The sequence below is a fragment of the Erigeron canadensis genome, chromosome 9 (assembly GCF_010389155.1).
Source record: "Erigeron canadensis isolate Cc75 chromosome 9, C_canadensis_v1, whole genome shotgun sequence".
NCBI classification, from domain to species: Eukaryota; Viridiplantae; Streptophyta; class Magnoliopsida; order Asterales; family Asteraceae; genus Erigeron; species Erigeron canadensis.
This window is the reverse complement of record NC_057769.1, coordinates 10,526,258-10,598,346: the sequence shown is the minus strand read 5'-3', so window position 1 is coordinate 10,598,346 and position 72,089 is coordinate 10,526,258. Positions and strand designations below refer to the sequence as shown.

General features: G+C 31.6%; 2 protein-coding genes and 1 long non-coding RNA gene across 4 annotated transcripts; all 3 read left to right on the top strand.

Moving 5' to 3' along the window:
• Positions 1 to 17,195: 17,195 nt before the first annotated feature.
• LOC122583183 lies at positions 17,196 to 18,343 on the top strand. Its single transcript, XM_043755609.1, has 3 exons — positions 17,196 to 17,625; positions 17,895 to 18,014; positions 18,105 to 18,343. The coding sequence occupies exons 1-3, from the start codon at positions 17,196 to 17,198 to the stop codon at positions 18,341 to 18,343; spliced, it is 789 nt and encodes a 262-aa protein (XP_043611544.1).
• A 31,789-nt stretch (positions 18,344 to 50,132) lies between these two features.
• On the top strand, positions 50,133 to 57,497 carry LOC122581680 (phosphoinositide phospholipase C 2-like). The gene is made up of 9 exons (XM_043753931.1): positions 50,133 to 50,487; positions 54,666 to 54,862; positions 55,091 to 55,226; positions 55,565 to 55,816; positions 55,987 to 56,198; positions 56,280 to 56,397; positions 56,667 to 56,819; positions 56,897 to 56,983; positions 57,069 to 57,497. The coding sequence occupies exons 1-9, from the start codon at positions 50,167 to 50,169 to the stop codon at positions 57,360 to 57,362; spliced, it is 1,770 nt and encodes a 589-aa protein (XP_043609866.1). The 5' UTR covers positions 50,133 to 50,166; the 3' UTR covers positions 57,363 to 57,497.
• Positions 57,498 to 59,837: 2,340 nt separating this feature from the next.
• LOC122582711 lies at positions 59,838 to 61,627 on the top strand. Of its 2 annotated transcripts, none has more exons than XR_006321227.1 (3): positions 59,838 to 60,034; positions 60,664 to 61,231; positions 61,308 to 61,627. It is a non-coding gene; the product is annotated as an uncharacterized LOC122582711 (long non-coding RNA). The 2 variants fall into 2 exon arrangements; XR_006321226.1 differs by having other exon boundaries at positions 60,656 to 61,231.
• The last annotated feature ends 10,462 nt before the right edge of the window (positions 61,628 to 72,089 follow it).

Genomic DNA, 72,089 nt, shown 5'->3' with positions numbered 1-72,089 from the left:
TTGTGGCGGTAAAATGGTAGGGTAATAAGTCATAGGTTGTGATAGGTCATAGGTTGTGATAGTCAAATGCCTTAGCCGTACCAGCTCCACCATCGGATTTAAAAATTCGTCGAAAGTATATCGAATAACATCTCTAATGAAAGAGTATGAAATTTTAAGAACACTCATATAATTTTTATAATTTACGGTTTTTGGGATAAAAGATTTTGAATGAATTAGAGAAATTTGGGAGAGAAAAAAAAAATGAGTGGTTGAGATTTATTCTCAGGGTATTATGAATAAGTGATAGGGTATTTTGGGTTTACACTTATATAAAAGTTAAAAAATGGAAGGAACAAATGTTTTATCTTTATATATACTTTTGCTGATGTCATAATTGATTTAATTTTAACAAAACTTTAATTAATCAATATATAATAAATTATTTAGTTAATAAAGATCGAGTAGATATATTTGGATAAATACAATGTCAAACCATTATCTACTTCATCAATATAAATAGGATTGTTTGGTTGTTTTTATCCAATTTAATTATATATATTTTTTGTGAGCATTCGTAAGTCTAATAGCGAAGAAACAAAGAACATTCTCACTGAAGTCGAAGACTGAAGTCTGAAGAAAGAAGTCTGACAAACAACGGAGCTCACTGGCAGACTTACCAGATCTCTTGACTGGAGTCCTTGTCTAGACCTTACAAGTCTGAACACTGATTACAAAGAATTGACTTTATGCCTTTACACGCTTTTATCCGGACAACTCCTTTGTCCTTTGTTAAAAGCCTTACATACGTGTAAAGGAGGTTGGTTAATTAGATGACAAGTCACTATCAAATGACTTTATTGTTGTACTTTAACCAATGCATTTAAGGAATTAAAGTTGTTTCCTTAAATGCATGTAACCATATTTGTACGGCAAGTCATTTACTCGTCCAAATTACACTTTTGCAATTTGGTATGTTTCTCTAAATACTCTCGATCTAAACTGTTATACTTCACAACTTTAAGTATTTCGATCAAAAGAGTTTATTTGGCAAATATTAGATCACTTGTAATTTATAGATTGTTAGGATATTTACATTGTTTGTAATATCTTAGTTCCGCAACAATCTTGTATTTTATTTAACATCAATAAATAAAATATACTTAAAAAATTACATTGTGTCTCACCATCTACTTTACTTGTTCATCTATTTATATTGCTTAAGTTTCGTATTACATTATTTATATTCTTGCATTTATACTTATTGTAATACTAGTCCAATCTAGTGCTTATTTGACTTGTCTTATTCTACAATTGTAGGTTAAACCATCAAGTAGGGACTTCACAATGTTTGGCAAATGAACGGAGTTAGGGAGTGGATTGGGCCTAGTTAGAGACTGTGCTTGTTTTTTTCAAATTCTGCTTGCAAAAGTTCTAAATTTGACAATTTTAAGATTTTTTAAAAAATTTACAGTTTGGTGGTCTTCAAAACTCTAAAAACTGCAGTTAAGGTGCATTATAATTATACAATTTACCATGAAGTTCAAAGAGAGGACTTTTGATATAAAAAATATTAAATTCTTTTATACATGTTATATAGAATAGGTTTTTCGATTCATAAAGGGATAGCGGCGCGGCTTAGGTTTTTCGATTCAAAAAGGGATAGCGGCGTCACTTGTTGCTCGCTTACCCAGTATTCAGATGTAACTTGGTTTTTACCTTATATTAATGAAAATGGTTAAGAGTTAAATTTAGCTTTAAGTTTCTAAAAACTCATATAAAAACAATGACAAGCGTATCCTACATCTAAACATTTTAGTTGACCATGATCCTACGTGTATGAATGTCTAAGTAGTTGATGTTGTTTTTATCTTAACACTGTAGTCTAAGAAAGCCTACTTCATCAAGTATATATAAATTGATATAAAGGAAACTGTAAATATTTTAATTATCCATGATCGTATAGGCGTTGTCTAAAAAGTTAGTGTACGTTGTTTTTCTTATAACCCCATGTACTGTAATCTAAGAAAGACTAAAAGGAAAGGAAATTTAGGGGCAAAGGATATAGTCGGTTTATTTTATCGGTAAGTTAGGTCGGCTAGCATTGGTTCTTTGGCTACCTTGTATCATGTCTATTGGCAAGCATTGGCAAGTTGGATCAGCTATTATATCGGCTACATTTGGCCGATTCTTGTGAACGTCGGAAGCATGCTATGTGACCATTTTTTTTTCCCGTTTTTGTGCTAAAAGCTTTCTATCACCGGAAACCATATTTTATTTTTGGGGGTTTCTATTTTAAGGCTAATCGTATGGTTTTCTTGGCTTCTATTGCCGGAATCCATGCCGGAAAAACTTTCCATCTTCCTAACGTATAATACCCTTATTCAGGTGAGATCGGAAACTCCTTTTTGGGTTTCCGGTGGTCGCCGGCCAAAAACGTTCACTTTTTACGGCCGAATAGTTGTTTGGCTTTGGCAAGGGTGTAGTTGAAACATCCATTGGCTCTTTGGATACTTTTAATCGGTTCCCGGTGATCCCTTTTTTGGGGTTTCTGGTTTAATATGTTTTCTGGTGACTCCTTTTTGGGGTTTACGGTTTATACGGTTTTCCAGCGAGCCCTTTTTTGGGTTTTCCGGTTAACAATTGTTGCTTATTGTTGAGTATATGTATATTTATCTTATTTACATTGTTTGTTACATGCATGTTTGTGATTAACTTGGTAGTGTTAACTTAGCAGTAGCGTTGCCAGATTTTTCTTTGGTGGTAGGGATGAACAAAAGACTTGGAAACCTGCGCCCGACTTGGAACCGGCCCGAATCGACCCGCCCGAAGCCCTAACGGCCGGGTCACGGGTCACATTTTTAGTGCATTAGCGGGTCATGGGTTGGACAGGTCGGGCGGGCCAGGTCGGGTGAAGCCAAAAACCGAAAGTTTGTGAAGGAAACCCGTGACCCACCCGGACCCGACCTGACCTGACCCTTAAACACGGGGCGGGTCACGGTTCCATTTTTCATGCTCTCTCGGGTCATGCCGGTTTGGGCCGGGTTTCGACCCGTGCACATCCCTACTCGGTAGTGTTGTCGTCTTTTGTTCCATTAAAGCAATAGGTAGCCGGAAAAGTAGTTTTATGTTGATGATGATATCGTTGAAAAATTAGGTTGCTGGTGTTACATTAGATGGCAATGATGCTACAAAATTTCGTAAAAAAGAGACTCGGATGATCTGGGACGTATCTTGGGGGGTAAACTTTCGGGTTGGCAGCCATGGCGTTTTCGACTTCTGAAATTCCCGACCCCCAAATTCTGAGCCCAAGTATCATTTTTTTAATTTTTTTCGGCAACCTTTAATTTTTCCGGCATTAACATTTTTGCTAGTTTTTGTCTACTACACCATGTGATTTGACTAGTTTTGGTTCTTTTCGGCTAGTTTTGGTAAAGACATGTAGCGACATTTGATTGGTTGAAAACTAGCCAAAAACTAAATAATTTGTCACAATATGGTATTACAACCTTTTCTCTTATAGATTGATAGAAAGCTAAAATGTGGATCATTAAATAGAATTTAATAATCGTATCGCATGTCTTTTGTGTTCTCATCAGGAAAGAGGACCGTCGAAAGTTCAAATTGTCTAAAAGAACGGCGACATTTTGTCCAAACATATTTCATGAAACTAGTTTTATAGTATTAGATTAATGGTATTCGCATAATAAACGATAGTTTTTTTTTTCTTTTCTTTTTTTCTTTGAAAAGTATGAGTAGTATATATTCACTCTACTCTGCAATTACGGTCTAGTAAAGATTACAACTGTTTAAGTTACATTAAAAGAATTCCATGTCTCCCAACTAATACTCCCTTGTTTCATTCTATTTTTGTACCACATAAAACCTATTGCTTTGGCCTCCATAAACATTTTGTCGACGCTAATAGACGCTAATAAACGATAGTCTATAATTTCTTGGAAACATCTAACATTTAAGTGTTTTATTTGTTAACAATAAATATATTAAAGATTTTTATAATAACATAATTAATAGTTTAAGTTTGTACTGCAATTTCAATTCTATAAACTATAATACTCATATTATTTTTTCCACATAATTTCTTTTAAAGACTTTTTGCGAAAAACAATCTTTTTATAATTGCTTGTCACTTTTATTATTGACACTTATTTGGGATAGATGGGGTAATTTATCGACCTTGAACATTATAATGTAAATTTTATTGCGAATGTCATATTGTTTAATTAGATAGATACATGGGATGATACGTTTTTTGAGGATTTTTTTTTTGTAAAAGGATACAATTTGTACCCCGGTTAGTATTTTATTTTATTTTATTTTATTGAGAATTTCATTAATACATTAAATACACATTTTTATCTCTACTTAATTTTATAATGTTATAGGTAAAGTCTTAGATCTTGAGTAAATCCAACTCGTTTTGAATTATACTTTCTACATTTATATGAGTGGATTATTAAGGGTTTTTTCGAGAGTCTTGGGTTTCATCCCAGACATGCCTGGTTCGATCTCCGCATTATATCCAAACTGTGGTGTCTTAAATGCTAACTACTACTCGGTGTTGGAATATATATATATATATCGATGACAAGCGTGGTGTGGGGCCGGAAGCTTCCAACTGTCTTGTTAAACTCACATACAAATGCTTCTCTACGAATATTTACAAAATGACTTGAACCAATAAAATAAAAAGAGAGAATAATAAATTACAGAGAGAAAATTAATATTGATTTTTATTGATGCCATAAGGGTTTGTAATGTTGGAAATTTTGTGTAATAACATAGAATATTCAAGTTAATAGATATGTTATAAGGAGTTGAAAGAGTAATTAACTAATGTGAGTTTGTCCCACATTGGTAGAAGAATAAACATTAAGTGTGTTTATAAGGAGGAGTGTCGGAGGAATTATAATTCCTTATAAGGGGCTACACCCCAAGTGGGTTAGGAGGGTGCGAAGCACCCGACGCGCCCGCGCCCGTGGGCGATGAGGCGTAATGTGGCGTTTTAGTGGCGCACTTTGCACTTAGTGGTTTTTTGGTAGTTCAACAAGAACAAAACACTCTCTCAATCTGGATCATCAACCAGAATTTCTTTCACTTTCTTCACTTTGAATTGTTCTTGAAGGTATAATTCTGGGTTGTGGTTAACTCCGGCAGTACAATTTGCTTCGGCTGTTGTACCCTGAGAAACTGTCGGGTTCACTTGGGTGTCCCGAAATCAGTTTTAAGGGACCTTGGTTTAACCATATCCTCGACCTGTTTTTGCATTTCTTTCTGTTTCTGTTTTGTTATTTATTTTGCTTTCTTGTATTGTTTAGTAGTACTTAATTTACTTGTAATTTTATTGTTGTAATTCGAATGCATCTTCAATAAAATTGTTGTTTTCTTGAATGGTGCTCCAACAATCTTAAAACTAAATTTCTTTCTTCACCATTCTGTTAATTCGAATTACAGAAATATGTTTTTTCAAAACTTTGTTATATACTTTTCTGTAAAGTTATTCATTTAATTAGTCTTTAATTTCTGCAAGTTTTTTAGTAAAACTTTGATTGTTCTATTTCAGAAATGGCTACTGAAATGAACTTCTCTACTAATGGCACTACTTCTTCTACCACCACCACCACCGTTGGTGCAAATGTTTCTCAATCTGTAGGACATACTGTCTCTACAAGCATGGGACCTTTAGTAGGTACCCAAGCTGCCCAAACTATGGCTAACAACTGTGAAAAACGAAAAAAGTTTTCTGGTAACAACTTCAAGATGTGGCAACCAAAGATGTTGTTCTATTTGACCACTTTGAATCTTGCGAGATTCCTAACTGAAACAGCACCTCAAATTCCTGAAGGTTCTACTGATGCTCAATCAGTAAGTGCTATTGATGCTTGGAAGCATTCTGAATATCTATGCCGAAACTATGTGTTAAATGGCCTTGTTGATTAACTGTATAATGTATTTTGCAAAATAACGACTGCCAAAGAATTACTCGGAAAGTACTCAAACTTTGACACTTTTGTTTTTAGCCTTGGAAAGTACTCAAACTTTGACACTTTTGTTTTTGTGGGGCTCCAACAAAAAAAAGTTCTATTGTAAAGATAGAAACCGGGTAAAACATCTTTTATGGGATTCTGTACAAATATCCAGTCAAAAATATTTTTGAAACTCATTTTTTTTTTTTTGTTACCTCATTTATTGATTACGTGGATATTACACGTCATTTATTAATAATACCATTTCCACATGGATATTTCATAATCTCCATCTCTGTAATAGTGTATATCTTTTACACCATCATAATTCCCCTCACCAAATTTGTTTTCTTTTAAACTCCTCTCATAATTTTTTAGAACCAATTCCCCTGATAAACAAGTTTTTCTTAAATTTCCCCTTATAATTTTTTGGTCGAATTGTAAGGAAAACCCTATCATCAGATTTGAAAACCCACCACCGCCGCCGCTGATGATGGTTCTTTTGCTCCATTGTTATTCTGCTGGAAATGGCCACCACCAATATTTTTCCGTCAACCTGCTGAGACAACTACCGCATATATGAAACCGGAGATGAAGGCATGGTCGGAGGTGACGATGGCTATCAAATATCTATGTATTAGATCTATGGATCTATTATCCATATCTATATTTTTCTTCAGATGTATATATGAGTGGTAACTTTCAAAAGAAAAAGATTTGATGGATGGATCTGTAATTTATATCTATATGTTATGTTATTATTATATGGATCTGTAACACATACATATATATCAAAAGAAAAAGATTTGATGGAATGGCTACATAGATAATCATAGATATAGAAGATCGGTGGCTGATGAATTTTTTTATTGCCATATACAGTAATATGATATATATATATATGTATGTGTTAGTTTATGTGTATATGGTGAATTATGTGGCAAAGAATTTGTTAATAAAAAAAAACTAACTAAACCAAAAGCAGGTCATAACCTCACAAAAGATGTTTTAACCGGTTTGTATCCTCACAATAGAACTTTTTATTTATTAGAGCCCCACAAAATAAAAGTGTCAAAGTAAAAATACTTTCTAAACAATTAGTCCTTTAATATACTGTAAATGGTATACAAAATTAAATAAATATCAAAAGTAAAGTAGGAGTACTTTCTAAATGGTATACAAAACTAAATAAATATCAAAAGTCTAAAGTAAAGTAGGAGTAATTTCTAAAATTAAATAAATATCAAAAGTAAAGTAGGAGTACTTTCTAAATGGTATACAAAACTAAATAAATATCAAAAGTCTAAAGTAAAGTAGGAGTAATTTCTAAACAATTAGCCTGTAAATGGTATACAAAACTAAATAAATATCAAAAGTAATATTACTTTTGATATCGTGAATAACGTACAAATTAAACTAAATAAACGTCAGGCATTCTCGATGTGAAACCACATATATCTTTCTGAAACCACATCTATAAAATGTAAATTCAGTCATGCATTAAATTTTGGAACGTCGACGTGTTTTCAGCCTTTTTTTTTTTTATTTCAATTTTGTTACATCCAATAGAATACACATGTGCAAATCATTTTGTGGGGTAGAACCTTCACAATCGAACAATGGAACGAACAAAAATGTAATACTCTATCTGGTCACATTGTCACGTAAATGTGTGATACACATGCATTTTGTGGGGTAACATGTGAAAACGCCTGTACGAGGATGTGTATTTATTTTTGGTCACATATTCGCTTTACGAGGAATAAAACAGGTGTATGTCAATTATCACATAGCAAAAATGCATGTTTCTGTGTATTTCAATTCATGATATTGAAATATTTGATTGGATGAATTTTTCGTTGGCCAAATATTCCTCCGACTGTTGTACGTTCTTAATCAACGTTTTTGTTCCTTTCTAGGCTCTAGCTAATCCCAACTTGCAACACATTGAAAATACAGAGGCTATAGATATGATGGCCGTAAAGAATGTAATTAAAAGCCCATTATCTAGCCCTATAGTTTAGATGGGCCGAATCCATGTCCTTGGAAGTTGAATTGGAATAAAATCTTCAAAATTTTTGAGACTGTGACTTAAAACGTGATTGTAATAGTCTAAACATTTTTATAATAAAATAATATAATATAACTACATAATAATGACATATTTAAAACAATATATAATTTAATTTGATTATCTTAACAATTATCAAAATAAATGTTACTTATGCCCAGGTGATAGTATGCTTCGATAACTTATTCAAGCTTTGTGTACGTGCCATCATATATATACACCTAACACATATATAATATTCTCTTTTTTCTTTTTTTTTTTATATTTTTTTTACAAAAGATACATACATACAAAACCTAGAAAGCAACTTTTTCTTTAACTACAAACCAAAAACCGTAACTTTATAACTTGGATATGCAACTAACTACATATATATATGAACTTTTAAAAAAGGTGAAATTAACCTAAGGCTATGGACGTCGAGCAAGCGGCGGAGGGACGTTTTCGGGGTACCTACGATTTCCATCAATACTTTCGCCTCGTTTATTTGCATAGTAAAAGTATCCAACCGCACCGGCAGTGGCAATACCAACAACCACCATGGTAGCAGGGCTCATTGGCATGGTCCGCCGCCCCATCCATTTGGCTTTTAAATCTTCTTGTTGTCCTGTGGCCATCTTTTTTAACTTTCCTTGGTCAGTAGTTTGTATGTTTAAGCATATACGTAAATTTAATATTTCATTGTCATTGTTGTTTTTATATATAAAGTTAATACTTCGAACACGTGTAGGACCTTAGTGGTAGTTTGTACACGTGTTGGCTTTTCTTTAAAGGTTGTCATGACAAGTGTTATGTTTTAATGGAATACTTAAAGATTAGGTGTTTATGTGGTGACGCAAGCCGATTTTGTTACAAACTCTGTTGATAACATTTACCCGGATGTGTCGGTGCTTATTAAGTTGGTTTTTCTATATTATTCTCAGTGACGGATAAAAAATTAAGATGTTGTTTTTCCATAGTCGAATAGCTTTATTTAAGTAGTATCAATTCAGCTCCCAAATCAGCATTCAACCAGCAAAAGAATCAGCTACAAACAGCACCAAAACTTCACCTGAATAACTTTAAATCAGCACAAAAACAACACAAAATTCAGCATATGAACAACATAAAATTCAGCATACAAACAGCACTATAAACAACTCAAATTTAACGTACAAACAACAGCAAAAACAACACTAAAACTCGGGCATTTACCTCTTTAGCGTAAAACTCGGGCATTTACCTCTTTAGCGTCAAATGGGCTCCCTTTGGGGGTACCAGCGGTGTAAGGCGTCTCGAACGCTGAGCATACTGCCCGCTTGGATATCACTACTCAGCTCGATGGAACGACCTTCCCACCCGCCGTTAAAAAAAAAAACAGCACTAAAACTGCTTAAAACTGGATAAAACAGCATAAAATTAACATTAAAAACTGCTGTAAAATAGCAGTAAAGCATCACTACGAGCAGTACTAAAACACCTAAGATCAACATACAAACATCACAAAAAAAATAGCATTTAAAGTGCCAAAAACAGGCTAAACAAAGTATAAAATCATCATGAAGCTACTGACAAAAGTAAGTTTCATCAAACTAACATAACCAAACTACAATTGTCCTTTGTGAGTACCCGTTTTTAAAAAGCTTTCAATGATTTATTCATTCGTGACATTGGCAAGTGCCTCTGTTTTTACCGAACAAATCAAACATGAGCTAAAGAACATATCACCAATTCGATTTTGTAAATCCGTCTTTACAAGCTTCATTGACAAAAAACAACTCTCGACTGTGGCGGTTGCAAGGGGCAAAACCAATGCTAGCTTTAATAGACGATATACCAAAAGGTAGGAAAGGTGCATGCTTCCTTGTTTTCACCATTTACATTGCAAGAACGGTGATACTATTCAAGTTAACATATCTTACATCATGTTGCATGTTGTCATGGTACAACTCAAGTTCATGCAAAAGAGTCTTTTTTTCATTGTCATCAATATCACCGGGATACATCTCACTTAACTTCAATAACTTATCAAAGTTAGAGAATGTAACACACGGATTCAAAGCGGCCATATTTTCAAGTAATTTGGTGCTAGCCTCACTAAAACGATCGCCAAATTCAATGCTGATCAAATCCAATATGGTATTGAAAGATTCAAACTCATAATAATGTCGATTGGTAATGTTGTCCGTTTGACATCTTTTATTAGCACAAATTTTATCCAATTTCAACAACTTAATACCATGTTTCACACAAAACAAAGAGATTTTCTTTAAAGTGGATCAAACCCATTATGCCTATACTCTTGAAGTTTTCGTTTCGTAGAATTCACCATTGAAACCGCTTCCAAAATGTCTTGATCTTTTCTTTGAAATGCCCATGACAATACATCCGTGATCCCTAAATGTGTGACATCAAATGCAAAAGAAACACACAATCAAATGATTTTAAATATCGTTTGAGACCAATTGCCTTGTTTTTTTGTAGAACCATTTGTTTATTCCTTTTTAACATAATCAAGTACGCTATGAACGGGTGGACACAAAACTTCCAAACACAACGAATATCTTTTGCCACTCTTTCTTTATCTTTTTTCCCCAAAATGTCTTTTCGTTTACATGAAGCCAAAACCACATTCATCAAAGTATGTCAAAGAAATTCACTACGCCCAAATGATGTCTTGCAACCGCTAGCTACAACCACTAATTGAAGTTTGTAAGCAAAACAATGTACATAATATGAGGAATTGTTCTCTTCTAAGATTTTTGCTTTCAACCATTAAACTCACCACGCATATTACTTAATTGCGCCATCATAACCTTGTCCCCTTAATTGTTGAACTTGACTTAAAGCCTTTATAAATTAGAAGTTTCAATAATACATTTAAGGTGTATTATTATCATATTCACTTTCAAGGTTGTGAAACTCGGGAATTGAAATCGGATCAATGATGGAGGGAGTTAGGACTTTTTAAAAATCGGAACATGTCAAAGGAAATCGGATTGAGTTTTTGTGTATTAAAATAACAATTTTTAAAGTTATATGTAACAAAAAATTAAAAAATATATTAAAAAAACTTAAAACTGGAACTTAATTGACTGGGAAGATTAACAAAATTATTCAAATTGAACACATTTGTCAAGAAATAATAACATAGTTCATCAAATAACCCCTCTAGTAAATAGAATAAAAAATGTTGAAGTTGTCCAAAAATAAAAATAAAAAATATCTTTGGTTTTTTTGACCCACTACGATACGACCGATTGACCAAATCCAGCCGATTTTTGACCAATACAGTCGAGTTTGATTAGAGTATGTGATGTTGATCTATTTTTAGTCCGAGTTGACAATTTTTTCTTGGTAGCCCATCAATACACGGGTTGATTCGAAAATCAACTGCATCAGCTGATTTTTACAATACTGTTAATTATATTTTTATTCATGTACCCCTTACATTGTATGTTTGAGAGATAATTGGAGGTGGGGATGTGAATTGGGCCTAGTGTGGTTGTTTTTCAAATTATGCTTGCAAAAGTTTTAATATTAATGATTTTAAAATTTTTCTAATAGATTTTCAACATTGTGGTGTTTAAACCCTTAACAATTATATGCATTATAGTTATATAATCGTCGTAAAATTAAAAAAAAAAAGATTATTATATGAAAAACATAAATTTTTAATACATGTTAATTGCAACCCTAACATTTCTTTTTATATGTACTTAAAATGCTTTAAACTTCTAAATACATAGCTTACAACTAAACATTTTAATTGAGCATGATCCTATGTATATGAATATCAAAGTAGTTGATGTTGTTGTTATCTTAATACTGTAGTCTAACAAAGACTTCTTTCATTAAATATATTACTACTCCATAAGTTGATATAAAGCAAAATCTAAATATATTTTAAGTATCCATGATCCTATATGTGTGGCGATGTCTAAAAAGTTAATATACGTTGTTATTCTTATAAGAGGTACTACTGTTAAAAGGTAAAGAAATTTATAGATTGATATAAAGCTAAAATGTGGATGGTTAAATAGAATTTAATAATCGCATGTCTTTTATGTTCTCATCACTGTCGAAAGTTCAAATTGTCTAAAAGGACGGCTACATTTTGTCCAAACATATTTCACTAAACTAGTTACTAGCACGGTACCCACGCAATGTGACGATAGCGACGGGTGGTCATGGTGGCGACTATTGGTGGTGGTGACAATATCGAATGGTGTATGGTGGTGGTAGAAATATTTAGAAGATAAAGTACCCATGGTATAAATTATTTTATTTAGGATAAAATGGTCATTTTTACAACTCTTCATTTCAACAAGGAGTGTATAGTCTTTATATAGTACTAGCATTGTACCCGCGCGATGCAGCGGTGGTTGTGACAACGACAGTGTGGTGGTGGAGGCGAGTGTTGGTGGTGGATGCGACGTTGAGTGCCGTAGTAATTCATATAAAAGTAATTGATTTAAAAGGTTAATGAAGATATTTTAGAAAAATAAAGGATTAATAGTGTAATTTAATTATTAATGTTAAGAGAATAGTGTATGTGAAAATATTTTAAAGGGTTGTAGCCTTGTAGGTGAAAATATTACATATGAGGGCATTTTAGACATTTTTCCCCCATGTAACTTTCAACATGAGGGTATTTTCTTTAATATAGAGTATAGATTATAGATATTAGATTGGTATTCGCGCAATAAATGATAGTCAACAGTTTCTTAGAAACATCTAACATTTAATTTACATTGCGTTTATCACTTAAGAGTTTCTCTTTCTCCAAACATCTAACATTTAAGTGTTAATTAAATTTAATACAGTTTATATTAAAGTTCTTAGACGACTTCAATCAATACATGCATCTAGGGTGACGATGGTCAGTGGTCCGTCAACCACACAAAGTATATTTAAATTATGTTTTTTATTTGTTAATGTAAACATGAATATAATGGATCAAAAACTATTGATCAGTTTGTAGCAAATGTATTTAAAATATTCCCATTTGTTAGTGAAGGTATCATAGTAGTATTTATATTCTTAGAAAATTCAAATATAAAAGCTCTAACCTAATTTGATTATTGCTTAGCAATTAATATATATATTAAAAATAAAGGTACAAAAATACGTGTAAAAAATAGTAACTGACCATTTTATTTCTTTGGGCCCATTTTCATTTTTTTAATGAGCCGCTTCATTTTCTTTTGGACCCATCTTATATTCTTAATTTTAGGCTTGACAAATTATATTTTGATCTTTTAACTTGCTTCCAATTTGTTTACAAAAGATCACTTATTTTAATTATATATTATTATTTTTTAAGTTTGTAACATTTTTAAAAGGGGGAAGGGAATATGAGGCTGTTAGACACCTAAGTTGGGTGAAAACATCTCACATACTTTTTTTAAACCATAAAAATCATGGGGGGCCAAACATTTATTCAAAATATTAAAATATTGGTATGTGAGAGGTTTTTCACCATGTAAATCTTTGTAAACATATAAATCAGAATGAAACTCTAGTTATGGGGGGAAAAAAATACCCAAGAGATGAACTTTATCATTTTGATTGTATAGGGTTTTTAGCAATGCAATCATATAGATAAGCTATTTATTTATGATTAAAAGTTGATCAACAAGAAATGGATGAATTAATGGTAGCAACTTGAGCATAGTTAACAGCTTTCTTAATACGATTATCAGATTAGCTCTAAAACAACGATGTGAGTGAAAACCTTTGAACACCAATCACTCGGAACAATGCCAAAGACAACACTTAGATCGTTAGTTTGAGTGGGTGTTTTTGTTGACAATAAGTAAACAGAGAACCCGGAACATAAATTGAGTAAATTGAATAGAACCTATTTTAAAAATTGAGGTATGCTATTACAATTGATCGGATTATCATGGAAAAGCATGAATAATGATGATTTTTGTAAAATTTTATGAGAAGTTATAAATTGTTGATTGAAAATTGAATGCATCAATACCATAGTACCATAGACGAATAAAGGACGACGACTTTTTATTCCATTCATCTTCGCATAAAGTACAAAATTAAGGTTTATATACGTCATTACACTAATCTTAATCTTAATATATATTATAAGACAGTTGAACTAATTACTTATTAACCAATCACATCATTCGATTTCATCAAATTGACTTTTGATGCTGTCATCATTTAGATAACTACAAATGAAAAATTTAATAATCATTATCTATATATATTATTATATTAGTATTTATATTAATTTGTAGAAAAAATATCATTAATTTACACTTTTTTTGTTTTTCATCAATAATTACACTTTTTAACCCTGAATACTTAATTTATTTTTATTTTTAGCTATCAACTTAAAGAGATTTTTTTTATATAATTTTAAAAAAAAATTACAAAAAGTATTTATATTTAATTTTTTAAATTACAATTGTCATTCAAATCAAAAGTCCTAATTGTTATCAAAGAATATGAAAACAATCCGAATTGTTGTTTAATTATCATAGGATAAGTGATTGATAATAAACCTATTCGCGTTATGGGTCGCATCATGATCAAATGACGAACCTGTGATTATTGTACTACAATTTGCAAAGTATAACAATACTTAGAACAATATATATCTTCAAAATTATAAGTTTTTATATTGAATATATAAACATCTAATATTAATAATATCGTAAACCCCGTGTCCAGTGTTGGACACGGGTCTAATATCTAGTCTTTACTATACTACACATATGTTTATGAGAGTAAAATTATGGGAATTGATATCCGTACCAAACATTTTGATAAATTTATCAAACTGTACAAACTTTATAACATACAGTAAAAGTAATTAATGCATAACTTTGGTAGATTAGTAAAAACAAATAACAAATGGTACAAATGTCATCTCCCTGAAATTATGTAGCTCATTTAGGTTCTTTCCATCATTTAGATTGTATAATATTAGATTGTATAATAATTACACACTATATGATGGGCCGTAAATTTAAGGGCTGGAAAATCCTTCTGTTATAAGTTTCATCATAAAGGCATAAACTTTAAACTTGGCCTCTTTGGCACCTAACAGGCTAACCCATTAACTAGAGGGCGTAAATATGATGGGCCACAAGAAAATGTGACGGCACATATCTGGCCCTATATATGGGCCGAATCCGTGTCGTTGGAAGTTGGAAGGAACACATTTACAAACACAAAATTCTCTCTGAGTCTATGCAAAGTTGCGATCACCATCTCATTTGTATTTTTATTGAGACCAGATATTCGTTAGAATCTGAGATTTGTTAAGACACCTGTAACCCTAAGGACTTCAAATGATAAAAATTTAATGTTTCAATTACTATTAAATATATTGTTTTTATATTGATATTAATAATCAACAAGTATATAAATACTGAATAAATTTTGAAAAACTTAGATTTTATTTGATGTCGATGCCCAATCGTTAGCAAATCCCCTAATTTTTTTTTATTGATTTAACTACTCGCGCGTAGTACGCTCTTTATGATCTCGGGATTTCAATAATGTATATAAAGTTAACATACAACATTATTACAATATATTATTATTGAACAAGAAGACTATCTATCATAAGAACACACATACACAAATACATACCCGTGCATAGCATGGTAAACTTTAAACTCATTATCAAGTTGATTTGTAGAGTTGATTTATCATTTTTTTTTTCGTTAGTAACATAGGCACCGCTTTTGACAGAAGCTTTTAAAATAAAAATCCAATTTTTATTCATATATACTAGTTTTTTTTCTATTACAAAAGATGCATACATATACAAAACCTAGAAAGCAATTATAACCTTTTTTCTTCAACTACAAAACCAAAAAACGCAATTTTAAAACTTCGATATGCAACTAACTACATATTATTTTTCAAAAGGTGAAGCATATGGCTATGGACGTCCAGAAAGCGTAGGAGGGACCTTGTCGGGGTACCTACGATTTCCGTCGATGCTTTCGCCTCGTTTGTTTGCATAGTAAAAGTATCCAATCGCACCGGCGGTAGCAATACCAACAACCATCATGGTGGTAGGGCTCATTGGCATGAAACGCCGCCCCATCCATTTATTAGCTTTCAAATCTTCTTGTTGTCCTGTGGCCATTTATTTAGTTTCCTTGTTCGACTTGGTTGTATGTTATAATATTTCATTGTCTTTGTTGTTTTTATCCACAAAGTGTGTTAATGTGTAGGACAATTAGAGATAGTTTGTACACGTGTTCACTTTTCCTTAAAGGTTGTGATGACAAGTGTTATGTTTTAGCGGACTACTTGATGATGACGTGTTTAAGTGGTCGTGCAAGCCGATTTTGTTTAAAGTTTGTTGATTTGTGATAACATTTAATTGGATGCATGTGTCTGTGCCAGGAAGATTATTAGAACCTGGAAAAAGTCATCCTATGTGGAACTAGAGCCGAATGCCGAATGCTCACACTATACGGGAAAGTTGACTCTCGGGTCTGAAAAATAAATTCCTGAAATTAATAGAGAATTTTGTCATAGTTTTATGTTTCCTACTTTCATTTGCCTATTGGATCGTGTTACGTATATCGTGTACTCGCTAGATTTTTACTAGTACTTTTTAATAAAATTTTTATTTGCCGTTAAAAAAAAAAAGAAAATAAATAAATAAATGTAACATAAGTTCATGTATATTTTATTCATAGTCTTTTAAGTGGCCTAGGTTCGTTATCGCGATTCGGATGATTGCTTATAAGGGTGGACGGAGTGGGTGAGGCACCGAACCGGTACCGGGCCAGTACAGGATGGCACACCGCCACGACCCCCCGGTACCGGTTGGGTGGGGAGCGGACTGGGCACCGTGGTGCCGGTTTGGGTGCCGAGTATTTGACCGTTAGAAAAAAAAAAAAACCCGGAGGGGCCCCATTTCCAACGTCTCTCTCTCTCTTCTTCTTTCCTTTCTTCTTCCCTTCTTCTTTCTTTCCTTGTTTCTCCATTCTGCAATTCTGTTTAATTTTTTTTTTTTTCCTTTCAACACACAAATAACACACACGTATATCTATATTTTCGGAATCATGAACCCTTTCTTCAACAATCCTTTATTTCTTGACAATCACGGCCCAACACCCCCAAATTTCCAATCGGACTCGAGTTCATCCGACGAGACAGAACGGTATACTAATCTATTCACAATGGCGCATTATGCGATTCAACAAGATGTCCGTGATACTGCCTCCTCTTCAAGAACGTATACAAGACGCGACGATCGCAGTGAGTCTCACAACCATCTTTTTCGAGATTATTTTGCCGAGGAACCGAAATTTAATGAGACTTTTTTTAGACAAAGGTTTCGTATGAGTAGACGGTTGTTTGTGAAGATAGCTTCAGATTTGGAAAACAATTTTAGTTTTTTTCAAAGGAAGATCGACGCTCGTGGTAAATGGGGGTTTTCAGCTTTACAGAGATGCACATCTGCAGTTCGCCAGTTAGGATATGGTAGTAATCCCGACAGTTTAGATGATTACCTAAATATGTCGGAAAGATCGTCACGTGAAACCCTTAATGCTTTTTGTGATGGAGTCATTAAGTTGTATCGGCATGAATATTTGCGTAGGCCAACGCGTACTGATACGCAACGCATTCTTGATCATCATGTGTCTTATCATGGTTTCCCCGGCATGTTAGGTATATCTTTACTTAATGTATATATGTATATATATTTTACGTAGTTTAGTTAATAATGTATATATGTATATATATATATATTATGTAGTTTAGTTAATAATTAATGTATATATATATTTTACGTAGTTTAGTTAATAATGTATATATATATATATATGTATTACGTAGCTTACTTAATATTTTCGGTCTAATAAATGTGTTTATAGGGAGTCTTGATTGTACACACTGGGCTTGGGATAATTGTCCAGTAGCTTGGCGTGGCCAGTACACGCGAGGTGATCATCACGGGCCGACGATATCGCTTGAAGCAGTTGCATCACAGGATTGTTGGATTTGGCACGCATACTTTGGTGTTGCCGGTTCAAACAACGACATTAATGTGTTGAACCAATCTCCTTTGTTCAATCCTTTTGAAGACGTCACAGCACCGTTGGTTCCATTCACTGTAAATGGAACCGAATATCAATACCCGTATTCTCTCGTGGATGGGATCTACCCAAGATATGCGATGTTTGTGAAAACGATTTCCCATCCAAACGGTGAGAAAAGGATTCGATATGCTAAGGCACAGGAGGCTGCAAGGAAGGATGTGGAGCGAGCTTTTGGTATTATAAAAAAAAATGGAAAATACTTAGAGAACCGGCACGACAAATGAAAGAAACCCCCATCCGTAAGATTATGTATGCGTGTTGTATTCTTCACAACATGATTTTAAAAGACGAGGACCACGCTATAAGTCCTGATTACATTCCAGATCCCCCTGTTGCGCCACAACCATCGGATGAACGACCGTTTGAGATACAGAACCCAAACGTTCACGACGATCTTAAGATGGATCTCATTGACCATATTCATCGCACATTCATCCCGGGCATCGATCGCTAGTTTATTTATGTATTGTGTTGTCGTTTCGTTTAATATTGTACTTTGATGTTTTGTTTTGTTGTTTGTTTTATATTTAATATTTGTATTAGTTTTAATTTATAAAATAAAATGTTTTAGTTTTAAAAATAAATAGAAATGAAATTAAATAGAAAAGGGTGGGGAGGGGAGGGGAGAGGTGGTGAAGTGCTCCTAGGTTTCGGGGAGGGGAGGAGAAGAAAAATCAGAGAGGGGAGGGGAGGAGTGAGGAATCCCTCCTCCCACCCTAAAGAGTTGTTATATTAATTTACCTAGATTAAGCCCACAAAATTACAAGTTGTAAGTAGCCCAAATAAAACACAAACCAAAAAAAACAACAAATTCAAGGTAGTCAAAAAATATGGAGCAGCCCAAAATTTGAGTAATGACTAGCCCAACTGCTCCAAAGTTCAAGTTGGCCTTACACAATTCATATAAAATTTCCACTAAACAAGAGAAGATTACATGTCCACAAGATTACAATTTGTAAATAGAAATTGATAAATCCTTCTAAGAATTAGCCTAAATTTTTCTTAAAACTATAAGAAGGTGAAATGTATTATTCATATATTTTTTTTATATTGCCCCTTATATTTTTCACATGTCATTATCTAATAGTTAAAAGATTTTTAAGCTATTAGTTTAAAAAGATTAATATTTTCATTTGTAAATAGCCAAAAACAATATCACAAATCCAAAACTATAACAAATACAAAGCACTACAAAGAAAAAGGAAACTGCCCAAATTTTGACTTGGCCAAACCGACCCAAAGTTGAAGTTAGCCAACACTATTTATTTGCTTACATTCTAATAAACTAATCAAATTATGTGGTACAAATTTCAATTCCCATAAAATAAAGATATGTAAAAGTGTTCAAATGACGGGATAAAATTAAAGGATGTTAAATAATTGTAAAGGTTTTAAAAGTATAATGTGACTAAAAAACCCTTAAAGTTATCCTTAACATTGGAGTTGTCTATATTTAACAATCTTTGTCATTTAATGTTATCTATAGCCAAAGGCACTAGTTTTCTTTCATGTACACAATTCTCCCATCGAGTTACATATTTAATCTTTTGTTAAATTATGCACTCGCGTTTAATTTGACAATGAAAAAGTAGATCGAGCTTCTAAAGATACAGATTTTCTGACTATGTCAAGATTATCATGCCTATGACCGGGTCAAGTCAGGTGTTTTGCTGCACGACTTCTCACTTTCGATAATATATTATTGATATGTCTTATATGTGAGCAATATAGTATTCATATTTTTTTATTAACGTAAAATTAATTTATCTGTTATAACTTAATCTTTTTGTTCTTCACAATTTTTTTAAAAAAAATAGGAGTAAAATTCTTAACCGAATACCCATACTATATACTCTGTTAAATTAAGATAAATATATGTAATACTGTTTGAAAAATGTTAGTATAAATGAACGCAATTTAAAATGTTTAGACCGGGATGCCACCCACTCTTTGTTTTATGTTTAGAGGCTATATTATTTATTTTTTGTGACAACATGATTAATGAAGTGACCCCAACAGAATTAATTTTTCTCGATTTCTTTTTTCCTTTTGACTTTTTTGTGTTAAAGCATACATTCATTTGTTCGAATGGAAACCACACATCTCTCTATTATAAAGAAAATGGATAGCAGATGGAGTTACTAGTTTGTTCGTAAGTCCTTTGATCTTCAAGTAATTCATTTAAGATCGAATCAAGCTTTTTGGGAGTAAATTTAAGAAAGGGATCTGAAGTCCAAAATTACATTTAAATTGCATCCTAATCATTTTTGTACTTTACGAGGGCTTAAAACCCGTCCGCTGGATGGCGGGATGAAAAAAAAGTTATTTTCATGATTAAATTGGTTGGTCTTTTTTAAGAGTTAAATTATACCGAGTAGATGTTTAGTTTGTCTACTAAACAGAAGTTGGTCCAAAAACACAAATTTACTATGCTTTTCTGCAACTTCTGCTACGTTTCTCATTGATGAAGTTAGTCTTTTAAAGAACGGGATGCTATAGAAATTGCAAGGTCGTGGTGTGGAAAGATTTGGTGTGTTGGCCTATTTATAAACTTCATCAAATACACAAACCTTAAGATGTACAACTAAAAGCATTTCAAAAATGTCATGATCATCAATTCTCATTAATAAGTTAATTTAAATAACCAATAACTCACTCACATTCATTTCAACTGTTAAGAACCCTAACACCGTCTCTATTAATGATTTTCAACTAATTAAAAATATAATATGCACACGCATTCTAATATATCGATAATAAATAATAAAAATAAATAAAGTATAGTATAAAAAAAACTATCCGATTTAAAAAAATATATTCATTAACAATATATAAGAAAAAGTTACATTAAAAACCCCAAAAATTAAAATTGCAAGAAAATTTAGGAACCTTCTTTGCTTATTCTCAAAAAGCCACCTTCACATATATAAAAAAAGCGTACACCATATAATTGATGAAAAACACAGAAAAAATAAAGACGACCAATAAGCCATGCTTGGGACAGGATGCAAGGCGTAATGGCATCCAAAAACTACGCCTTCAAGTTAGTATCGCCAGCTTCCTGCGTCTCCTTAATGATTTCCACCCCATCATTTTTAAGTGCAGACCGCTTGAAACAATCCATAGTAATGTTAAACAGTAAATGCTATTACATAGGGGTTAAACGAAACTGGAACTAATTAATTTAGCTACATTGACGGTGCCTTCTCTCCACTGATGCACCGCGGGAACCAACACTATAATCCGCACATTGGGTAGCCAAATCCTCAGAGTCCGAATCTTCAACATACCTGAAACAACAAATCAATTATTGCATAGCCATATAGCATAAAACACGGAATTTCCATATATATATATATATATATATATATACACAAATACATCGGTATGAACACAACTGATCAAAGCCAACAATGCATACCGCGTCATATTAATTGCATTACACCAATGAAGGGGGGATATGTAGAAAGAAATTCCATACCTTGTCCTCGGGCAGTCGACTTCTGCCTTGCACTTGGAATACCCGTCATCTCGTGTAACACCCTTGGGATACTTGTACCACATGAACATTATAGAAATACCAACCACTTTTTGTCCGAATGGAAATGATTTCCACGTATTTTTGAATACCCCAGCCTGCATAGATTTAAGAATCAAACATCATGAGGCTCATTTATTTTTTTGTTTGTTTTTTTTTGTAAAAGGCAACAAAACAATAACAAAACACTATGTGGCACTTATTGATGTTAGGGTTGTCTTGTTTCTTCTTAATCAAGGTGTCACCTAACATCCCCAAAAGTGTCCCTCTCAGTTGATCCTTACTGAACATAAAATAAACGAAAAAAACAATTGTTAATTACTTGAAAAGAATCAACAATTGTTAGTTACTGATATGTTGTTCTCTACCTTTTTTCACCAATTTAAAGAAAAATAGAAATTTTTTTTTTGAAGTTTGATTACTTATAATCTCAACTACAAACCCATAGCTCTATTGGCATTTGGCACCATTCATTTTCACAGGTATCATAGGTGGCATAGGTAGCAAATTAAATGGGGTAGTTTCGGTGACAGGTTTGGGGAAAAACAAATATAATTGTGATCAATATGGTTCGAAAGAAGCCAATGTTCCTTGAGGTTCTGTGCTCATTTGCTGAATAAACAAAGGGTAAAATGAAAACATCAAAACATGCAAAACGCTAGCATTTATAAATAGCTCATCACATACCTAAAGGCTTATATCTTTTCTTATATAGGTACATACTGATGGAAGACAAAAGATATCTACTCATAGGAGGAAGGCAACTGCGAGTCAAGCTTTGCTGATCCTGTTATACAGTGATATCAAGCTTCTAATATAAATCAATAAAGATATACTGATGTATATCTAATAAGCCATTCACAACTACAACACATAAATGACATAATTAACTTAATAAATATTTCTTATATCAATCATAAAGTAAGCATATTTGAACTCGCATGTTTTATGCCTAATGAATGATCAAGGCATAACTGAAGTTCCTAAGTATTGATAGGACTCAAATAGTTTCAAAAAATAAATTAATAACAACTATAATGAATAAAATGTAACATCATATTTTAAATTCATCAATACATAGTGTATGTGTGTGTGTTATAAATTTAGATACAGAACTTCAGGTGATCAAGTCAATAATTTTGACTACAATTGACTTCACACTGGTAATAAACTATAAACAACAATATACGACAATTTTGATCACATACCTTAGAATGTCTAATGCAAGCTATATGCCTTCCATGAACCTTAATTCAACATTGGCGAATTAGTTCTTAGGCACCTGGAACACTTGTTTTGTTAGAAAGCACGAAAAAATGATGCCAGTATCTTTTTCCTTTTTCTTTTTGAACGACAAACTATCCTTCCCAATGCCAGTATCTGTATGAAATATGCTTTTCGAAGCACGATCATATTATATCATCCCTCCATCAAATAAAAGCATCAGTCCGAAAAGCTGCTCCATTCAATTAAAGTAGAGGTTGTGTCAAAAATATGAATCTTTTCACGGCTAAATTGCATGTATCTGCATTTGTATATGCATTTAAATATGTTAAACCTAGCAGATTAGCTTATCTAGAAACTCATAAAATATTTAGATAAATGTCAGGTGTTCTAAACTTGTAGTCTAATTTGACATCGAGTTTGTCTATATAAATTTTGAACAAAAATAGCTCTAAAAAGTGGTGGCGGCCTCTTAGTTTTTAAATGATACTTTAACTCCTATCCCGTCATAAGAGATATTAGAAAGAAAAAAAAGGTCCCTGGTGAACTTGACCAATACAAAGTTTACCTGTTCTGATCCGTAATCCAGTCACAATCCAATTATTCTGCCACCTGCAGTCTTCATATCAAGGGTACCTATGTTGTTTGTGATTGTAACTTTTCATTGCCTTTCAAGGTAAAGGTCCAACCAGATCCACTGTTGCCAACTATCATGTAGAGGCCGTATGTAGAGAATCTAAGAAACAATGTAACACTGACGCGTTTTCTCGTTGAACTACTACATAAAGCAAGTTTACAACAATAAAATGAAGGAAAAAATAGAATTTTTTTAACTGTATGCTGCTTGCGGGTTTTCGGGAAATTAATGGTTCTTTAGATTCTGCACTTGTCGGTTCTAGCCTCACCCCAATCCAGAAGTCAGATACTCAGCAGGGAATTACCGAAAAGCACTGTTCTTACAAAAACTTAAGATACACACAAAACTACCATATAACCTTACTGTACGTCAAGTTTCAAGACACGCCTTAAAAACAACAATTTCTTATAAGCTAAATTTTAACCCATTTACATGTAAGGATCAATTCGGATTTACTCTCTCTAACGGGTCAATGACTAAAGTTGGAAAATTACCAAAGACGGGCATGGGTCAAATGATAAAGTTAAAATAATTGCGAAAGATGGACATGGGTCAAATTAATATAGCTCAAATAATAAGCTAAAACGGATATGGGACAGATACTCAAATTGTAACATCCTAAACTTTTCGATCTTTGACCTTGACTTTGTCGTTAGTCAGTCGGGAACTTCTATCGGTTTATCGTTAGTTGATCATTAACGCCGTTAGTTTCGTTAATTGCTAGGGGATTCATTTGATGATAAACGGTGATTAATGTGCCTATATGTGAATAAGTTATTGAGTTATGTGATGCTAATATGGTGTGTTGGTTCACCATTATGTGCTTAAGACGTTAATTAGTCGTCCATTAGTATACGTATTAGCTTCGGGCCTTAGTTTTTATGCTAAAATGACTTTTTGGACTTGTTGTAGTGGACTTTAGTCAAGCCCAATCCTTATGCATGAAATTTAAAGATAAAATCTGGTCCATTAGGTTAAACCAAGTATGATAACCTCCTTTTAAATAATCATTATCATCTAATAACCTATTTTCACTAAGTTTTACCATTCTCTCACTTTTCTCCATCTTTTTCTCTCAAATTTCGTGAGTTACTTCCTGGAAATCAGTATGTAACATATTCTTGTTCATTATAATGATCCTTGCTTGTGTCTAGAGATTTTCATAACGAAAATTAACGTTTTCGAGGTTATTTTGGGATCTCAATGATGACGGTTTTACAAGAAGGGTTAAGTACAGTAAAATCATTCCCTTTTGATGTATTTCAATGTTATGTAGTTATTTGAAAGTATTTTGATTCATAGATATGGATTTCAAATCGATTTGTAAACGTGTTTAACGTCTTTTTTTCATTAGATCTGAAGAAAGAAACCTTTAAAATGGGATTTTCTTCTAGAATTAGATTCTCTACTGAAAATCATCAGTTTTGCAAAAAGAATCACTTGATTTGGTTGAATAATGAATCGGGAACCTTGTTTTAAAGATTTATAAAGATGTTGTAACGTTTTTGTTGTTTATTATCTAAAAAAGAAGTTAAAATGAATTTTTTCTTGAGTTATATTCTTTAATGAAAACCGAAGATTATGCAAAAAGAATCAATTAAATCCGTTAGATAACGAAGTAGATATCATGCTTTGAAGTTTCATATACATTAAGCAATTGTTTGGAGAAAAGAAAAAAAAAAAAAAAGCAGCTCTCGATTTGGAGTGCAGCCCGTCGAGACCAAGTCACATCTTTGTGATGTCACGCTGACGTCATCTTGATGATGTCAGCAACTAGCAGAATTTACGTTTTAGTTTTGTATTTTTTTAGTCCCTTTAGTTTTAGACTTGTCGTTTTCAGTCCCTAAAGTTTCTGAATTGACATAAAAGGTCCCTGAAGTTTCATCAATTGGCAGTTTTGATCCCTGTAGTTTTGAAAGTGACGATTTTGATCCCTATAGTTTGAAAAGTGACAGTTTTGAAATTGACAGTTTTGATACCTGTAGTTCCGAATTGACATACTTAGTCCTTGCAAGATTGAAATTGTGTTTTGAATCTTGTGAGATTGAAATTGTAATTTTTGATCTTTATGGTTCAAGATTGAAATTGTCATTTTTGAATCTTGTGGTTCGAAATTGAAATTGTCATTATTAAACTAAAAGTTATTGAATATTTAACACCTTAAATTAAACGTATTTACTAATAAAAGCATGATGTTGAGTCCTCATTAAAAGACAATGATAGTAAGTAAATTAGCAATTAATTGGACCCTTTTGTACATCGTAGGTTTTGAAGATTTGAGCATTCACTGTTGAGTCTTAACTGGTGTGACACTTTGTTATTGCATTCTTATTGAGGTAAGATTACATTTTTCGTCACCTGAGGGTACAACTGTAACACCCCGGGCTAGAGCCCGAAATATCACTGAAATTATATAGCACACAGTGGAATTATCGTAGATCATAACTACATGAAAATAAAGGATTCGGTGAATCCAAGCCAACATTTAAGGTACAAGATACAAAGTAAACAAGAAGTCATGAAAGAGAAATAAAACGGGTCATTACAACTAATTTCATAAATACTATACATGAACCCTACGTGGACAACGGATCACGGATCCATGGAAGTCCCAATCCAAGCTCTAGCAGGAACAACAAGTAGCCATCAATACTCCAACTTCACACGAATACCTGAAAAGTGCACTAAACAAAGTCAACACTAGGTTGGTGAGTTCGTAGAGATGGATCACATGAAGCCATCGCCAATAATCACAATACATATAAGGAAGATTAAGCATACCAGTAACCTTCACGTACCACACTATCAACCCATCAAGATTTCACGATATAACAAGCGTGTAATGGTAAACACTCACAATATCAATGCCAAATAGGAATCATATACATGTCAAAGTCAAATGCGTATGATATGCATGCCAATGTCAAATGTGTATGATATGCATGCCAATGTCCCAAGTACTCGTAGAGTGGCCTTACGGTTCAACAACCTGCCCTTAGAACCATTACTCGTAGAGTGGCCTTACGGTTCAACAACCTGCCTTTAGAACCATCAACAACCAACCAATGCATCCCAAATGCATTTCCCCAAACCGCCCCAAACCTTGGTTTGCCACAAAGTCCCACAAACTAGCCAATATCCATATCGAAGCTTAAGTGTGTTGCCTTTATCACAATTCCATCAGTAATCATCCATCAAGCTAACTAACCGAAACCATGCATACATACACTTAGGAGGATTCTACTTCCAACGAGTTCTCGATGCTTATATATAGGGTCACCCGCAGCCTTCCTACCACATACCAAACTCTTTGAAAGTATAATCGAAATCCATGTATGCACAACTATCCTAATAACTACTATAATCGAATCATATGCATAATCAATCAATCAATTCATCAAACAATCCATCGGTCAATCCATAATTCAATCAACATTCAACACACACTATTTAATCATAACTAGTGCAAATAGATAAATTAGAACCATCAAACCATCAATAAATCAATCAAACAATAAACATGTATGGGTGCACTTTCCAGCCCGAATCTCAAGCGAGTAGGGAACTACGGAACTCACCTTGGTTTCCAAGCAAAACGACAAGTTAAATTCGGGTTATAAATGTTCAACGATCGCCACGTGTCCACAACCTATCAATGTACATCACATTACAATCAATTCCAACTTTTATAACCTTAACAAGTTGGTCTAGCAAGTTCAAGTCGAGTCACAACCCCACTAACACTTAAACAACCTTCCCGAGTATAAATAAGACACTTAGACTCGACATTTTTAGAAATATAGAAAGATTCATCCCACATAAATGATACCAAAAGAAACTAGACTCTCTTACGATTCCAACGGTAGGTCATATGACTCGATTGGACTTACGGATCAAAAGTTATAAGTATATGCGTTTATATAGTTTGAGTTAAAATCTCAAGTTTGATTCCAAAAATGACTCTCGACTTTGAACAAATGGTTTATCTTGTGTAGGGCACCAATGAGGTCATAAGAGTACATTCCGGAAAGGTCGGGACGATCCTATGACATTAGAAAATAAGCTAGGAAACGAAAAGATGAAACAGGTCCCCAACTGCGCCGCAGTCAAAAAGTCGAGCATCTAATTGCTTCGCAGCTCCTTTCAACTGCGCCGCAACATGGGGACTGCGTCGCAGCCCCTTCAGATCAGCACCAGCAGCAGGAACTCGGGCCAAACACACCCAAAACACATCCAAACACCATTTTAGCCCTAGAGATCGACCAAAAGACCTTTCCAACTCGATTTTGAACATAAATGTACATACATAAACATAATTAGACTCAACCCATTTCACGAATCCGCTTCAAACACTCAAATCAAGACCAAAATCATCTTTAAACTCATTTGAAACCCTAGAAAACCCTAATCGTTTTTTGGCCCGATTTGTGACCCGAATTCGTTTGCAACCAACTAGAAACTTGTAAATAAGCATGAAATGATAATTATGGGATGAATTTAACTTACCAAAACCTTCACCTCGTGTTCAAACCCGACTTTGACCTGAATGGGTGTTTTCTTCCACTTTGAAACCCAAACTCTTGATATGATGATAAGGAGATGATGATGATTATTATTCTAATTCTTAATCTTGCTTAAGCTTCTTTAAATTTGATAGAAATCTAGAGAGAGAGAGAGAGAGAAGTGTGTGTGTTCTTGAGAGGAAGATAGAGAGAAAGAGATGGGGGGGAATGAAAAGGGGTGGTGGAGGTTGGAGGGGGATAAGGGGAAAGGGGTTGGGTCACGGGTCTTGGGTCATGGGTTGACCCGCTTCACACATTACTAGTTCAAATAAATCGTTGCCCTTTTTTTCATCTAAAATCATACCATCCAACGAGTTGTCAAGTGACCCATTAAACGTTTTGCCCATTATTTAATCTCAAAGGAGCTAAATCATTCTTTATTTAAATTTACTAAGCATTTTACATAAAAGTCAAAGGGTCAAAATTCGCGGATGTTACAACAACAAAATATAGTTTTTATAAGTTAAAACCCCCAAATGAATATAATTGCATACATGTATGATTATGAGATTATATGGGAGGTTTTATGGGATATATATGATTACCATTGATAATGTATGGTAAGATATGAATGATTTAAAGGTATGATGTTATGCATATGAAATGAAATGATGAAATGTTTTTATGAATGTTTGCATGGCTTGAACACCTAGTCACTAGACATATGAATAGGATTGCCATGACACGTGCACGATTAAGGGCCCTAAAGTACATGATGATGTATGTGATTAATTTAGGTGAAAGTGTAGCCTAAGCTGATATAATTAAGAAGTCTCGAGCATATTTAAGATGTTGTGTTAAGCTTAACCCGTGCTAGTTCCTCAGATCTAGGGCGTACGTGGTCACGTGGTTTGGGAATCATGATACCTCCCGTGGCATAGTTACGTTTGAGTATTCCGGGTTGAGTAACTAACCACCATTGCGTAAAGGCATAAACGGTTTATTCAGATGGAAATGACTTTGTCAATTCCTTAATGACGCCGATGGACCACCGAAAGGTTTACCCATCATGTCGGGTGTGAGGACTCCATGTATGGTCTACGACCACCTGCACACAAACCCCACATCCCTATGTAAGTGGCGTAAGTCACTTAGCCTACGTCTAGGCAAAGAAACAAAGTAAAGAAAGAAAGATAAGAAAGAAATGCTAGGCACATTAGGAATATGATGATCCTATTGTGTTATGTTTATCTTGTGATATGATATGTATGTGATATTAACATTTATGACATGTTTTGTTAATATATTATGAATCGGCAAATGTTTTCAAATTATGTTATCTTACTTAGCTAATTTATTAGCTAACACCTGTTCTTTGAAAATGTTGTGCCTTTAGGATAAGCAAGCTTGAGCTAGGAAAGGATTAGCTCGGTGAGATGAGTAGAAGTAATAAAGAAAACTAGCATAGATTGTTGAATGCTTAGACTTCCCTTAGCCTTACGTTTTGACTACTTTCATTTATGATTTATGAACATGTAATAATGATGGCATTTATGTTGGTGCCATAACTTGGATTTCATTTATATTGTTTTGATGATGCACGTTAGTAACACCATTTTATAAAGGTACCATCCGGTTACGGATGGGACAGTTTCAAAGTGATCATTTTTCGCTACTTTTTAAACGCCGTTTGGCAAAGTTTTTTTGAAATCCAGATTTTTAAATGACGGGTGTTACACAAATGTTCAAAAGTCACCCATAGTGAAACTTTATAATTTAGTAAACAGCTTCTTAAGTAGGATTTAAAACTTTTAAGGGGTTGCCAACACTTAAAGTACCATAGCATAACCAATTTGCCCGTTTCTCTTTAGGCTAATTATTTATATTGATCCTCTTGAGATAAAATCTCACCCCAAGTCGACTCGTACTTAAGTAAGAGACTAAAAATTGCCAACTATGAGGTATACAATCTAAATTAGCAATTATATCAACCTATTCTAATGATTGATAAAACAAAGATAGCTTTTACCTTATCACATGGCCTGGACTGAAAATTACCCCCTGGCATGAAGTTTTGAGGATTTGCTTACTATTGGCAGTCATCCCCTGGATCAATCCTAATATCAAAGAAAATTTTCATATCCAACATTTTAGAATTGTGCTGAGGTATATAAAATTACTGCATAAAGCTTTAAGCGAAACTGGTCTAAACGTAATTGAACATTAATGTGTACACGACATGTAAGTTATCTGCTTAATCATAAAACGATCTGATAAATATAAATAACCTATTTTACAGTAGTACATTCTTTTTCTCATCTTTAATGCTAAGTCATAATACATCAGTTTCATTTTCACTGGACTATCATACATATTACTAAACATCAAAATTTATCATTTTAAAAAAGTAAAACAAATTACGTCTAATCCTAATTGATAGTGGAACAAACACCGCAAATGATTATGTTCAAAGCTTAACCCAGTTAATTTAATATTTATCCAAAAACAAACAAAACAATTGCAAGAACACCGTATAGAGCTTTGATTTCGAACCGAATATGAAGAGAAAAATACAATAGAAACTTACTTGATGAAGTGTTTCACAAAGTACTAACTTTGATGATGAGTTTCACGAAATACTAACTTTAGTGATGAATCTCGCACAACCAAGTTATGAATCATAAAAAAAACATCGGCAAATTCTTTCAAAATCTGAATTAGAATAATCACCAAAATATTAACAAAAGAAGGTAGCTTTGAATATCATCATTATCTAGTCAAATATAAAACTTAATTCCTTTTAGATATTGACATGATAATTTAACAATTGAATCCAACTTTTAGAGAATTGATCAAAAAGATAAAGGAGAAATTACCTTTAGTTTTTGTATTGTTGAAAACTATTGTTCCAAGAGATGTTCAATATTGCCTTGTAAGATGTAGGGTACCTGCAAAAAGGAAAAGGAAGAATAACATAACAATAATAATAAGCAGAAAAAAGGAGAGAAAATCAGAAATCAAAACTTGAAACTGATCCAATGGGGATTTAAGAAGCCCGATAATCCCCTTAATTATTGCCTAGAAATTAATGTAGAGGAAGATGGAAGAAAAATACTGGTCAGGAACTCTGATGGAATCCAAAAGGTCATAATGAAAATAAACTATTAACATGATATTCATTCATAAATCATAATTCATATTATCATATTTAATAAGAAAAGTACCAAAAACACTAAATATATGGCATCATCAATGGACATAATACAATTCTAAAAACATATAAAAATGTATTAAAAACATTAATATCAAAGGTAATCAAATCATTAAGAGGATAGATGATTTTGATTTGGAGTTGATTCAAAAACTCAATTGTTATATTATATATAAGGATAAGGATAAAAAAGATTTATAATAAAACCCTGATAACATACCAGAGGCTGATGCCAACCTTTGAATTACGATCTCTCTACAACGGCCTCAACCATACCCATATTTACATCATGAGAGTTAATTAAATCAGGAAGTCCAAAGGGTTACAATCAAAAGAAACAAATATATAAAAATTCATCAATTAATAAGAGAGAAATCTCATCAGACCAAAAGAAAAGCATGATTGAATTCTTATAACACATCACGATTAAATGAGGTTAAAAAGAAAGAAGTTAATATCATCAATTAAATGATTGATTCCTATAATTATATATATTAAGAAAAATAGAATTTGTCTAAAGTTGTAAAATTTTTAGATTATATATAATAATAAACTACTCCTTTAATACATCTTGCTCATTAAAATAAGTACATTAGTTAACGATCATATCTATTATTATATAAACTAGCTAGATACCCGCACGATGCGGCCGTAAAATGTTGGGGGTGATTGGCAATAAAGTGTGATAGATTATAAAGGGTGAGTGGTGATGAGATGATCTACCTGACGGGCTCCGCTCTTAGCCATACGGGCTCCGTCTTAAAAATTCGTCGAAAGTATATCGAATGACATCTCTAATGAAAGAGCATGAAATTTTAAGAACACCCATATAGTTTTTAGAATTTTTTTAAATACGATTTTTGGGATAAAAGATTTTGAATGAATTAGAGGAATAAAATAATTTATGGAAGAGAGAGAAAAAATGAGTGGTTGAGATTTGAAGAAAGAGAAAAAAAAATAATGGTTGAAATATAAGGATATTATAGGTATATTGATAAAAGAGAGAGGTAATTTGGATAGATTAAGTGCTTTTTTGAGAAAATGAAAAGGGTAAATGCTTTATAAGGGGGGTGGAAGTGGTTACCAATTCCACAACCTTTCCCAAATTTCCACATTACAATCTTTCAATAAAAACTTTCTACCTCAAATTCCCCAATTCACCCAAAATCACCCCAAAATGGTGACGTCACTCACCCCAACCTCAATTTCCACATTATCTTTTTTATTTCCATTTATTTTTACTCTACAAAATCACAAACTATATAAAATTTAATAAATAAAATTTTGTTATACTATAAAAAAAGACATACATCATACTTAAAAAATCCTAACTTAAAATACTATAGAAGTCTAAAAAGTTATATACCATTTTCAAATATTATGATATTTTTAAAGGGTTTAAATTGAATATCTTACCTAATTATTAAAATACTACATAAAAAAGAAAAAACAAAAGCAACCATCTTCTTATTCATTTTGTTCGGACGACAGCATACAAAAGCAAAACCATCTCTCGTTCACGTGTCACACAACCACTCACCCCTCTCTCCTACGCGCTGGCCCACCTGCAAAGTCTATCTTTCTCTTTCCTCGGTGTAGCGAGCCCAAAATCCTCCCCCTTTTCCACACCCCGAGCCACCGGCGGCAGTGTGCCCACGCGGGGCCGGAGTTCCCTGAAGTGTTCACCGTAACCACTCCCACCCCCCTAAGGTAGTATAGATATAGATAAAGCAAAATTTTAATTACATCATCATCCTTAAAAAAAAAAAATCTTATTTGGCATTTTTATGCTTTTTCTTATTAGTAATCTTTGTAATGTAATTGTATTTATTACATCATATTAAAGTTTTCATTTTTTATCTCCCATTAAAAATTTTCTCAAAAATAGTCAAACTTAATGTAAACTAGTATATTAAAAAAAACGAGGAAGCCAAATTTTCATATGATAAACAAACAATTTTGAGCGAATTAAAAATTATTATTGATTATAGGGCAAAATACATAAAAAGGGAAAACTATTTACCTAAAATTTTTAAAAAGAGAACCTATTTTGTTTTTATTTATTTAAAGAATACAGTTTTCATAAATTTCCTAAAAACGGGAATATCATTAGTTTTAGACGACAGGCTGTTGTTAACTTCGTTAGTTTTCTTACTTGGCATTTAAAAAACAGATTATATATATATATAACGTATATAATTTTATTTTCACACTTTATTTTCCCTTTTGTCTCTCCCCGTTCCCCCTTTCTTCTTTCCCCCCAAAATTTTCCCCATATTAAAAACCCTAAAATCCAAATCAATACTCAATAATGGTGCTTTATGATTAAAAAGATGGTGATTTACGATTAATCGAATAGGCAAGTTTCCTATTTTGGTTATTAATTAGGTTAAATTTCATGATGGAAACCTATTCTAAGTTGGGTACTGTAGTTGTTCACTATTGTGGAGGGTTTAAAAAAAATCCTTTTGGATACGAAGATGGTGCATCGGTTACTATGGATAAACTGAATTTTAATGAGTTTAACTATCAGTCTTTTTCCAAAAATGTTATTAGGGTTATAAACCTTTTTTATCAAGTAACCAACCCAAGGGCATTTACTGGGCTTTACTATTGTGTACCTGGGAAGGATTTAACTAATGGTTTGCGTTACATGGTATGTGAAGCTGATTATAGAAATTTTTATTAAATATGCTAATGGAAATGATCAGCCAATTAAAATGTATGTATCTAGTTTTATTGAGGAAAGTGATGATGAATGTGTGAATGAGGAAGTGAAGGAGGATAACCACATGGTGATAGTGATGATGATAGTCAAGATTCTGACTTTGATGTGGATAAAGAGGGGGAATTAAGGTTGAATCTAAAAGTGAGAGTGAAACAGAAAGTGACAATGAAATAGAAAGTAAGCAGAGTGATGAGGAGGGTGAGAGTGATTCAGAAAGTGATTGTCCAAACCTGGATCATATGTCTGCTGATGAAGAGGAGTTACTTGAGTGTGGGAAGAAGAAGCAAAACAGAAAAAAGCGTAATGCACCCAATAACAATTCACCCAATAAGGGATTTAATCCAAGAAAACAACCCATGGCAGTCTTGAGAACACCAAATAAGGGAGTCAGTCCAAAAAAACTAACCTTTGGGACTAAGGAGGATAATAAAACTGAAAATGTTGAAGATTTTGATACTGGAAACCACTCTGATCCAGATTTCAACCCAAATGTTGAAGAAGGTCTTGAAAAAGAACAGAGTGAGAAAATTAAGTCCCATTTGCATGATCCTACAATTCATTGGAGGTTAATGCACCCATTCAAATGAGAGAGGTTTGAGAGTATTGAACAGTTTAAGAATTCAATAGTTAAGTATGCATTGGCAAATGGGTATCCATTGTACTAGAAGAAAGTAAGAAGACACACGTGCTTGTTAGATGTGGGATCAGAAATACTAAAGAAAAAAGGGATTGTGGTTGAAAATCAATGTCTTTTTAGAGTGTGGGCATCATGGATTGAAGGTGAGTCACCTTTTCAGATTAAGTCTATGAGGTCTAAGCATACATGTTCAAGGAAGCACCATTTAAGTGGAATTGTGACTGCAGGATGGATTGCAAGACAATTTGGTGATAAGATTAAGATGAGAAAGAAGATTACTCTTGCAGAATTGAAACATATGGTGATGAAGAAGTACAATGTAAGGGTGACAATTAGTCAATGCAGTAGAGCAAAAGCAAAAGCAATATATGAGATGACAAGTATTCTCAATAACCATTATGCCAGGATAAGCAGAGGTGGTGGCAGAGGTGGTGGTAGAGGTGGTGCTAGCAGAAGTCAAAGTCAACCTGTGCAAGAACCTGTTCAACAGTCTGACCCTGTTGGGGTTGAAGAACATGTTACAAATGTTAGGGTTGAAGAACAAGTTACAAATCTCAATGAAGATGAACCCGTGCAACAACCTATTCAACAATCTGCACCTGCTGCAACTGCTCAAAGGAAAAAGCTCACACCCAAAAGGAAACCATTTGTTCCTCCAAGAAAACCTGAAAGGATTACTCTTAAGAAGCTTGGCACCAATGTGATAACCAAAGATGGGGTTGGCAGTAGTGGTGACAAACCTTTAACTTTAGATTAGATGTATGCAATGCATTATGTACTTATATCTTTTGAAACACTTCTTATCCAGTGTATATGCTATGTAATGCATTATGTGATGCTATCTTTTGAAACACTTATGTGATTCTATCTTTTGCAATTTATGCAATTTCAGTCTATGGTAATTTAAGCAATTTTAGTGAAACTCTTCTTTTGCAATTTATGCAATTTCAGTGAAACACTAATGTATGCAATTTCAGTACCAATTAAATATCAACTAAAATTCTTGAAATACAATGGATATTCATCAGATATAATTCTTGAAACATCAACACTTGCATTAAAATGGATATTCAAAAGCTTACAAAACACCAACTACGATTCTTGAAATACAAAATACAACATATCATACCTATTAAACAACTAGAAAATGCAGAATACAACAACATATCATACCCATTATAATCATTCTTGAACACTTGAGCCTTTTCTTCAATTTCTTAATTTCTTCATCAGATATCTTTCTTTCATCTCTTATTCAACCATCTTACTTGCATACCAATCATTCAGTAATTCTGGGTCAATCCATGTGAAGTAGTTACATCTTCTAGCAGCCTTGTAGTTAGGGCAACCAAGAAATCGCCTACCTGGGTTCTTTGATGTCCACGACGTCCATCTTCTTGCTACATCACCACAATAGCAACGAGAAACACTATCCCCAGATATGTTAGACATTTGATATATGCTCAATCGTGTTTAATTGAGAAGAAATCGATCGAATTTGATATATGCTCAATTAGGGTTCATGGGTTTTGGGGGAGAAATAGAAAAGGGGGGAAAGGAAATCGGGGAGAGAAAAAGTAATAAGAAAAAGTGAAAAGGGTGTTGTATATATATGTATATTTATATACGTATATATATTTTTTTAATTTTTTAATTATAATCTGTTTTTTCAATGACACGTAAGCAAACTAACGAAGTTAACAGCAGCCTGTCGTCTAAAACTAACGACATACTAGGAAATTTATGAAAATTGTATCCTTTAAATAAACGAAAACAAAATAGATTCTCCTTTTTAGGTATTTTAAGTAAATAGGTTCCCCTTTTATGTATTTTGCCTTTATTTATATTGAATTTTTATCATATGTCATTATATAACATTATTTTTCAAAAAGAAATGTTACAGAATATATAGTTATATGTTACAAATCTTTGAAGTTTCTTATCAATCATATTAAAATATTAAATACTCGTACAACACTAGGTGGCTTACCCTTTTCTTTTGGATCTTGCTATTAACAGTTAATAACGTACATAAAAAAATTTTAATCAAAAATTTCAGTAAATTAAATTCAGTAGGTTGATTTTTAATATACCTACAAGATATAATTTTTTTATACATACTAACGACAGCGAGTTTACATTTCCAGTTCTTTACTATTATTGGCTGTTGTCTTGTAAACATTTGCAGTCTAAGAAGAGAGTATTAATAAAAAGTTTTGGTTTCCAAAAGGACCACACTTTTTTTTGCTTTTGATATTTTCAAAAGTATTAAAATGAAAAACAAAATGCTTATCCTTCCTTAAAGTTGTTATTAATATGTATAAAAAAAAAAATATTTTACCCATTAAAAACTAAGGATTTTTATTATTCAAAAACTAAATTTTTTATGAAAATTAAAAAACTGGCTAAAACACACTTTGATCTGAATTTAACACAATGTGTTTTTAATTTTTTTATTTAGAAAACACATTGTGTTAAGTTCACATCACAGTGTGTTTGAACAATTTTCAGATTTTCACGCGCTATTAAAAATACGCTGTGATTTAAACATAACAAAATGTGTTTTTAGATTACACAATAAAAACAAATTGTATTTTTAGAAAACAAAATTAAAATACATTGTGTTATATTCAAATCACAATGTATTTTGGCCAATTTTTAAGTTTTCACAAAAATTTTAATTTTTAAATGACATTTCACCAAAAGCTAATTCATTAAATATTTTGATAAAAATATAATATAGGGTAATGACATATGTTATCTAGTTAAAGTGTTAAACCATGTGCGTACCTATAATACGTCTGAATTTGTCCTTATATAAAAGAAAATAAAAAATAATGATGCAAATTTGCCACTAATGTGTAAATAGATCCCGCCGTTACTAAAAAAGTTCCTAATAATTTACAAACCTGATGAGGAGAATAAACTAATTAGTTTATTGTTTCTTCAAAACTATGTCGAGGTTTTTAAAAGCTAAAAGGTTTACTAAATTCAATGCAACAACTCGCTGGAATAGTTTCAGTTACATAGAATCAATAATACTAAATGATCGTCTAATGATTAATTACGACCAATGATTTAGCTAGTGCAATAACACAAAATATAAATAATAAAAAATGGTGACGAACATTATAAAATATGCAAATTATATAGACGAGCATTATCAAATTAGATTGCAAATTGCATGTGTTGGAAAATTTGGGCGTAAATAAAAATAGGTTTCGGCTAATATATACTATGATATGGATGAGACTAGCACGGTATCCGCGTAATGTGATGGTGGTTGTGACGACAACGGTGTAGTGATGGGGGCCACTGTTGGGGTGGAGACGGCGTCGAGTGGTGTATATAATTGATATAAATGTAATTAATGTAAAATGTTAATAAGTATATTTTTGATAAAAATGAGTAATTTAATCGGTAATGATATTTTAGATAATTCCTATATATAAATTTTAAAGAGAGTGTTGTTTTATTTATTAAATGGTATAAAAGTCTAGATTAGGTGTATAAGGAAATTAGGAGATAAAAATATTTTGGGTATAAAAAAGTACTAAATTTTCTAAGATAAGAGATGTCAATATGCTTTATAAGGGTTTATAGATATTGAGTCTTAAAATAAATATAAAAAATTGTATTGTTATTTGACTATAAATGTTTTATTCGAAGTAGCTTTTCATCGTGAGTTTGTTTACTTATTCAGTATTTTAAATTTTCATTTGGGTTTTGTGTGATTTTAATTTGATTTAATGATTCCAAGACTCATTTGTTAGATTTTAAGGTTTCCCTTTTTATGTTAGTTGTTAGATTTGTATGTTTATCTTTCTTATGTGTGCTAAAGGTGTCAACCGCAACCCATTTACTCATTATTAGGTCTATTTAGGTTACACGAATCAAGTAATTGTTAGCAAAAGTTTTATTAAAATACTCGGGTTGAACCCGGATTAATTAGCTAACATCTTATCAATTCATTAGTTTGAAAATTCTCCTTAGTAATGACATTTAAAAAAATCGAGAGATAAAATTAAAAGAAGGAATTAACAGAATCTAGGTGTCATATTCATAAAATTTTAAGAAAATTTTTAAATTAATATTTAAAAAAGTTAATCATTTTTCATTTAACAAAAATGATCTTTACACAAACCTTTTTATTCATACACAAACCTTTTTATTCGCACACAAACTATACATTTAATAAACTAACTATACAATACAATTTGTGTAATATATAAAATTTTGCATATGATTAAGGTATCGTGTACGTATTCTATATAAGGAGATGTTAACCATGAATGTTACTAGCATTTAGAGGGAAAAACGCATAGGACTTGCGATTCTTAAAGGTCGAACTCAAGATTTTGAGAAAAACCAAAAATACCTCGAACCAGTTAGGTTAACCTTCATTGGCATGACCACCTTTTAAACAAAGATAGTGTGTATGGATGCCAACATTAAACCCATTTAAACAACGAAACCTATTTAGTGAAAGTCTTACCGAAACGCAATTACTAGATCCTGCATTCCTAAATACCAAATGTCCAAATGTAGCCTAAAATTAATTCATAAATTAACAACTCTAAACTTGTTTTTCATAGAAACTTTTATTAATAGAAAAACTATCGGTAATCCATTATCTCTATTACATTATAAGAGCTTTGTTCATTTACATCCTTAGTTTTTCATGGATCTCAAGGGCTTAATCTTAGCCCTTGGATCATTCCCATCAATGGTGAAGATTAACATTTACCCCTAATTAAAAATAAAACACAGAGGGGTATATTCGTAATTTACACTAAAAAAAATAAGACTCTATCTTTCATTTATCTTCTTTTCTTTTTCTCCTGATCAAAACACACACACACACGCAAACACACACTCTCTCTCTTCTACTCCTTGGAAAGTAACCACCACCACCACCAACAAATCCGACAGCCGTCGCCGCCACCGCCACCACCACCACCACTAAAATCTGGATCTTCATCTCAAACCACTAGCAACAACAACAAATAAAAGATGATGTTTTAAATATTATTAGAGTGCTATTTTATGTAGTTTATGTTTTTAATATAAAAAATGGACAAACAAACCATTTTTATCCATGATTTGTAGTCTTTTTCTCTTATTTTTGTTTTTTCATATGATAAGAAGTTGTATTATTGGTTGTTGTTTAAAATTTTTATAATGAGTTTTGCCCACAAAGTGTTTGATGAAATGTCTAAGTCAAAGTGTATGTACTAAATTAAATTTCGAATATGAAAGTGTATGCTAAAAATCATTTTTGATTTTATATATGATTTGTTTAAGGAAGCCATTTGCTTTAACTAAAATAAAATCATATATGATTTTGTATATGTTTTCCCCAATGCATACGTAAAATCATTCTTATGGATAATTCAAAAATGATTTTGTATAAGTATGAATAAAATCAAAAATGATTTTGTATGGATAATTCACACTATGTTTAAAATCATATATGATTTCAAACGGTTATATTTTTATGCAACTTATTTTGGTTTTGACTCGATGTAATATACAAAATCATAAATGAGTTTCTAAAGTTTTCCTCTAATGTATGTGTAAAATCATTTTTGATTTTGCATAGGTTTCTAAATGATGCATAAAATCATTTTTGATTTCGTATTGTTTTTTTATGAATGAGATGGAAGTTACCTAAATGTCCTACACAAAATCATGTATGATTTGGTATACTTGGTTGACTAATTACGACTAAAATCATATATGATTTTGAATAGGATTAATGATATCGAACTCATTTTTTTTTTCTATATTAATAAATAAAATCATATATGATTTTGTATATGTTTTCCCCAATGCATACGTAAAATCATTCTTATGGATAATTCAAAAATGATTTTGTATAAGTATGAATAAAATCAAAAATGATTTTGTATGGATAATTCACACTATGTTTACAATCATATATGATTTCAAAGGGTTATATTTTTATGCAACTTATTTTGGTTTGACTCGATGTAATATACAAAATCATAAATGAGTTTCTAAAGTTTTCCTCTAATGTATGTGTAAAATCATTTTTGATTTTGCATAGGTTTTCTAAATGATGCATAAAATCATTGTTGATTTTGTATTGTTTTTTTATGAATGAGATGGAAGTTACCTAAATATCCTACACAAAATCATATATGATTTAGTATACTTGGTTGACTAATTACGAATAAAATCATATACGATTTTGAATAGGATTAATGATATCGAACTCATTTTTTTTCTATATTTATATATAAAATCATATATGATTTTATATATGTTTTCCCCAATGCATACGTATAATCATTCTTATGGATAATTCAAAAATAATTTTGTATAAGTATGAATAAAATCAAAAATAATTTTGTATGGATAATTCACACTATGTTTAAAATCATATATGATTTCAAACGGTTATATTTTTATGCAACTTATTTTGGTTTTGACTCGATGTAATATACAAAATCATAAATGAGTTTCTAAAGTTTTCCTCTAATGTATGTGTAAAATCATTTTTGATTTTGCATAGGTTTTCTGATGTGTATTTTCTAGTCTTAAATTTATGAACACGAAATACCTAGTTACTGACTACTACACACTTGCGGGCAGTGAACCCGTTCGTATGCAATATAGTTGACTTGGTAAACCGAGGTCGAACACAAGGACTTAATAAGCAATTGTTACAATAAAATGATTCAGATAAAAAGGGGGGTTTTGTGGCCGAATTGCCACTTTGCAAAAGTTCGTGAAGAAAGTCAGTAATCCCGTAGGATTAATCGCAAAGAGTATTTGATTGGTTGAATCTTAACACAGATTTAAAAAATGAACACCTACTTGGATCAGCTCACATGCCAATCATCGGGTCTAAATATTACTTGCATTTGTTGAACGACTAAAAAATTAGACAAGATGAACTCCCGTTATACTTGAAACTTTAACTGCTCAAAACATAATTATTGCTCCCGCACTTAATTTCTCCTCTAAACAGTTAAGCATTAAATTCCTGAGTTGATTTTATGATTTAATCTTTTGAAAGCTTTCTCCCGAACTGCTTATTCGCCTAATCAGATCCCTCTATCTTAGACGTTTACACATTCAAAATGAATTTAATTGCTTTTAATCCTTATCGTTGATTTCTCCCGAACTCCAACGATTTCAGGTTAATTATAGACCGATTAACCATTTCATAAATCAATTGACAATGACATAGATTTCTCCCGAACTTCTAATTACAATTATCAATCAATTAATATAAAAGTTGAAAACAATATTTAAATCCAAATAAATGTGGATCTTCGATTAAACATATAAACCTTGTTCAACATTCACAAGCAACATCAATTCGACCCTATGACATGCTTACTACCCAAGCGGGTGCTAAAGATTTAGTTATTCATATTAAAAACATAAGAACAAACAAATAGAGAGGAAATCATATTATACCAAATGAATGACGATAATCCGGTAGCAATGATGATTACAATCCAAAGCTGAAAATAGGTGAAACCCTAATCACTTGTTTGCTCCAAAATATTCCCAAAGTATGAAAAAACTAATAAAATTGTGTTATGAAATCGTCCAAAAGTGCAGAACCCTAACTGATCCCATGTACAAAACACGCGTGTAACGGCCGTTACTGGGCTAATGGCCGTTACTCTTATACTTGATGTCTAACGGGAGTTACTGGGCTAACGGCCGTTACTCGCCAGTTTATTTCTAACGGCCGTTAGTTCTCTAACTGCCAGTTACAGGAGAAACCACAAACCACCTCTGTAACGACCGTTAGTACAGTAACGGACAGTTACAACTTCCAGATTTCGTTTTCTTCATCTTTCGTTTGATTTCACCCGAATCTTTCTCCCGTTTCTTCCTTAACTCATCAAAATCGACCAATTCATTCGTCTAATCAATTTCCAACCTGAAAACACTCAACACACCTTCAAAGCATCGAAAGTTGGATATAAAACTATTAAAATGACGAATAATTGGTTCTAAAGTCACGTGGGAAATGATATAAAATATGACACATCATTTTCTAAATGATGCATAAAATCATTTTTGATTTCGTATTGTTTTTTTATGAATGAGATGGAAGTTACCTAAATGTTCTACACAAAATCATATATGATTTGGTATACTTGGTTGACTAATTACGACTAAAATCATATATGATTTTGAATAGGATTAATGATATCGAACTCATTTTTTTTATATTTATAAATAAAATCATATATGATTTTGTATATGTTTTTTCCCCAATGCATACGTAAAATCATTTTTTATTTTGAATATCACAGTTCATGCTTTAAATCATTTTTTATTTTATATGAGTTTCTTTGTATGTAACTCATTTTAAATCTATGTTTTACTTTTTGTTTTTTTGTTTCTTTTTTATTTTTACAGTCTCTTAAAATTAAAGTGCGGTGGTAGTGTTGAGTATATATATCCTCAACAGTTGACCTAATTAAGAAAATACATAATGGTTGTGCTAAAAGCCCAAAATAAATAAGCCCAATCTTTTATTAAGAAAATATATACAAAATCATTTTTGATTTAAATACTAAACTAAATAAGCCGTTAGGCTAACCCTACAACTTCAAACCATAAACCCTTAAGCATACCGTATGCACCCGTCCCCCTCCTGTAGGCTTTAACATTTTAGGGTTGAGCATTTAGGGTTTTATAATGTAACTTTCCCCTCGGGTTTTACTTTGTAGTTTAGGGTTTAGGGTTTGAATTCGTAGGGTTAGCCGTTAGGCTAACCCTACGACTTCAAACCATAAACCCTTAAGCGTACCGTATGCACCCGTCCCCCTCTTGTAGGCTTTAGCATTTTAGGGTTGAGCATTTAGGGTTTTAGAATGTAACTTTCCCATCGGGTTTTACTTTGTAGCTTAGGGTTTAGGGTTTGAAGTTCTAAGGTTAGCCGTTAGGCTAACCCTACGACTTCAAACCATAAACCCTTAAGCGTACTGTATACACCCGTCCCCCTCCTGTAGGCTTTAGCATTTTAGGGTTGAGCATTTAGGGTTTTAGAATGTAACTTTTCCCTTGGGTTTTACTTTGTAGTTTATGGTTTAGGGTTTGAAGTCGTAGGGTTAGCCCCTACGACTTCAAACCCTAAACCCTTAAGCGTACCGTATGCACCCGTCCCCCTCCTGTAGGCTTTAACATTTTAGAGTTTAGCATTTAGGGTTTAGATTTTTCCCGGGTTTTTATATTGTAGCTTAGGGTTTAGGGTTTGAAGTGTTGTAGGGTTAGCCGTTAACCCTACCACTTCAAACCATAAACCCTTAAGCGTACCGTATACATCTGTTCCCCTCCTGTAGGCTTTAGCCCTTAAGGGTTTAGCATTTAGGGTTATATTTTATAGGGTTTTCATATTGTAGCTTAGGGTTTAGGGTTTGAAGTTGTAGGGTTAACCGGGCTAACCCTACCACTTCAAACCATAAACCCTTAAGCGTACCGTATACATCCGTCCCCTTCCTGTAAGCTTTAGCATTTAGGTTTTAGATTATTCCGAAGTTTTTATATTGTAGCTTAGGGTTTAGGGTTTGAAGTTGTAGGGTTAGCCCACTTCAAACCATAAACCCCTAAGCGTACCATATACATTTGTCCCCCTCCTGTAGATTTTAGCATTTTTGTTTTTTATATGATAAGAAGTTGTATATTTGGTTGTTGTTGTTTAAAATTTTTATATGAGTTTTGCCCACAAAGTATTTGATAAAATGTCTAAACCAAAATGTATGTACTAAATCAAATTTGATTATATATGTATTTACTGATTGTACAGTCAATCATATACTTGATTGTACATATATCTATTCTAAAATATGAATTTGTTAAATTTGTGTTTTGTAACTTTGTTTGTGCAATCAAATTTGATTATGTATTGAGTTTGTAGTTACTTGTGTGTTTGTAACTATATGTCTATAATCAAATTTGATTATGTGTTGATATTTTAGTGATTTCTATATTTGCAACTTAATGTCTAGAATCGAATTTGATTATATATAGAGATTTTAGAGATTTTGATTTTGTAACTTTGTTTGGACAATCAAATTTGATTTTGTATTGAGTTTATAGTTAATTTGATTTTGTGACTATATGTCTAGAATTAAATTTGATTATATGTATTGATATTTTGATTTTGTAACTTTGATTTTGTGACTATATGCCTACAATCAAATTTGATCATGTGTTGATATTTTTTGGGATTTCAGTTTTTACAACTTTATGTATAGAATCAAAGTTGATTATGTATAGAGAATTTAGACAAAACAAATGAGCTCCATATCAAGAAACCTATTCAATATCAAATTTAATTTTATGCATATGGTGTCAAAGTTATACAAAATCAAATTTGATTTTATGCATACATTTAAACAAAACAAATTTAGCTCATACCAAACAACCTACACAAAATCAAAATTGATTTTACGCATACGGTTTCAAAAACCTATACAAAATCAAATTTGATTTTGAATAGGTTTAATGATACCGAACTCATTTCTTTTGTCTAGATGTATGAATAAAATCAAATATAATTTCATATGGGTATTTCACACTATATGCTTAAAATCATTTTTGATTTTTAAATGGGTTTCTTGGTATGTAACTCATTTTGTTTTGTCTCCATGTGCTATACAAAATATGATTTTGTATAGCTTTTCCCCAATGTATGCGTAAAATCATTTTTGATTTTGAATAGTTGATTTTGAATAGGTTTTCAGACTTTATGAGTAAAATCAAAAATGATTTTGAATAAATATCTTTTTAAGGAAGCCATTTGGTTGACTCAATGTGCTACACAAAATCATATATGATTTTGTATACGAGTATTTTCTTGACAATGTATGCGTAAAATCATATATGATATTGTACACGTTTTTCACACTATATGCATAAAATCAAAATTGATTTTAAATAGGTTTATTTGTATAGAAATCATTTGTCTTGTCTCAAAATACGTAAAATCATATATGATTTTTGATAAATTTTTCATAGTGTATGCTTAAAATCAACTTTGATTTTGAATAAGTTTATCTGTACGGAAGCATATACAAAATCATATATGATTTTGAATATGTTTAATGATACCGAACTCACTTTTTTTTTTTATCTAGATGAATGAATAAAATCATACATGATTTTGTATAGGGTTTTGACACTCTATGCGTAAAATCATTTTTGATTTTAAATGGTTTTCTTTGTATGGAACTTATTTGGTTTTGTCTCAATGTGTTATAAAAAATCATATATGATTTTGTATAGGTTTTCTCCAATGTATGCGTAAAATCATTTTTGATTTTGAATAGTTAATTTTGTATATGTTTTTCACAATGTATGCGTAAAATCATTTTTGATTCTAGGCATAAGAACACAGTTAACTAGAACCTCAATACAAAATCAAATTTGATTGTAGAAACAAAGTTATAAAACACAAATCTATAGAATGTATATACAAAATAGAATATGATTTTACACACACAGTTACAAAAACAGAAATCAATAAAATGTCAATACATAATCAAATATGGTTTTGAACATAAATTAAACAATAACAAATAACTTATATAATCATATTTGATTCAATACATAAAATCACACAAACATATACATTTAGACTGCACATAAAGGAATTTTAAAGGTATTATCAAACTTTGGTTTAGACATTTCATCAAACACATTGTATGCAATATTCAATCAAATGTGATTTGATACTAAATCATATATAAGAAACTTTGGTTTAGACATTTTATCAAACACTTTGTAGGCAATATTATACCAAACAACAAAGTCAATTAAATAACCAATAAAATTTAACAAATTCAAATGTTAGAATAGATCTAATCACATGTAATCTAATTACATTTGAATATTTCAAATTTACATAACAAAAAGCCATATATTCGTATTCAATAGATCCCCCATTGTTATTAACATCTTCAAGATCAATTGATGATGAATGATAAAGATGATGACGACGATGACTGTACTATTCTGATTAGAACGTGATGGTGATCTGAACACGGTGGTGGTAGTGGTGGTGGTGGTTATGGTGCTGGTACTGGTGGTGAGAGAGAGAGAAAGAGAGAAAGGTCTGTGTATGTTTTTGTGTGTGTGTGTGTGTTTGGATTTGGAAGAAATAATAAAGGAATAAGATAATGTGTAAAATTACTTATTTACCCCTCCGTGTTATTTTTTTTAATCTTAGCCGTGATTTGCTTTTGATCCAAGGGCTGAGATGTAGCCCTTGGGTTTCACCACTTTTTGTGGTTTCTTCTGATCACAACTCTACATTATAAAGCATTTATTCTTTTCAAAAATTTTTCAACTTTCAACTTTTCACAATGTACACCTACGAATGCATAATGTATAATACATCTATATACATTTCAACCATTCATTTGTTTTTCTTTTCATACGTCAACCACTCATTTTTCTCTATCTTTCATAAATCATTTTATTCCTCTAATATATTCAAAATCTTTTATCTCAAAAACCGTACATCGATAAATTTTAAAAATTATATGGGTATTCTTAAAATTTCATGCTCTTTCATTAGAGAGGTCATTCGATATACTTTTGACGAATTTTAAATCCGAGGATGGAGCCTGTACGGCTAAAACATTTGTCTATCACACTCTATGACCTATCACCTCTTATGACTTATCACATTCTATGACTAGTCACCTCCACCATCTCACTGTCGCAATGCGCATGTACTTTCTCTTGTATAATTATATATCTTTCCATACGCTAGTTGAAAATATCTTATTGTTACTCGATAAGCTTAATTCGGTAAAAATGGCGCGTAAATTTTGTAGTAGATCAAAACAAATCAAATCTTTACTGGATCCGACGGAAAAAATTGTCTCTTGTGGTTCGAGAGTATAGCTACTATAGTATTAAACAAATAAGAAACTGTATGCACTTACACATGGATTAATGATATTTCTATGCCGTTTGACAAGAATTTTTTTTACGGATACAACAATTTTCAGCCCATTTGGTGCAATACGAACTTTTGTTTGAAAAATTGGAAAACTATGAAAACCGGTGTCTAAGATCTTGGATTTTATGGACTCAAGACCGCTTTGTCCATAAAACCCAAAACCGGTGTCTTAGACACCAGTTTTTGTAGTTTTGCAAATTTTCAAACGAAAGTTCGTAATTACACCGAATGGGCTGAAAATTGTTATATCCGTACAAAAAATTCCGTTTGACAATGGTGTTTTCTAAAGTGTATTTACATATGGTAATATGAGTAATACTTTATAATTTGTTGTTAAAAAATGATATCCACTTATGTTAATACAATTATATACAATGAATTACTAGGAAATAGCTTAGTAGTCACTAGTCGCCATTTTTTAAGGGGATCTCGAGTTCAAGTTTTGTCAAAAGCAAATTTATTATAATCAAGAGATTATTAAGTGATTAAAATTCACATATAAAATAGTCTAGATAAAGGATTAATACAAGGAATCAGGAGAGACCATCCAATTATTTTTGTTTACAATCATTTACGATACGAAAATATATTTACATATACTAATAAATGTTATGAGAATATTCTATCCTTATACATGTATTAGGCATGTTTAATTAGACACATGAGTTATTATAATTATTTTTGAAAATTACAAATGAAGAGTTTATCGATATAAATTTTTAGTTTTTAGTTCTATGTTTTATTTATAATTGTTGTTCCAATTCGTCCAATATAATTAACCAGTTAATGTAACTCTAAAATGAATCTCTTATATATAAATAAAACAAATATATGTTTCTAGAACTTATTTTCCTATATAGCATACCAACATTTTCTCTTAATCTATCATAAGTATTTTTTTTATTTATAAAAAACTATTTTTTTTATATTAGGCCCTATGTTATCTTTTTTTTTACATATTATTTTTGTAACCTTATTTTTTTAAAAATTAATATGAAAAATGATCGATTGTATTATAGCTCTTTATTTTTAACTCTATATCTACCATTGATTTATGGTAGTTAGTTTAACTTTTTTTTACCTAATCGGTTTATATATTAATGTTCATCTTTACAAATATGTTGTTATCTTTATATCAAAAGTTATAATGTATCAACAACAAATTACATACAACAACAATAACAACAATGATACCCAATCCGGCAAAAGCCGGGTTTGGGGGAGTTAGAATGTAGACAGCTTTGTCCCTACACGAAGATAGAGAAACTGCTTCCAGAAGGATCTCCGTCAAAAAAGAGACAAAAGATATAGAGTGTAAAAAGTTTAGTAACCATACATGTCGGTCGAGTATCGTCTTACTACATTACAATTAGAGAAAAAAAAAACAGAGAACACATAACACACTTTAGCGAAAAATGGACAATACTTGGTAAAAAGGGCATTTAAACCTATTAACATCAACTTGCAAATGTAATAAACATGTCCATATGCATACAACCAAGCATGGATCCAACAATTACGAGCGATATGTGCAAGAACCCCCCTAAATCCCCTCCCATCAAGCAAAAAAAACAAACAAGGTACGTTGAACCAGACATACATAGAACTCTCTTAAATTACATACATAAGTCTATACATTTTTTGGTTTTAACTTTTTAATTACATACGTTGAACCGGGTTGATTAGCTAGTTGTAAAAAGAAAAAAAACTGTTTGATATTCTGTTATTGCGCGTTAATTCAAATATTTGAGTATTTCAATTTATAATAAAAAGTTATATTAGCTCGTTGTTTTATAAGATTAAATAATGGTTAAAAGGAACAAGAATTTGTCCACTGCCGTCATTTTCTTCGAGTTTTGGGGTCAATACCTCCATGGTAGACATCATTCACGTAGATAGACATTACCTCCATTTTCAGGTAATCAGATTCTATCTAAATGGTAAGAAAAAACCTTTGATTTTTGCATGAGATAAGGATCGAACTTCTGATTCCAAAAACCAAGATGTTTACCACTCATCTAAACGGAAAGGATTCCAGTCAAGTTGAAAAGATCGTAACCCTTAAATGAAAATCTAAATGTTTAACATTTAAAGATAAATTTTAAATTTTGACACTTGATTTTCATTCAAAGGTCTAGATTTTTCCGACTAGTCAAATTGGGTTTTAAGAATCTCTTTTCGATCTAAACTACGTTGCTTTATAAAATTATATCTGCATTTGGAGCTTTTGTTTACACAAATGTTTAGATTATAACTTCAATCTTTTATAATCATAAATATAAGTATATAATGGCCACGGTCGTATCTAATTTCGTCTTTTACAAGGTATGAAAAATAAACAGTTACACTCATGTTTAAAGATAAAAAGATTTACTTCAATAAAATATCAGAATTATTTGTAAGTGAGGTTTAGGTTATGTTGAAACCCATGAATACCCAATAATACACATAGTCACATACATACTAAATATTTCCAAATTGACTGGAATGATTTTTTATTGCTAGAATCATTTTCACCTTTCAACTTATACCAATTATTCTTTTTGGCCCTATATATTCTCACGCAACAAAGCATAATTTCAAAGTCACTCTCACCCTCAAACATGTCAAAGCAAACATACAAAGTATGTTGGTGTTTCCGGCGTAGGTTCAAAATGGGCGAAGCTGGTCCTCCAGCCGATGTCAAGGAACTCTTTAGTCAATATGCAGAGAATGGTGTCATGACTGCTGAACATTTGCAACGGTTCATGGTCGAGGTACAAGGAGACGATAAAGCGACCAAAGAAGAGGCTGAGGCTATCATCGATGCTACTATCAAAGAGCTTAAACACCTTCCGATCTTTCATAGGAGAGTCTTGAATCTCGATGCATTTTTTCGGTACTTGTTTGGTGACTCTAATCATCCTCTACCTTTTCCTCCTAAGGTACTATTTATATATATTGATAAAACCCTACTTGATGATCATCTTTATAAGAGAAAACTTTTATTAGTTTGAAGTTTGTTTAGATGATGTAAAGAAATAAAAATCTTTTGATATATAGTATCATATATAATTCTAAATCGATTTAATTACCAGGTTAGAGTTTCATAAGTGCACTCAAATAATTAAGTATTCCTATATCGATGGTCTTGTCGTCACTTATATTAAGATATATGTTTTTCTTTGTCATCACTTTTATAAAGAAATTTAAACAATTATTATTGAATAACTAAATGGTCTTGATCACACTAATTGTTAATGAAATAGAATACATCTAATCATGATAAAGAATGTGTACTTTTTATAGCTAGGAATAGAACATGTAATCATGTTACATGTAAATGCGATTAAGGGAGTTTTAGCAACGTTATACCCGGTCATTTACATATGAGAGAGCAAACTCTTTAAGATGTTGTCAGAATTCGAACCCGACATGGGCGCACCAAAGTTGAAAGTGTTAACCATATATCCATTATGTCTTTCTAAAAAAAAGGAATCGAACATGTAAGATTATTTCTTGTTGTTAACAAATTAGACCTTCAAAAACTAGTATATAAATCATAAGAACTTAATTAAATGGCCATTTGAAATGATCCTTAATGAATAAATGGAACCATGAGATTTTTATTAAGATTAATTACTTAATTAAATGTTTTGGAAATTGATAATTAGGTTAATTGACAACTAATTCTAGAATTAATAGATAGTAGCTTTTTATCATGATTCTGAAATTCTTGTGAACATACACGACTAGTAGTTTAGCACTTGTGTCATAACATTGGTGATATAAAAACCCAAAACATAAAAGAACAAAAACAATACAAAAAAGATAAAAAGATTCATATATTTTATCTTTCCAAATGAGGTCTTTTCTATGTTGAGACTTGAGAGTAGCGCCGATGTCAAAGACTTGTAAAGGGTCACATGGGGTTGTGGTGCATGGTACCGACAATAACATGGGACCTAACCTAACACAAATTAAGAAATTAATACTTCATTTTAATATACGAGTAACATCCAACATTAGGACAGATCATCTAATTCATATATTATCATCATCATATTATTATTATCATATATACTTGTACTACTAATTAATACTAGGTATTTGCAGGGTACGTTATCGTAATAGTTTTAATATAACATTTAACATTAAGATATATTATCTATTGAGATCATAAATTGCTCCTAAGTTTATAATTGATCACCGTTTTACATAATATATCAAAGAGATGCCATCAAACAGTTATTAGAAGATATTTATTTAAATCCGTCTACCGTAAATAGTCGACATGATAGGAATGATGCGAAATGAGATCCAGAGACGGGTGGGGACTAAGGTAGCTAGGTGTCTAGCTAGTCTAATGATTTATAAATAAGGCTACACATTTCTTTTTTTCAAGCGGTAATTTTAAACTCGGTGTTGTTTCAACTTCTATGGAAACTTGGAGATAATAGAAAACATTCTATGTTTCCAACCCCGCAATATTTTGCTTCCACTCCAAGAACTTGAGATTTCAAGTCTTATTTAAGTATTAATCCATCTATTAATGGATGATGTGTATTATTTTTCATGATAAATATATTGATATGAAATTATATATTTAACATTAATTTAAAAATCTTTACTACTTTATAAAGCAAAAGCCTATTGTAATTAGGAAAGAAATAATATATAACATAAACAAAGATATTTATGATATTTATGGTCAAATTAGGAAAAAAAAGACTTGACCAGTCAAAATAGAATAATTAAAATGGGACGAAGAGAGTATTATTTATTAAAAAAATTATAATAACATGCATGATTAACTTACAAGTGAGATTGGGTAATCACGTTTTTTTCGTAACTCCTAACGAGTGGCTGAAATTTAAAACAAATCTTTACGACTATTGTAATGTGTTACACGTTATTCTGGCACCTTCTTCCTTAAATTTTTTTTTTGAAAAGTAACCTTCTTCCTTTAAATATTCGTCTTTTAATTATATGACTAGTAATTATGATTAATTATTAGTGAAAGGCTATTACGCATTTAGTTAACATATAGTGCTTTGTCCATTAAAGGTTAGTTTAGTACTTTAGTGTATCACATAATAATTTTTATACATATTACTCCATGACACACCTCTTTTGTGAAGAAAAAAAAAATGCGATTCTATTATAAGTAGGCATAATTAAGTAATTATGTTCTGAGTTTTAAGGAGGCAGCATATGTTAGGTTGACTAAATTCCAAAACGTATTGCAAAATTAATATATCAATTGTACAAAGTTATTATTTGGGAAATGATTAATCCTTTTAATATAATGCCCTAAAAATCATCTTAATTATTAGATGAATACATTCGGCAAAATCAGAGATTAAGATTAGAAAATAGAATTAATAAATATTAAATGTCATATTTTTAAAGTTTTAAAAGAATTATTAGGCTAATGTTTAAGAAAATGTATCATTTTCCTTATTATTTACATATTATAAAGCAAGTAATTATGTGTCATATCATTTAATCATATTCGATTCATAAATATTTTATCATGACGTTGTACCAAACTTATAGTGTGTGCATTTAAGTCAACCAATAAAACGTCGGGGACTTCTATTTATATATTATTTAATTTCGGATGTTGATATATATATGGACAACTCATAGAATGTAGATTTTTAAAATTCACGTTTCCTATAAACTTTAAATGAGACAATAACTTCCATAATGTCATGGACCTTATCAAGCCCATAATCATACATCACGTCATATTAGTTTTCTATAATTTGTTACCTTTTAAAAATTTACTTTTTTACTCTTGTAAACCTTCTCAAGTTTATAACTACTTAACTAGGGCTCACTTAAATTTTCTTAAAATAATATTGAAGTTATAATATAAAATTAGTAATAGATTCGATCACCTTATTTTTTATTTCATTAATCCACAGATATGAACCCCTCCAATTTCTTTTTCTTATGAACCTCACCAAATAGTGCATTTTCCCTGCGATGAACTCAACATAGACTCCTATTATATATTGATGCCCCAACGACCACCATCAAGAGATCGCAAGACACGTATTAAGTAAAAGAAATACAATATTTAAGTAAAAAAAAATAAAGAAATATTTTATTCGATCGAATAAAAGGAAGATGAACTTTTTTGCCACGGTATATATTTATTTTCTTCTTCGAAAAATAAATTATTAGGATAAAAAACCTAATGGTAATTATCATAAAAATAGATCTATATAAAAATTATGTTGACAAAGAAAGTGGCATATACTCTTCAGTGCAGAGAAAGGAAAACCAGTGTTTGGTTTTACCAACCTATATATTTGTGAAATGTGTCGTTTTTTTAGCATTTTCCTTTATTTTAATAAAAAAAAACTGACATGTGTGTGTTAAAAGTTATTTGACTTTTTTTTTCTCTGATCCTAATCCTAATCCTAATTCTAACATAGATATACTCATATACAGATATTGCATTAACAAAACACGTGGACCGGTGGATACTTTCAATTCTTTGGGTTATTTTTAAACAGAGACTTTTGTTTCTCCAATTCTAAAATGTTACATATGATGTTCAAATTCTTATGATTTTCAAACACCTTTAATTATTGTTTATTTGGGCCATAATGTAAACCTTTTTAAAAAGTTAAACACCCAACAAATGACATTTTCACATTAACGTTAAATTCCCACAATCCAGCTAGTTGATATATAATGACACATTGATAATGATCACTTGTGTTGACTTAGGCATATGCTTAGATTATTATTGTCTTGGAGAATCATTTACAAAAAAAAAATGATATATACAAGTTAAATAATTAAAATTACGTATTGTATTGACAATTCAAATAAGAGTCGCAATGGGTTGGTTATTGCCTTATTGGCCCATTATGGACTAATGTATATATTGTGTGTTAGATACCCATTTTTCAAAAATCAGATAATTACAAAATATAAGGTAAAATGACACATACTTGTAAATTATAAGATATTTTCCACTAATGTTCAAAAAAAAAAAAAAATGTTTACCACTGGTTCAGAGTTCAAGTCTCTTTTGAAACAGATGTGTATGAATTTAGTTAAATCCTTATAAGTGAAGACTAATAGTTACATATAAAAACAGGTGATGCATGATATGGAGGCTCCATTGGCACATTATTTTATCTACACGGGCCACAATTCGTATCTAACAGGCAACCAAATAAGCAGTGACTGTAGCATTGTGCCCATCATTGAATCCCTTAAGAGAGGTGTTCGAGTCATTGAGCTCGATATGTGGCCTAATTCTACCAAAGATGATATTGATATCGTCCATGGAGGGTATGTAACGCAACCTTCCTTCTGTTTATTCTGAAACTAGATGAACAAAAGTAATACACAATCTTAATTTTTAGTACTGTCCAAGTCCATAATTACAATTTTAATCCGTTTTTAGTTATTGTATACTTAGAAACAATGTAAGAGTCCATTTTAGGAATTAAGCAATGAGGGTAAGTCTTCTAGTTGTATGAGCCTTAACTTTAACTTGATTGTTTACATAAAATGCAGGACACTAACAGCGCCGGTCAAATTAGACAAATGCTTAGAAGCCATTAAGACGTATGCGTTTGTGGCATCTGATTATCCTGTCATCCTTACTCTTGAAGATCATCTTACTCCTGATCTTCAAGCTAAAGTCGCAAAGGTAATTTAAAGATATACATTTAAGACGTATTCATTTTTTTTTTTTTTTAAACGACAAATTTGGCCTTTTTATATACTGAACTTCAATTTTAGAGGAAATCAATTTTGGGAAAACCTCTGTCTCCATTTATGAAAGCATTTTACTCTTTGTACCCAAGACCTCAAAGTCTCAAGTTTCCCCAAATACCAATCCATCCATTGATGGTTGGTGTATGCGTTTGTTGATGGTTACAAATCTTACAAATTTCATCTTGGGCTAATTCCTTATAGCATTGAAGCCATAGTTCTTGATGCATTAATGACTTATGCTTTGTTATAAACTTACACTTGTTTTGTTAGATGGTGATGGAAACATATGGAGATGTCCTGTATACTTACACTGGACCCGACACTATGAAAGATTTCCCTTCTCCGGAATCACTTAAGAAACGGATTGTTGTCTCCACTAAACCACCAAAGGAGTATCTTGACACCACCAAGAGCATGAAAGAAAATGATGAAGGCTCATTGAAAATGAAAGCCTCATCTGAAGAGGATGTATGGGGTGTGGAATTATCAGAGCCTCGCGAGAAACAAACATTGTTAGATGAGGTTGGAAATTATATATATAAACATGTATAAATAGTTATTCATCTCTACGCATTTCTTAAATTTTTGTACAATCCTGAACAAGCGTAGATAAATACTACGACACATTGGTTTTAAACCAACACACGTACTAAATGTTGTTTAGCTGATTAAAATGCTGCATGTTCATTTAGGATCACAAAGATGAAGAGTTTCAATATGAAGAAGAGACTGTGAAACAAAATATGGAGCCGGAGTACAAGGAATTGATCGCAATTCAAGCAAAGAAATTAAAAGGAGGAGTGAAAGACTGGCTACACGACGATCCTACTGCAGCTAAGCGGATTAGCCTGAGGGAAACACGACTTGAAAAAGCCATTGAGAATCATGCAACCGATGTTATTAGGTAAACCAACAGTTTCAATATGGACACATTAAATGGTAGATTTGTTAAAGTGACTGAAGTCTGGTTTGATTTTTCTTTAAGGTTTACCCAGAGGAACTTGTTAAGGGTGTTTCCAAAAGGATCACGAGTTGACTCATCAAACTACAATCCTTTAATTGGTTGGAGTCATGGGGCTCAAATGGTTGCATTTAACATGCAGGTTGGTAACCTTACTATACATATTAGTTTGGCCCGAATAGACAATATCGGGTCAATATAGGACTTTGTCAGTTAATTGTTTGGACTTTTTGGGTGAAAAGCATATCGGCAAAGGATTTTGGTCATAAAAATAAATTGTACAATAGCATTTGAGAAATTCCAGAGAAAATGAGAAATTACCTGTCAACCCATTCATAATGACCCATTTTAACCCATTAAACGACCCGAAACTTTGACCTTTTTAGAAACTAATATCATTTGTTTTCGCAGACCCATGGTAGGTCATTGTGGTTGATGCAAGGAATGTTCAGGGCCAACGGAGGCTGTGGGTATGTGAAAAAACCAGATTTGTTTCTCAAAAATGGCCCCGATGACAAGACCTTTGATCCTAAAGCAACACTTCCTGTAAAAAAGACTCTCAAGGTAACACAAACTTTCAAGTTTATGACCTCTAGATTATGAGTTTGAGTTTATTTGTAGTCAAATATATTCTTTTGCAGGTTAAAGTTTACATGGGGGATGGATGGCATTTGGATTTCAAAAGAACACATTTTGACATTTATTCACCACCAGATTTCTATGTCAAGGTTGACTTGGACTTTCCATCTTCTAATCTCAGTTGACTTTTCCTAATTTACTTTCAAAACTAATAAGAAAATCAATTCATTTTAGGTTGGAATTGCTGGAGTTGAAGCTGATTCATTGATGAAGAAAACGAGGATCATACAAGACGACTGGCAACCAAAATGGGAACAAGAGTTTGAGTTCCCATTGACGGTTCCAGAGCTTGCATTGCTTCGGGTTGAGGTACATGAATATGACATCGGCGAAAAGGATGATTTTGGAGGACAAACTTGTCTTCCTGTTTTTGAACTACGGTCAGGGATTCGAGCTGTACCACTTCATGATCAAAAGGGTAATAGATACAAATCTGTGATGCTTCTTATGAGGTTTGAATTTGTATGAGTTGTTTTATCTATTTACGTGTGGTTCGTATTTGTATAAATCAATGTATGGTTTTTGTAAATGTATAAGATATAGAAAAATTACGTTTGTAAACAATATATGATTCAAAATTTACAATATGTCAAACATCATCTATTACTATGTTTTTTAGATCATCTATTAATAAAGTTATAAGATGCCTCCAATGGTTATGGTGGCATATTCCAAAATTTGTGAGGGTTATTTGTGTGTTTCCCGTTGGATCTACATTTGTTTCTATGGGTTTGTTAATAACCTTAATTAGGGTTAACAAATACAAAAGGGTTTCTTCATTTGCGCACTGGTTAATTCTCACAAGATTTCTGCCAACAATGATGAATTCTATCTTAAATGATGAATCGATGTTCAAAAAAAAAAGGATAAAAGAAGATAAAATAAAATGGTCTTTTGATCGGTACTATAAACGACTATATGCATATATAAAGGTTATAAAAATCTAAATACTAATAAGCTAACATGATGTTATATAAACTGATAATTACCTTATAGTGTTCACTATAATAGCAGTTTAATACATTTGATTAAAATGTTCACTATGATAAAGTTGGGCCATACTTTGAATTTTAGGCCATAATATGAATTTAAGTTGGGCCTATAGACGAAAAATTATACTCTGTATAGTTTTACCATTGTCAAATGTCAAGTATTCGCCCCACTTCTATCTTGGATTCGAGTCACTCTTATATACGAACAAGTAAACATTGAAAGTCCAAAAAAGAAAATAGATTCTAGATAGATATCAAGTTTTGCTTAAGATGGAGAGTTAGTGCAAAGGACTTCAAATTCGGTGATTTGGCCGAATAATAAAGCATAGTAAAATATTAAAACAATATTTGTGTAATTTGTGATACAAATCGAGTCATTCTGTTTGTACGTCGCTGTTACATTTCTAATACAATGGAAACATTTTAAAAACGGTTGCGTATTTAGAAGAAAATATTGCTTTAAACATAAGGTGTCGCTGGTTAATGTTGCACTTCTTTTTGTGTTGCATAAACAATAATGCAACATCTTTAAGTTTTAAGCCTAATACAATACTTTATCGGTGTTACCATAGTAGTAGTGTTTCATAGGAGCAACATCCATGAGTAATGTAGGTAAATAAACTGATGCTTTATAACAAAATTACAATTTGATATTTAAGCACAAACTTTAATTGCACTATATTCATCGTATCGTAGCGAAATACGGGTAAAAAAATCTAGTTATATTTAATTTTTCTGAACATAACTCATTTAATTATCTCAAAAGCCCAAAATTACCTAATTTTAAAAAGGAAAATGATTAATCCTTCCAAATATCTTTCTAAAAATCTTTCTAAAACTTTTAAAGCATGATATGTGTATCCCACTTACTATCTTTCCTAATCTCAACTTTTAATTTTGCCACATATTATAATTTTATAATTAAATTTTTTTTTTCGTAAAGTAGTGTTTGGTAATGTCTTAATTAAAAAGTCATGACTTAATCTTGCTTAATTTAATTCATTAAGTCTATCAAATATATTTGTTATAACCAGTGTTGCAAATATTGGTCATCTCGGCCGATATATCGGTGATATATCGGATGTCGGCCCTTCACTGATACGAAAAATGAGTTATCGGGTCTAGTTATCGTTTTGGTCAATCTTGAAACTTATCGGCCAATATCGTCCATTTCGGTCCTTTTCAGTCAACAAAAAAAGTTGACTTTTTTATTAAAAAAGAAAAAGGTAAAATAAGATTTTAGAGTTTCTGGCTTCCATTCTCATTCACTGGTTTCAGCCTCTCACACACCTAACCCCCACCTCGCTATTCCCCACCTTTGGCCTACTTGTGGCTATGATTTCCGACGATTCCAGTCGCCGGCGGATCCACCACTGGCCAATCCACCTCTGGCAACAGCTATTTGTGCTCCAGTATGTTTCTTACTTTCTTTTCTTTTCTTTTTTGTAGTTAATTATTAATTAATTATTTATTATTTGAGTTCATCTTCAACAATTTTTTATTTCGAGTTGTAATTAGTTAAGTACTTTCTTTATCCTATACTTTCTTAATTTTCCTTTTTGTTATAATTTCAAGTTGTAAACTTGTAATTACTTTTTATTACTTCATATTCCAGTTGCAATAAGCCAATAAGTTACTTTTGTAGTATTTTACTTTTCAATTTGTATTACAAATTGTATATATTGTTAGTATATATATAAATATTAGAAAAATTCACAATTTAGGGTACCCGATATATCTTACTTATCACTTATCGGGGGTCGAGCGATAATAAACCAATAACCGATATTTACAACCTTAGTTATAATTATACTTACTTAATTCATATAAACATTATGTTTTTATTGAGTCACTTTATTTTATAAACAAACAAGCCAAGTAAATCATTTCTCTTTTGAAAAGTTAGGCCCAATCTTCCTCTAATTTATACAAAATAAAAGTCACAACACAACTGAACTATAACCCCCTCTTCCTCCCATTTTATACACACAACTAATTATAACCTAACCCGTTTTTCGTTCCCTGTTCAGTATTCCCGACTTAGACATGACCCGACTCTGCAATTCCGGCAACTGTGATATCTCAATTCGCAAACTTTCTCAATTCTGACGGCCTGCATCTGCTTTTTGAGTTCCGTTTTTCCCCACGGTATGATTCTTATCTGTTCGTTAGTTATGATTATGGTTTTGAATATGTGTGTATAATATAAATATATGTATATGTGTATAATTGAATTCTATTTGAGAAAAACTTACATGAAAACTACATAATATTTAACTTTCCAGCCTTACTAACAATTAAAATTATAAAAAAAATAAACATAAAAAACTAAATAGTATTTTCTTCTTATTCAGTTGCTTCTTTCATTAATGGGTGAGATGAAGCAATAATTGAAGTAAAATACCAAATAACAAGTGTCTAATGATTAAGTTATATGCATTTGATAGTTTTCAAAATATTTTCAACATTTTAATGTTGAATAATAATTTTTGTCTTTGATTAATGTGAGCTAAATTTGTTAGGGATTTAGAATAAAAAAATTGGTTATAGCCTGTGAAAAGTATGCGAAATTTGTAACATATTATATTTTTTATGAGCATATGATATATTGTGCCTTCCAATCCAGCCATGACTTCCATTGTTTACCTATCCAATGGACTTTATGACATATATTGGCTAGATATCTAGTTTGAGTTTGTGGTCAGTAGAATATTGGCTAAGAATATGCTTGTGATTACATTTCGGCTAAGAATCAATTATTGTGTTAAGAGGTTCAGACAAGTATGGAAGATAGAAAACCTGAACCTGTAGCAGCGCTTGAAATAACTATTAATGGGGAGGTGAAAGGTGAACTGAAAATCAAGCTTAAGATCAATGAGGTATCGGATACCGTAAAAAATTTTCTCCATCTTTGCAATGGAGTGAATATAGATGGAGAAGTGTCTTATTTCTACCGTGGTGCACCATTTCACCGCATCATCCCTGGCTGTATGTGCCAGGGAGGTGATTTTGAACACGGAAATGGATTTGGAGGCCGCTCGGTATTTGGTCTTTTTTCTCATGAAAACCATACTCTTGTACACGGTAAAAAGGGAGATGTGGCTATGGCGGGGGCTCAAAGTATTGGTTCCCAGTTTTATATCATTTTTGGGGAAGCTCACCAACTCGATGGAGATTTTGTTGTTTTTGGGGAGGTTGAAAAGTCGTCTTTCCACATTCTTGATTTGATAGAGCAAGAAAGATGTGTTGATGCGGACGACGGGGAGCCCAAAAATACAGTAGTTATCGCAGATCTGGGCAAATGGTAAATGGTCAACCAAGTTGGTCAATGGCGAAAGAGTTTAAGTAAGCAAATTTTTACTTCAATTTCTTTGATTTTACATATTAAGATATGATCCTTACTCTTTTTGTTTTTTTGCAGTTGGCTGGGCCGCAAGTGTGTAGACTATAACACTGATGATGACGGCGATATACCACTTGTAGGCACTGATTATTTGGTATGAAGTGTTAAACTTATTTATAGCACTTATTTAGGTACTTTAAGCTAGAATTTATGCTATCTAGTTGTAGGATGATTTGTAGCTACTTATATGGTGTCACATTCAAAGGGGAGCTTCGACTAAGAGGACTTCCTAAAAAGTGATATTCTCATTGTTTTGGTTTTATGATTTTAGCCCATCTTAACTTTATCCAAGTATCAAATAGTTCGGATTTATGCTATCTACTTTGGTTTTATTACAATCGTTGCGAAAAAATTATATATCAATCCTCTTTTCCAGCACCTTGATCAGATAGAACCCACGTTTGTTAACCAAACACAATCGACTTGGAGATTTGTGATAGGCGATGTGGAAACCAAACTAAATCCCTATAAAAAAAAAATTCCAACTGTATTGCCTTGGTACTGCCTTTAGAGGCTTAGATTTACTTCCGGTATCTGCATTAAGCTTTGCCTTTTACATGCCAATATGCTATGGTCCGGTTACAACTTCGAAAACATGGGCAGGTCGTTAATCATGCTAAACAGCCACTTCATGTAAAAAGGCTAGATGAGATCGCGTGTCCAACTTGTGACAACCCTGTAATTGAAAACCAAAAATTTCATGGCTGACAACTTCAGGGATTTAGTGAATTTTCCATGTATAATGGTTAACATGAAACAAAGTCACATGCCCAATGGTTATATATGCAAATTTCCTTTGTGGTTTTTTACATTTATATTAATCATATAGCGAGTAATCAAAATAAAACAATCTTGTGGATCAAAATTAGTGTATCAATTCTCCTATATATGACTAACTTCTTCACAAGAAGATGATTGCAAATTGTCAAATTGAAACTACGGGAAAGAGAAACACGAGTTAATGAAACTCATTACAGGGTATCTGGAAAATGAATATGGATGTAGGTACTAAAGAGAATAACTCGTGTAACTGATAAAAAGGCAGCAAAGCAAACGTAATATGTGTCTCGACATACTAATTCAAATACAAGGAAACAAATGGGGAGAATTAAAAGGAGCTGAATATGATGGCTATTCCACTATTAGGCCGGATGGTGTACCCGGTGAGCAACCTGATCACCGCCGAGTATCGATTTGCACACCATTTCATGCAATAGGTGCCGCAAGGGTGGTGAAAAAAGTAGGCACCGTCGTCCCCGACTTCCTCCAACCTTTGTATCCGTTTTGTTGACCGTTAATCATTTAAATCTTTTTGATTTTTTTCAAATTATATTATATATCAAAAACAAAGTCTCGAAAAGCGTGTACGGAATAGTATATTTTTTATTTTTTTTACTTTTACCACATAAGTTTCAATCTTTACATTTTTAGCACTAAACTATAATACTTTTTAATAAATTTTTTGTTTTATTTATTTTCACCACAAAACTTTCAATTCTTTACACTTTTAGCACTAAACTATACTCCCTCCGTCCCATTATAAGTGTCTTGTTTTAAATATTCAAAGTCTTTATTTATCAACTTTGACCTTAATTATTTTTGTTTGTGTTATATAATAGTTGATGAAAGTTACATGAATTGATTGAGTTTTAGATATATTTTCATTTGGTATAAATTTCATCAACAATTATATAACACAAAAAAATATATTTAAAGTCAAAGTTAAAAACAAAGACTTTGAATATTCAAAATGTGACACTTCTAGTGGGACGAGGGGAGTAATATTTTTTAGTAATAGTATACTTTTTATTTTTTTTACTTTCACCACGGAAGTTTCAATCTTTACACTTTTAGCATTAAGTTATAATACTTTTTAGTAAACTTTTTATTCTTTTTATTTTCAACACAAAACTTTCAATCTTTACACTCTTAGCACTAAACTATAATATTTTTTTATTAAACTTTGTATTCTTTTTATTTTCACCACAATATTTTAACTTTTTACACTTTTAGCACTAATCTTTCATAGTTTTTAATTTTCTTTTACTTTAAGGTACGGGAAAGCGGGTATAGAATAATATAATTTTTATTTTATTTTATATATTCACCATAATAGTTTCACTTTTTACACTTTTAGAACAAAACTTTTATAATTCTTAGTAAACTTTTTAATCATTTTATTTTCACCACAATATCTTAACTTTTAACACTAAATTTTTCTACTTTTTGATAATCATTTATTTTAACTATAACATTTTAACCTCATACACTTTAGCAACAAACTTTTTAACACATATATTAAAAAGAAATGTACGGGAAAACTTGTAAGGAATAATGAACTTTCTATTCATTTTATTTTCACCACAACATTTTAACCCCTTATACTTTTAGTACTAAATTTTTATACTTTTTGATTTTCTTTTATTTTTACCACAACATTTAAGTCTCTTACACTTTTAACACAAAACTTTTACGCGAACGACTTTACTTTGACACAAAACTTTTACAGTTCATTTTTTAAATGACAAATGTCAGTTTTTAATAATTTGAATAATACATGTTTTCCTTAAAAAGTTTATGACACATTATCTCTTGAATAATATTTTTTATTAAATCGTTAACAAATATAATGTCTCTAGAGGCAACGCCCAGGTGACATATCTCGTTAATAAATATATTAAAAAGAAAAGTACATATTCACGTGTAAAGAATAGTAAACTTTTATTCTTTTTATTTTTACTACAATACTTTAATTCTTTACACTTTTAACACTAAATTTTTATACCTTTTTATGTTCTTTTATTTTCACAACAAACTTTCTATTCTTTTTTGTTTCACCATAATATGTTAACTCTTTACACTATTAGCACTAAACCTCTATATTCTCGATTTTCTTTTATTTAAGCCATAATTTTTTTTATTCTTTTTGTTTTCACCACAATACTTTAGCTCTTTCCACTTTTAGCATTAAACTTTATACTTTATAGTTTATACTTTTTATTTTTCTTTCTTTTTATTTTTACCACGACCCTTTAACTATTTACACTTTTAACACTTAACTTTTATAACTTTTTATATTCTTTTTATTTTCACCAAAAAGTTTTTTTTTTAACCACAAATCCACAATACTTTAACTCTTTACACTTATATCACTAAACTTTTATATTTTTTGCTTTTTTTTATTGTATTTTTACCATAAACTTTTTTTCCTTTTTATTTTCATCACAATAATTTAACTCTTTTCACTTTTAGCACTAAAGTTTATACTTTTTGGTTTTTATTATTTCACCACAACATTTCCGCACTAAACCTTCATACATTTTGATTTTCTTTTAATTTCACCACAACATTTTAGCCTCTTACACTTTAGTGCTAAACTATTAAGCGAACTGCTGTCACCTTCATACAAAAAGTTTACTGTTCGTTTTTTAACAGTCGCGTGCATAGAATAGTAACATTTTTATTCTTTTATTTTTACCACAATATTTAAACCTTTATACTTTTAGCACTAAACTTTTATGCTTTTTTATTTTTCTTTATTTTCACCATAACATTTTAACCTCTAACCCTTTTAGCACTAAACTTTTTTGCGAACTACTTTCCCTTTCACACAAAACTTTTACTGTTCATTTTTTGACAAATGTCAATTTTTGTTTTATTCTTAATCCTAATACATGTTTTTTTCAAAAATTTTGTGGTATGTTAACCTCGATCCATGAATTCACACCTATTTGTAACGCATTATCTAACCGTTATTGAAATGTCGTAACTAATATACTTATTTCTATACATTTTGTTATTTTAATCAAAAATTTATTTAAATAGATTTAAACAATTTTTTCTATTAAATCGTAACAAATATAATGTCTCTCGGGGCAACGCCCAGGTGACATATCTCATTTATTATAAAAAAAGAAAGTAACTTCTATATAAATGCATATATATATATATATATATATACATGCTTGTCAATCTTGTTTGCAGATAAAAGATTATATATATGTGAGAAAAGTGAATATGGGGCTATTATGTACCCAATTTGGGTGAAAAACCCCTCACATACCAATATTTTAATATTTTGAATAAATGTTTGGCCCTCAATGATTTTTATGGTTTAAAAAAGGTATGTGAGAGATTTTTCACCAAATTTAGGTGTCTAACAGCCTCATATTCCCTTCCCCATATATATATATATATATACTAGCATTGTACCTGCGCGATGCAGCGGCGGTTTGGTGGTGACGACGATTGGCGGTGGTGACGGTGGTCGTGGTGGTGTTGTTCATGGTGGGTGCAACTGTGTAAGTAATTTGTATAAATGTAATTGTTGTAAAGTAATAGTAGATATAATTTAGAAGATGAAGGATTAATGATGTAAATTAATTTATAAAGGGTAAAATGGTAATTCTCCATCTAACACTTTTATGAGAGAGAAAGTGATAATTATTATAAGATAATATAGAAGTATATATATATATATAAAGGTTTTAGGTAAAATAAAACAAGTATTAAAGTAAAACATGTAAAACAATAGGTTTTCCTTTACTAGTAATTATAGTGCATCATGAAAATCATCGTGCATCAATATATATGTGAATCTCCGTGCATCGATAGTATCATGATCTAATGGTCAAGATCTTGTCTTATTTGTTTTACTTTAATATTTGTTTTACAATAAATAACCCCTATATATATATATACAGAAAAAGGTTTATGTGAGAATCATTTGAATTGAAAGAACCATAAGAACTTTTATATTATAACTTGATGTTCATATGTGAATTGCATATATGAACATATTCGTTCACATATGAACTACTCCCTCCGTTCCATTAATTGTGTCATATTTTGAATATTCAAAGTCTTCTTTTGTATAAACTTTGATCTTAAAATTTTGATTTGTATTATATAATATTTGATGAAAGTTATAAAAATTGATTGAGTTTTAAATGTACTTTTTATTGTTATAATTTTCATCAAATATTATACAACACATGTCAAAGTATTTAAGGTCAAAGTTTATAAAGAAAGACTTTGAAAATTCAAGCTAAGACACATTTAATGAGACGGAGGGAGTATCAAGTTATACTTATAATTACTTATGTTAATATGTGAATAGTTCTCACATGAAATCTATGAATAATTTCAGAAAATCCTCCAATAATCCACCTTACAAATGTAAAACAGAGACTCAAAGCCAGTGGGTCTTATCAATGTAAAGAACCTTACTGATGGAACATTCGACCTCCAACCCTTGTATTATCCCGAGTATGTTATATACTGATTTATTATTATTTTAATGACTTAAGATTTGGTAACTAGCATTTTCAATATTTAGAAACGTTCTCTAACCTTATTAATTTCATTTTATGTCTTACAATTTCAACTGAAAATCCCTATCCATACATACAAATCTCTATCCACCTATTTATATATATAAACAAAGGTTTATACAAGAATCTTTTTGTTCAAATATTGCAAGCTTTTTAAATATATTTAATTTTACACTATAAATTTAATATCTCAATTTCTAAATTTATGTTTACAGCATCATTATACAAAGATATACCATACTTATCGTACTAATAACTTACAATACAAAATATTTTAATAACAAAATATCTTATTAATAACTATTAGATATTTTATTATGAAAACTTAATATGTTTATCTCTCGTATTACGTGACAAAATAATCTAGTTTTAATAATATACTAGTTTGGTTATTAATTTCGAAATAAATAGTTTAAACCATCACACTAAATTAGGAAAAAAAACTCAACAATTACCTAAAGGAAATTATATAGATATGATCTTACATAAACTCAAAATTATCTAAATTCACATATACAATATATTTAAAGCATCATCAAAACATAATATAGCTTATATTTTAACTAACACTCTGATCGATAGTATAGATACAAAGTTTATAGAGAAAATTACATTTTTGGTCCCTCTAGTTGGTAGAATTTTCAGTTATTGTCTTTAAGTGAATTAATTACAGAAAAAACCCTAAAGTTGGTCAATTTTTTCACTTTTCACTCCGTAACTAACAGTCGTCTATTAGGTACGTTAAGTGAGGTGCAAATTTGTCATTTCACCATGATATCTTCTATTCTTCCTCCAAACTCAAACACAAACCCAGATTTTGAAAATCACGGTGGCTGGAAAACGAAATGTCAACTGAAAACACACACACGCACTCGGAAAGACACACAAACACACACTCGAAACACACAACTTTGAGATCGGAAACAAGGGTTTTTGTATTCGAAATTGCTTGGATTGGGATCGGTTTTGAATAGATTTGGTTGGATTCGAGTTGCAATTGCTTTGTTTTGTCTTTCTTTTCAATTCAAACAAGTCTTTTCGGCGGTCAAGATTTTCCGGCGAAGTCTAGATCGGATTATTTTGGCTAGGGTCCGTGCACGATTGAATTCTGAGCCGACATGTTCCGTGTTCCGATTCGAAGAAACAAGAGATAAATCTATATTTTAATTTTTCCGGCGTGATTTTCAAATTTTCGGCCGCCGTGATTTCAATTGACATTTCGTTTTTTCTTTCAAAACTTGACAAATCTGGGTTTGTGTTTGAGTTTGGAAGAAAAGGAAGAAAGAATCATGGTGAAATAACGAATCTGCCCCTCACTTAACGGACCTAAGAGACGGTCATTAGTTACAGAGTGAAAAGTGAAAAATTTGACCAACTTTAGGGGTTTTTCTGTAATTAATTCACTTAAGGGCAATAACTGAAAATCTTGCCAACTTTAAGGACCAAAAATGTAATTTTCTCAAGTTTATATGATCCAATTAACCATTTATAATTAATCTAACATTTAACAATATAGATACAGGTTAGATATATATCTGGACGTGACTTCTATAATAGGTGCAAATGTGAATGATCCAAAATCATATGGTTATTATTTTTTAAATACGACATTATTGATTATTAAATACTCGTATGAAAATGGGTTGTGTCGATGTTTTTCGATAGGTTATTTAAAATATGAAACTAGATTTAAATAAAAAAAAATCCATCGGTACCGTTTCGGTATCGGATTTTTGGCTTTTTTTTTTCTCACTTTATACCCCATTAATTGTATTATTTAGTTAACTTAAGAGTGGAAAGGAAAAGAGAGGAGATGATAAGTTTTTCTTCCTGGTTACCTTAAAAATGACAGGAAAGGTATCGAAGCAAAAACAATTTCTCTCTACTCCTTTAATTAAAAATAAAAAAAAAAAAAAAAAAGGATTCCTTTAAGTTATTTCTCTAACTGGTAAATTAGGGAGATCTTGACTTCAACAGCCAAGATTACCCTGACATGATGTTAGGGTAACTGGGAATCTCCTCCCTAAAAAATCTTAACAATGAATTTTATACTCTCCACTTTTTTTTTTATTCACTTAAAAAGATCTTAAGAATAAATTTTATGACCATCTTTGTCTCCTTTCTTAAACTAAACAATACGTTGTCCAAAAAATAAAAATAAAAAAAGTTAAAAGGACGAATTTTGAAATCTGGCCAAAGCATGGGGAGCATGCGTATAAATAAAGTTAACATATGGGTAAAGAAATAACCGGCAGGATTCGATGGATGGATCCCCAAAATTTTATTGATCATAAGAAAAGAAAAGAAAACAAAAGGAAAACGAAAAGGAGCGAGGGAGAGAGATCTAATTAATTAAAAAAATCTTGTAATTAATTAAAAAAGCATGGATAGGTATGACGAAATTCATGGTCCCTTCGGGGTGAAGGAGGGGTTGGCGGCGTCGTTGATTGATCAGGGGATTAATTTCAACGAATTGAAACCTGGTACGAAGTGGCGTCGGGGGCGTGATCGTCCTGAGTCAGAGATAGTGCTAGCACATGCCGAACAATTTATGGTGAGATATGGGCTATCAGTCGAAGATTTGAAGGAGGGAACCTTTTATAGTAGTTATGAAAACGGACTAGACCATAACGGTAAGGAAATCGGCAAGGAGGAGGGTCTGCGTAGGATTGACCAGATTAATGCTGACCGTAAGTTCCGATATTATAATAATAATAAGCCTCCGAAGATGACGGAGGAGGAGATGGCCCGCGCTCTTAAAACTTGGCAAGAATTCGAGCGGAAACTGAGTTATGCTCTTAGTCAACAAGATAATTATGATCCAGAGCCCCTCCCCTCAGGTGACCGGAAACGCAAGTATGACGATGTGGAGGAACAAAATCCAGCATCTGAACGGGACGCCAACCAATAAGCCTGTTGTGTCGTGTGTTTGTGTTTCTTAATAATCTTCTGTCAACCAATAATCTAGTGTGTGTGTGTGTGTGCTGGCTTGGATTCACGAGTATTATCGTGAAATCCTAACATTCAAGTTAGGATAGTAAGCCTAAATAAAAATAAAAAAAAATTTAGCTACTTCTGGAGCATAGTAAATACCAATGCGTCAAATTTTAATGCCTCGACTGCCCTTATAGATGAGATGGAAATGGACCCAAGGTAGGCAAATTCCAAATTGATTTAATGGACAGCTTGCTAGATGATTTTTAAGGTGATTGGGGTTGAGTTTTGGAATGGATAAAACGCAGTTTTAAAAAAGCATCTCTTCCAATTACACAAAACACGGTTGTCTGAAACTAATGTCCTGCCTTATTTTTTACACTAATACGCTTGAAATCCCATACCTTCCAATAACTTATAATATATACATAGCCTGTGCAAGTCTCTGTCGCCCCTGCAAGTCTATTTGATTTTTTCAACGCCACTTACAAAACTTGTTAATGTGATTGTATTTTTTTATATGATTACTTTATTAAACAATTAACTTTGTTGAGATCACTCAAGCATTCAACTAAAGTATCAAACATTAGTTATTAGTTGTTTTCTTTATTAAACATCAAAGGGTTTTTGTTGGGTTATACATCAAGTTTCCTTAATTGGGTAAGCCAAAAATATAATAACAAATTTATCTACCATAATTACAAGATGCTGATCTGGAAAATCCAGCAGATTGACGCCAAATTCTGGCCCTGAAGAAGGCCGTATTGGGCTTAGCACAAAACACAAAAGTTGTAGTCCTATGAGTCAAGCATCTACTGTAAAAATTTGAGCTTCCAACTCCTTACGGTTGATTAGTTATGAACTTTTTAGTAAACTGGTGTCAAACAGGAAATTTCACAAAGCATAATCACATTGTCACACAATTAATTCTTCAATTATCTAGCATAATTAACCCTAATGATCAAGATTTCATATCAATATATCTAAGTAAGAATCATGAATAATTTGCATGAAAAATTCATGATTTTTACTTCTTTTTAACAATTAAAAATAAAGGTACACCATATAAACATGCAATTTATCACATAAATATGTAATTAATCAAAACTTGGATTAGGAACCCTAAAAAACAATTTTTTTATTTTCTAGAAAATTTCGAACCATATATATATATATAAATTAAATAATATAAATATTATTTGTTACTTTTTTAAATAATGTAATTAAATTACAAAATCAGTTTATATATATATATATATATTTATCCAAAAATTTGAAGATCAAGAACCCTAACCCCCCTTCAAGTTTTGATTTATTTGGTAATCAAGAAACATACATAGTAGGCTCGTGATATCATTGTTGGGTTATATAACTATTATCAAATCAAATCACAAAGCACGCAGCGGAATATAAATTCTATGTAATTAATTAATTAACCAAGAGAGAAAACGTGTACCTTAAATTGGAGAGAATAAAGCAAGAAACCTTTGTAATAAGGTTTAAATTAAACCTTTCTACGATTGCACACACAACGTTGGAATGTATGTATGCTAGTACTTGATTACGAACCGAACAACCTTTGTTAATCACCCTTAATATCAAACGAACCAAAACCCGAAACCCTTTGTGTTTGGTAGTTTCGACCGAAGCCAGGAGAGAGGAGAGAAAGTGAGATTTGTAGGGTTTTAGAAAACCTTAAGATTTGTGTGTTGAAAACAATTAACTTAACCCTCTATATATAGGATTAAGAAATTTGATGACCAAGTTTAGGGTTTTTGTGAAAACCCTCCCACGTCCGACCCCCTTTAGAACAATCTAGAGGGTTTCCTAATTGTTTCCTAATCACAACTCTCCTTCGTTAAGTCCGTTAATTAAGTACCGTTAACTATTTAACATTTAATGGACGACTGTTAGTTCTTCGTGATCAAATTAATTAATAAATTACATTTAATATATTAATTAATTATAATTACATTCATGTTGAGGTGTGACCCCGTAGGATTAAATACTTTCCGGACATACGTTCATTTTACGTGATCATATTCTAACAGTTTTAAGATTTATCTTATATTATTGATTTTGTAGATTTCATATTTTATTATTTTTGCCAGGTCTCTTTGAATTATGCATAGTATTACTATATTATCATTTTGATAATTTAATCAAATTTGGTGGTATACTCTTTCTATTTAGCGTAATGTTTTTCTATTACTATTACTAATCAATTACTAGTGTTGTTGTGTGTTGTTTAATGATAGATAATTTGTATATTGCTATCTTGGGAATGGACTTGAACAATGAAAATACCACAAATAAGCTTACATCTACAAAGGCTATTGCTCGAAAAACTGGTTGGGATTCTAGCACCCATACTATATTTGTTGAGTTGTCTTTAGGAAGTTATAAACTGTAGTAGGCCTGGGAGCCACTTCAATGAGGTTGGTGGATGAACATAGAAAATAACTTACAAAATTAAACAGGAAAAATTTATGTCACAATGTAACTTAAAAACCACTGAGATTCAATGAAGAGG

Excerpts from the sequence above, each read along its gene's own strand:
- LOC122583183 (XM_043755609.1), top strand. The coding sequence starts at position 17,196 with ATGGCGCATTATGCGATTCAACAAGATGTCCGTGATACTGCCTCCTCT. Across the intron at positions 17,626-17,894 it reads ATATTTGCGTAGGCCAACGC|GGAGTCTTGATTGTACACAC; the intron begins GTACTGATACGC and ends ATGTGTTTATAG. Across the intron at positions 18,015-18,104 it reads AGCAGTTGCATCACAGGATT|ACGTCACAGCACCGTTGGTT; the intron begins GTTGGATTTGGC and ends ATCCTTTTGAAG.
- LOC122581680 (XM_043753931.1), top strand. The coding sequence starts at position 50,167 with ATGTCAAAGCAAACATACAAAGTATGTTGGTGTTTCCGGCGTAGGTTC. Across the intron at positions 55,227-55,564 it reads TTCAAGCTAAAGTCGCAAAG|ATGGTGATGGAAACATATGG; the intron begins GTAATTTAAAGA and ends TTGTTTTGTTAG. Across the intron at positions 56,398-56,666 it reads TGGTTGCATTTAACATGCAG|ACCCATGGTAGGTCATTGTG; the intron begins GTTGGTAACCTT and ends TTGTTTTCGCAG.